We start from the raw sequence: 72,089 nt of genomic DNA, 5'->3' as shown, positions 1-72,089 counted from the left end.
ATCATTTGATTGGACTAAAATTTGGAATGGGTACACTTGACTATATGAATCATTTGAAAAATAAATGTATTCGTTCTGTAGCGGATCTTTTACAAGATCAATTCGGGTTGGCTCTGGTTCATTTAGAAAATGCTGTTCGAGGAACTATATGTGGAGCACAAATACATCGACCGGTACTAGTTGTTAGCTGTTGCTATATTGTATGGATGATGACATCTAGTAAATTGATTCTTACACTGATTTCTCCTGTATAAAGGTGTTCCGGTTACGCTGGAGGTTGCTAGTGATTTAGTGGATAGGCAGGGGCCAATATACAGGGAAGACAGCTGTTTTTTTCAGTCAGTCTGGTGAAACTACGGATTTGGGGCAGGGACGGTCATCAGTATGACCGTCCCTGCACGGTTAAAAATTTGTGCGGCTGAAAATTGGCCCTCAAAATTTTGTGCGGCTGAAATAACACCATGTAACTCGAAATCCGCGCCAAGTGTGGGGCCCACCACTATCTGTTGTGAAAATACATCCTGTGAAAAAAAAGTTACGCGCAGTTGAACCAATGTTACGCGCAGTTGAAATGAGCTAAAATTGGCAGGGACGGTTGCACCTGCAACCGTCCCTGCCCCGAGTCCGTGAAACTACTGATACTTTACAGGCATTAGATTATGCTTTAGAAAATGGTGCATTATGCGTTGGAATCACAAACACTGTAGGAAGTGCGCTTGCTAGGAAAACCCACTGCGGTGTGCATATTAAGGCTGGTTGTGAAATAGGTGTGGCGAGTACTAAGGCAAGTAATTGGCACTTTGTGTTTGGCCTATTTCCTTCTATTCTTTTTTCTTTTGGTTTTACTATTATGCGACTTGTTATGTTGTTGCCTTGATCAACAGGCATACACCAGTCAAATTGTAGTTATGGCAATGTTGGCTCTTGCTGTTGGAGGAGACCTGATTTCAAATGAAACAAGGAGAGAAGCAGTAACAGATGGTCTATTAGACTTGCCAAGTATGCATCTTGCTTGTTTCTTACATCATATACATGTGGATGTTCGTCTGGCTTTGCTGCCAAGGCTGTAGAAAGTGAGATGACAGGCATACACAGTGACCAATTGAATCACCAAGAAAATCAAAATATGTAAGCTTTACATAGCTGAAGTACGTGGTACATTTACGTTTCTTTCATCAGACACATGAAGTAAGAAGGAAGAAGTGGTGGTACAAATTAACAAAATGTCGTGCAGTATCCTCCTTGTGTAAATATTGGCACACTAGCTGTAATATCTTAGCCACCTTAAAAGTTCTTGTAATATTTTATCTAGAGGTGTCAAAATAGGTAATTTGGACGGGTTTAAGCATGTTATAATTGAATAATAGATAAAATTAGGTCAACCCATTTATATCTATTTAAATAAATGGGTATAAATGGATACATGTATAACCAATTGCCCATTTATGAGTTACTTGCAATTTTACTTTTTTTTAAAATTTTTTTTGCATGTTGTTTGAAAAGAAATAAGGGTTATTTATTGTTATTAAATTGATAAGAAATTCAAATTTATTTATTTAATAGTCACTAAAAGTTGAGATTAAATGTATAGTTATTTTTAAATGGGTATAAATTGATGAGGCGAGTCAGCTCACTACCTACCAATTAAATGAGTTTAATTGAATACTCATTTAAACCCATTCAAAATGAGTGGATGATTTGGACGAATTTAATTAACATAATTGAATTGTGACTAACATTTTTAATATTTGCCGCTTTACAAAAGGTTGTTACTCTTTTTAGAATAGACGTATCCAGAATCATTTGAAATTGGGAGTTCAAAGTTCTATATGTTGTAAACTATTCTAATTTAGAAGAATCTTTAAAAATTTTTAGAATCTTTAATTTAATTTCTATCTTCACCTTGTCATGACTCAATATTTGAGAAATTATATGAGGAGGGCTTTTATTTAAACGATTGAAGGTTTAGTCAAGCGCCTAGCCGACTTGTTGCATTCAGATATAAGGTTTAGAACAAGTGAATCTTCTCTTCTTCCTTAGTATGGTTAATTAGTTAATAAATTCTCTGTTTCGATCATTTGGTTATCAAAACTTGCTAAAATACTTGCCTCAAATACTTGCACAATTACGGAAAACCTACAAGATCGAATGTCACCTTTCACAAGGAAAATTCTATCATTTTGTGTCCATATCTGTGCACGTAATACAATGTTTAATAGATGTGTAACTTCAGGATGCAAAAAATTAAAAATCAAATCATGACTCAAAGGAGGAACGTAAAAATAGTTGATAACTCTACGGAGGTAAAAGTAAAATAGTTGATCAATCATTTATGATTAATCTGCGAGTGGGACTTAATAGGAGGGAGGGGGTAAGAGAATTCGAACTAATGACCTCTAATTTTTGGGGTCTCGATCTTAATCGCTAGATCAATAACTTCCCAACTGGCATAGGCAACCTTCTAAATACACGATGTACGTTTGAGTAGTTTTGGGATTCAAATATGAAATAATTTCAAAACTTTGTTTGAAACAATGAAAAATCATCCTTGTTTTCAATGTTTTGAGAAGTTAAAAGCTGTTTTAAGAAACAATCAAAACTAATAGTTTTAATTTCACAAAGATGTTTATAATTTGTTATAAGTAGTTCAAAAGACTCTTACTAGCATCTTCTTCAAGGAAAGCTTCCCAAAAAGCCAAAATTTAGTATTTTTAAAGTTAAAAAGGCCAAAATTATGTATCCCTGAAGTTAAATCTACATCCTTTCATTTTAAATCCATATTTTGTACATGGCTTATATTGTCAATGTTCAGAAGTGTGGTTTGATTAGTTCTTCGCCCCCCACCAAAACCAACCCTATCTCTGTAGGTAACTTCAATTTTCTTAGGATAAATTACTTATAACCTCTGCATATTATGATATTTTTTTTTTCCTAAGATTTCAAAATATTCATATAACTCTCTTATAATTTCATGTAAAGTAAAAAATAAATGAAAAACACCATTAATTAACGTGATTGAATTAGATGTACTCTAAAAATGCATGTGATAAAATCATAATATACACTTAACACTCTTATAAGTTGTACGAATATCTTCTTTATCTCCTTGTAATATTTTATATTTATCCACATAATCATTCAAGAGTTATATACATTATCACAGAAGTTATTAGTAATTTACCCATTTCTTTGTAGAAAAAATGGTGTAAAACAAAGTACACCAGCCCAGGACCAATAACAAGCTGTGAAAAAGATAGCTAAGAGAAAGCTGTATTCAACAAGAAAACAATTCTCCTTCTTGCTCACATCAAATACAACTATATATACATAGGGATAGGAACCCTCACAGTTAATGCCAACTAACAACTAAATACCATCAGTAATCCAAAAGACAATTCTAGATTCTACAAAAGGTAACATTGGAAAATGACAAACTAATTGCTCTTCATTAGTCTCAAAAAATCAACTTTAATGTTCAACACTCCCCCTTAAAGTGATTTTTTGGAAACTAATCCAATTTTGGCCCTAAGCACCTCAAAAGCTGCCTTAGGAAGTGCCTTAGTCAGAATATCTGCAACATTCTTATCACTTCGAATGTCTAAGACTTTGATAGTACCATCAAGAACTTTCTCTCTAATGAAATGATGCTTCAATTCAATATGTTTGGTTCTTGCATGACAAATTGGATTGGAGGCAAGCTTGATAGCACTCTGATTGTCACCAAAAACTTCAGTGGGTCCAGAAATAGGAAGATAAACATCTTCAACAAGCCTTCTAAGCCATACACATTCCTGAGCAGCAAGAGCGGCAGCTTTGTATTCTGCCTCTGTTGTTGATAACGAAATAGAATCCTGTTTCCTGCTACACCACGACACTCCTGTTGAACCACATAGAAATACATATGCTGAAGTAGATTTACGGTCATCCAAATCTCCTCCCAAATCAGCATCTGTGTATCCATGTAGTGAAAAATCAGCACCACTTTTGTACAGCAATCCCATATCAGATGTGGTGTTTATGTACTTCAAAATTTTCTTTGCCACTTCTAAATGTGGCTTCCGTGGTGCTTGCATGAACCGGCTTATAAAATTGACTGAAAACACAATATCTGGCCTTGATATAGTCAAATAAAGAAGACTTCCAACCAATGCACGAAAAGTACGAGGATCCAAAAGAAGTGAGCCCTCCTTGCTCTGAATCTTTGCATTTGCATCAAGAGGAGTAGAACATTTCTTGCTACTCTTCATTCCAAATCTGTCAACAAGCTTCTTGGCATATCCTTCTTGTGTTAAGAAGATTCCATCCATTACGGACGTCACTTCTAAGCCAAGGAAATTACTTAACTCCCCAAGATCTTTCATTTCAAATCTCGTTGAAAGTTCAACTCTTAGATTTGCTACTTCTTTTTCATCATTTCCTGTCACTATCATGTCATCCACATACAACAATACCACCATATGTAGATCTCCAGAATTTTTAATAAACAAACTAGAATCAGAATGGCTAGCAAGATAACCACAAAAATGCAAATATTCAGCAATCTTTCCATACCAAGCTCTTGGAGCTTGTTTTAATCCATAAAGTGCCTTTTTGAGTTTGCAAACAAAGTCAGGATGGGTCTTAGAGATGTAACCTGGTGGTTGTTCCATGTAAATATGTTTATCCAGCTCACCATATAGAAATGCATTTTTCACGTCAAGCTGCCATAGTTTCCACCCTTGAGATGCTGCCAAGGAGATTAGAACTCGAACTGATGTCATTTTTGCCACAGGACTAAAGGTTTCCTCAAAATCTTCACCGTGCTTTTGAGAAAAGCCGCGAGCAACCAGCCTTGCTTTGAATCTGTCTATGCTGCCATCTGCTCTCCTTTTCAGCTTATAAACCCATTTACATGTGATAGGATGTACATTTCCTATTCTTGGGACAAGATCCCAAGTTTCATTCTTCATTAGTGCTTTCATTTCTTCATCCATAGCAAGATTCCAATCCTTTGAAGCCTTGGCCTCTTCATAGCATGACGGTTCATCTTCATCCATAGGTCCTGCAAAATAGCATGAGTAAGTAGTGACAAAGTTCTCATCTCGATAACGGGCTGGTTTAATGATACTTCTCCTTGGCCTTTGATTTACTGATTCTGATGATTGCTCTAAGGAAGCATCTTGAATAGATTGCTCAGTCTCATTTTGACAGCTTATGCTCCCCCTTTCACGTGACATGGAACCTTGAAGACTAGAAGAACCATTTGCAGCTTCAACTGACATAGGCAAGACAGTTGTCTCTGGTACTTGAAGATTCTGATCTGAAGTGGTCCCTTTTGGGGTGTAGTAGCTTGATATCTCATCAAACACAACATCTCTAGAAACCTTAAACTTGTGGCTTTTAGGATCCATGCATTTCCAGCCTTTCTTTCTATCATCATACCCTATAAAAATGCACTTCTTTGCTTTTGAATCAAGCTTACTCCTTTTGGAATCTGGAACATGAACATAGCAGACCGAACCAAACACTTTAAAGTGTTTGACACTAGGCTTCTCTCCGTATATCAACTCATATGGAGACCTCATATTGGTTGGACTGAGAGGCATCCGATTAATGACATATGCTGCACACATCATACCTTCTGCCCATAAAAATTTAGGTAAATTCTTGGCATGTAACCAGCTCTTGCAAGTCTCAGTAATATGTCCAATTTTTCTTTCGGCGACCCCATTTTGTTGTGGGGTTTCTGCACAAGAGAGTTGCCTTCTTATCCCGAGTTGTCGACAGAAAGAAAAGAAATCATCAGAAGTGAACTCTCCACCATTGTCAGTTCTTAGCCGCCTTATCTTCATGCCAGTTTCACCTTCCACCATTTCTTTAAATTCCTGAAATCTTGATAAAACATCTGACTTTTGTTTTACAAAATAGACCCATGTAAATCTTGTAAAATCATCAACTAGAATTAACATAAATCTGAATCCAGAAAGTGAAGGTGTTCTAGTTGGTCCAAATAGATCTCCATGAATGCATTCCAAAGGAGTCCTGCTTCTTATGATAGACTTATCAAATGGAAGTCTGTGAGACTTCCCAAATTGACAGCCTTCACAAATTTCCTTCTGGTTAAAATTAGTTAAATTGGGCAAGCCATTAACCAATTTCTTCTGTACCATTACTTTCAATTTTTCCATGTTGACATGTCCCAATCTTGCATGCCAGACAGAGACATTATCATTGCAGCTCATTTTTTCAACGTAAGATGAAGAAGCTGATAAAACATATAGATCTTTAACTCTTTTACCCGTGTGAATAACATCAGCATCCAATACTCTTATGTTTTTAAGAAATTTAACATTCTTTGGGCCAAAAAGAACAAAGCTACCAGAATCCACAGCATTATTAACTGAAAACAGATTTTTCTTCATCCCTGGAACATGAAACACACTATTAAGAGTAATTTGATCATTGTCCTTACCATTTATGATGACCTTTCCTTCTTTTGACACTGAGTGTATGGAGTTGTCTGCTGTAACAATGGGATGTTTACCATTATATTGATGAAAATTTGAGAACTTGGATTCGTCACCAGTCAAGTGATGCCCACAACCAGAATCAACAATCCATTCGTCTTCAAGATTGATGGAAGCCAATGCATCAATATCTTTCGTTTCAGCCACAAAACATTTTCCCCAATCTTCATCAGATTGATCATCCTTTTCTGCTGCTGCAACATTAGTTTCTTGTATGCTGACCTTGCAGTTCTTCATTATATGTCCAGGTTTGTGGCAACGGTAACATATTATTGGCTTTCTACCATCTTTCTCTGAAGACTCAGCTCTTCCTCTACTCCAGTCAAATTTCTTCTCTTTTCTTTTGAAGTTCTTTCCAGCAGCCAACAAGACTTCTCCTTCCCCTTCTGAAACTTGAATACCAGCCATTTGCTTAGCTAAAGACTCCTGTGAAGTCAAAAGATTCTCCAACTCTTCCAAAGATGGTTGTTGTGCCCATCCTTGAATAGATGTAATAAAAGGAGTGTACTCTGGTTTCAAGCCTCGAACAATGTGACGTCTTAACCGTGCTTCAGAGATTGGCTCATCTGGATCTAGTAATGATATCTCCGAACACAGGTTTTTTATCTTGACAAAAAATTGAGAAATTGAGAGTTCACCTTGTGTTGCATTTGCCAACTCATTCTCTAGCATTTGCAGCCGACTTACATCCTTTTTGTTGTATAGTAGATCAAGAGTTTCCCAAATCTCATTTGCAGACTTGCACTTGATAATATGCTCAAAGAGACCATGAGAGATAGATCTTTTTAGAGCAAACTCAGCCTTGCCATTCAAACTTCTCCACTTCTTGACAGCTTCAGCATTTTGTTCATTAGATTCTAGTGGCTTAGTTTTATCACCACCAACTACGTCCCACAGATCTTCACCAACCAAATAAGATTCCATGCAGGACCTCCATATCTTGTAATTGGACTGATTCAGCAACTCCATTCCCAGCCCATTAAAACGACATGTAGAATCCATTGTCACATCTAATCTTTTTCACCAAGGGATAAGACAGAGATAGCAATCACCCTTGGAGCTCTGGTACCATGTAGAAAAAATGGTGTAAAACAAAGTACACCAGCCCAGGACCAATAACAAGCTGTGAAAAAGATAGCTAAGAGAAAGCTGTATTCAACAAGAAAACAATTCTCCTTCTTGCTCACATCAAATACAACTATATATACATAGGGATAGGAACCCTCACAGTTAATGCCAACTAACAACTAAATACCATCAGTAATCCAAAAGACAATTCTAGATTCTACAAAAGGTAACATTGGAAAATGACAAACTAATTGCTCTTCATTAGTCTCAAAAAATCAACTTTAATGTTCAACATTCTTAAGGCTGTTTCTTCATTTGTTCAACAAGACTCAGAAGAGCCCCCCCCCCCCCCCCCCCCCACAAATGATGTACTCAAACAAATTAACACGCTAATTTCCATTGATAATTCTATGACCCTTGCTTACCTTATAGGATTAAGATTTAAGCTCTTAGTCAAGTCAAGTCAACTTCCCATACACTTTGTTTTTTTTTTTAGAAGAATAATTATCTAATTTGATATTTCTCTGAGAAGAATAATTATCCTTAATCTTTTTGGGTCCAAGAAGAAGGGTTTTGGTTAGAAGCTTTATCTTTTTATTTCATCTATCTTATTTTGTAATTCATTGGTAAAAGGAATAGACAAATGCATTCAATTAAAGAAAATGCAAGTCTGATCAAGGACCCGTTGATGTACTTAATCACCTTTCCTGTTTAATAATCAATAGCTACTTCACATCCTTAGTTCAAAAAATTTTAAGACGTTAAGAAATATTTTTGTCCAAATTGATGAAAAAATATTTTGGAAGTAGCAAAAGGAGAAACTATAACTAAAAAAATGAGACGGAGAGAATATGAATTTTGCTAATTCAGATGGGACTTTCATAATGTTTCTAAATTTCTTTCTTTATAAATATATCACAAACTTTATAAATATATCCCTTTTGTATAGGTGGGAGATTTGAAACCCTCGCGTGCTCTTGAAGTCCAGGATTTCTAGGAAACTTCTTCTAACGGGTGCAATTGCACCCGTCTAGCTCGGACTTCAAAGGCGATAGTCTCCTCTGAATTTCCAACAACTCAAATGGTCCCATTGGACCCTTCCATATAATATTAGAGTAATTGTAGGATATTGTCGTTTGACATATAAAATAACAAGGAGAAAATCGTTTAAAATGTTTCTCACATCTTGTTAAATGAATTTTTTTATTTCTCACGTAACCCAGATATGGTTGGAGAGAGGGGGAGAAAGAAGGAAGAGGGATGAGTTGGGTGGTTTGAGAAGAGAGAATATAATTAAGAGATTTGGGTTCATTTATGGGCAAAAATGTTAAATCTCATTTATAGTTAAACAAATGACCAGATTGATATTCATTTTTTCTTTAAAAAGTAGGATTTGATCTAAAATGTATTCATTTTTTTCAAAAAAAAAAGTGAGATTTGGCATAATATATATATTATCAATAAAAAGTGAAATCTAATTTTTTTTCTTACATAAAAAATGATTGTATATGGGTCACGTAGTGATTTCAGACTAAAAAGTAGTCAAAAACTTTGTTTGATACTACACTTTGCTAACTTAAATTTATGAGGTACATAAAGTTAATGTTTTGAAAGTGGAGGACGAAAAAATGTATTTTACGAAATGTGAACGATATTTTAAACAATTTTTTTTAAAAAAAAATTAGAATTATGGAAACAACATATACCAACTACTTATGTGGTTTGATGTTATAGTTGTTTAATTGATTTTGTGTCACGAAATACAACCAAATTACACTAAGTAACGTTAAACAACAAAGGAAAATGGTCAAAATTAGACCAGGTACAATTGAATTTTGTTGCAATTGTCTAGTTATTATACTTTTTACATAATATAGTGTACTCTTATACAATTTTGTGGTACTTAGAATTTTATTCGTGTTCATCAACTCATGCATAAATACATGAGCATTTGTAAATGTACACTACGTTGTAAATGAAGTACAACAACTACCCTAAGAGCACCAATAATTCAACGTACCTCCCTCAATTCGGTCAAATTCCACACAAAAGCAACTTCTCTATGTGGGTTACTTTAATGATTGATGATACAAGTCCACTGGTACTACATAAGAAGTGAAGAAGCGTGCTTTGGAAACTTTTTTCTTGCCAGTTGAAATATTGTGGTGCTGATTACTTTTCCTGTGAAAGAATCTGATAGATCGTGTAATAGTAAGTGCAAGATTTTTTCACAAATTCCTGGTTACTTCCCTGGCAGAACAAATAACAAAACCCACGTATGAGATAATGCTATGTCAGTGAGGGGTTAGGGGTGATGAAGAGTAAAGAAGAAGACAGAGAAAGACTAGGCACACTTATCTGTCGGTTTGTTTTGATACAGTACAACGGTCTGAAAAATGTATCGGCATTTTACCGTTTTGGGATCATGGTTCAAAGTCGTGGTCGCGGTCACGGTCGCGGCCTGGAACGTTCCACATCGGTCTCGGCATATCGGTCGCGGTCTCGGTGAGACGCAAATTATAAAGTATTTAATATTTTAAAAATTATTAATAATATAAAAAAAGTATGCTAAACAAAAATAATAAAAAATAGCAAAAGAAATGGCCGAATCAATCCGTCAAAGTGTAACTCGGCCAATTTCTCGTCTTGACTCGGGATAACTCGGAGTGACTCGGTGTGACTCGGCTGAGTCAATCCGTCGCGGTGACGTCTCGGCGAATCAAGTATCTCGGTATCGTTTCGTCACGGTATCGTATCAATAGGGGCCGAGACGGTGACGACTCGGCCGAGTCGTCTCGGTCTCGGCCGAGACTTCGAACCATGTTTGGGATTGAAAAGTTGGGATGAATTATACGGTCAAGAAAAGTTAATGATCATTTTGATTTTACTAACTGTTCTGCAATTAAAAAAACGAAATATTATTAGTCCAAGCCCAAACACAGCCACAAGTTTCCCATCTTTCAATCTTATCTTCCCTTTCAAGTTTTCAGACTTTTTGCTCGTTGCTTACCTACACAATATAATCTGGAGAAAAAAAAAAAAAGAAGAGTGAAAAATGGCTATGATAGAAGTCTTTCTTGGTGCAATCATCAAGGTGATATTTGACAAGCTTGCTTCTGTTGATTTGAAGAAACTTGCACGCTCAGAAGGCTTGGATACTCAGCTGAAACGATGGAGCCAAGTGCTATCCCTGATTCAGGCAGTGCTTGATGATGAAGAGGACAAGCAGAATATGAGGATTGCTGTGAAGCAGTGGCTAGATGATCTTCAGGATTTGGCATATGATATGGATGATGTGATTGACGAATTCTCCACAGAAGCTTGTCGAAGAAAGTTGATGGAAGCTCAAGGCTCTACTAGCAAGGTAAGAAAGGTTAAAATCCCTTCCTGTTGTACAAATTTTTCTGTTAAAGATTATAAGTTCAACAGAAAAATGGCTCCCAAGGTGGATGAAATAACTAGAAGATTGGAAAGCCTGAAAGAACAAATCAAAATCCTCCATTTGGTAGAGACTGTAGCAAAGAGGCCGAACAAAACTAGGGATAGATTGCCATCAACTTCCTTAGTGGAGTCTTATGTTTATGGTCGAGAGAATGACAAAAAAGAGCTGCTGAAATTGCTCCTTTCAAATGAATCGAGTGATGATCAAGTGGCTGTGATACCAATTGTTGGCATGGGAGGGGTCGGTAAAACAACTCTTGCTCAAATGGTGTACAATGATGACAGAGTCAACGAATTTTTCGATTCCAAGGCTTGGGCTTGTGTTTCAGATGATTTTGACATTTTTGGGGTAACAAAGACGATCCTCAGAGCAATCACAGCAGGTGGGTGTGATTATGAGGATCTGAATATGGTTCAAGTGAAACTGAGTGAGGCCTTGACCAGGAAGAGGTTTCTAATTGTTTTAGATGATGTTTGGAATGAAAAATACGAGGACTGGGACATCCTGCGCCGCCCATTTCTAGTTGGTTCATCTGGGAGCAAGATAATTGTCACCACTCGGAATCAAAGGGTGGCATCAGTAGTGTCTTCCACTTCTGGATATAGTCTGAAGGAGTTGACAGATGATGAAAGCTTATGGTTACTGGCAAGACATGCACTAGGAAGGACAAATTTTGACAGGTACCCCAATCTAGAAGGCATTGGTAGGAGTATTGTAAGGAAATGTAAGAACTTGCCCTTGGCCGTGAAGACTCTTGGAGGGCTGTTGCGTGCTAGATCGACCCCAGATGAATGGACGGATATACTGAACAGTGAGATATGGGAAATAAAAGAGGATCAAAGTGATATTCTTCCAGCACTGAGATTAAGCTATTATCATCTTCCTGCCCATCTAAAACCGTGCTTTGCTTACTGCTCCATATTTCCCAAGGACTATGAGTTTGACAAATATGAGCTAGTATTGCTCTGGATGGCAGAGGGTTTTCTCGAGGAATCAAAAGCAAGTGATCTTATGGAGGACATAGGGGAGGATTATTTTAAGGAGCTACTAATGAGGTCCTTCTTCCAGCAGTCAAGTTCCACTAGTTCACGTTTTGTGATGCATGACCTTATTAACGATCTAGCTAGATATATTGCCGGAGATTTTTGTTCAAGGTTGACAGACGACTTGGAAGAGAACATCAAATGCACGATTCTTGACAAGGTTAGGTACACATCATTCACAAGTTCAATTTATGGAGCTTCACAAAAGTTTAAAACACTTCAGAAAGCAAAACATTTGCGGAGTTTCCTACCCGTTTCTGGCAAGTATGTCGGCAACTTTTACATCGCTAAAAAGGTCATAACAGAACTTTTGCTGGAATTGCGATACTCAAGGGTGCTATCATTCAGTGGATATGATATCTCTGATCTACCAAATTCCATAGGTGAATTAATACATCTAAGGTACCTGAATTTGTCTGGTACTTCGTTGAAAGTGTTGCCTGAATCATTGAGTAATCTTTGCAATTTACAAACACTACGTTTGCGCGACTGCTGGGGGCTGATTAACTTACCGGTGGGTATTAGAAAATTAATTAACCTGCGCCATCTTGAAAATTCCAATACTAGTCAATTGCATGAGATGCCTTCAGGGATTGATCAGTTGACGAGCTTGCAGACACTATCCAAAGTGGTTGTGAGCAAAAATGGTGGGTTCAGGCTGAATGACTTGGGGAACTTGTCCTTACTGGCAGGGTCACTCGCCATTTTGGAGTTGCAAAATGTTACGAATGTTCAAGAAGCACGGGATGCCAATTTGAAGAACAAGAGGGACCTTGATAAAATAGTATTGGCATGGAATAGTGAATATGATGGTTCTCTGAGTAAAGTTCTTCAACAAGATTTGCTTGAGGCACTACGACCACACACAAATCTAACGAGTCTTGAAATTAAGTTCTACAAGGGAGACAAATTCTCTTCCTGGGTGGGGGATTCTTCATTTACTAAATTAGTAAAAGTAAGCCTTAGAGGTTGTACACACTGCAAGTGTTTACCATCACTCGGGCAATTGCCTGCGCTCAAGGATTTGAGCATTCAAACCATGCTTGAGGTGAAGGCAGTAGGTACGGAGCTATGTGGCAAAGATTGCTTTCCATCGCTTGAAAGTCTAACATTTGATGACATGCCAGAATGGGAGGAATGGACTTGCTTAAGTTCAGCAGGAGAGAACGAATGCCACTTCCCTCTGCTCCGAAAGCTCTGTATAAGTGGCTGCCCAAAGTTGAAAAGCATTCCTGTTTTGCATCTTCCTTCACTCTCTGAACTGAACTTAAAAAAGTGCTCGGTGGGAATTGCAAAATGTTTTCACAATTTGACCTCATTAAACCAATTGCAGTTTGGGCAGATTATTGGGCTTGCATCCCTCGAGGATGTGTTCAAGCAGTTTCCATCAGGCCTTGAAGGTATCGCATTACATGAGTGCCATCAACTGAAGAATCTGTGGGGGTCAAGTAAAACTGTAAACCTTGTGCAGCTAAAATCTTTAGATGTTTCAGAATGTTCACAGCTTTCATCCTTGGAGGAGCTTGGCTCAAATAATACTGTAAACCTTGTGCAGCTAAAACGTTTATTTGTTTCAGAATGTTCACAGCTTTCATCCTTGGAGGAGCTTGGTGTCTTACCGACGCTTGAATATCTTGATATAAAAGGTTGCAGTGCTCTCCAGTCTTTGCCTACATTTTCTGGTCTTGACACATTGCGAATAGGCAGATGCTCAGCCCTCAGTTGCTTGCCAATGGACAAGTTGCTCCTCCCTCAGCTTAGGAGTCTTGAGATCAGCCAGTGCCAGAAACTGAACCTTACTCCGGAGATTGTCATAGAGGACACCAGCACATCGATTGAGATTCTGGAAATCACTGACTGCCCATGTCTGAATTTGAGAACAATGCTTGGTTCAGTCTACAGTTTTGCAAGTCTCCGGTCTTTGGATATTAGCGATTGTGATTATCATCTGGATCAATTGCCCACTCCAAGTTTGGAACGTCTTTCCTTGTGCAGATGCAAAAATGTTAGTTACTTGCCCAGTGGTTTGGGACGACTAAGATCTCTGTTGTTGTATTCTTGTTCAAGTCCTTTGTTATTTCCACAAGGAGATTTTCCTCCCACTCTGAAGTTTCTTGACATAGAGGCAGGAGAAAACTTACAGCTGAAGCCCCTGTCAGAATGGGGACTCAACAGACTGACGTTTCTTGAAAGGTTCTACATCCGTGGTGGATATCCAGAGCTGGAATCATTTTCTGGTAGTGGTGATGATGGATTGGCTTTGCTTCCTCCAACTCTTAGGTCCGTCACCATTCGTGACTTACCAAATCTGAAATCGCTCTCCGCGTTCTTGCGAGGTCTTACTGCTCTTCAAGATCTGAGTATCTTTAATTGCCCCAAGCTTGGATCCCTACCAAGGGGATCTTTGAGTAATCCGCTTCGAGCTCTAGAAATTTATGAATGCCCACTTCTTGAGAAAAGGTGTTTGATGGATAGAGGAGACTACTGGCCCATGATTGAAGACATTCCCATTGTGACAATACGCAGTGATGGCACCAGGTACGCAGAGATTTAGAGTTCCTGATTTTCACTTAAAATTATTGTTCAATTTTCTGACTGATTTTCACTTAAAATTATTGTCCAAAATTTTTTTTTGTTGACTCCAACAAATTTCTTGAATGGAAAAGAAGTGTCGAAATTCAAGTAGAGGAATCATATTACTGTTATGTGTCATGTGAAATTTATATTAGTAATTTCCTCCTTTAAAGCCCAGTAAATAATTTTTCTCACTTTTAACTAGCTTGAGAAGAAAATCAGATGTCAATCGTGCTTTCCTTACCATGTTAAATTGATTCTTTGACCTTTCAGCCTGTGTCTTTTTATGCAGATGGGGTTCGATGTTCTTTTCTTGTGATTTTGATTAAGCTGTGTGCACTCTTTTCACTTAAGATGGTAAGGTAATATATTCGTGTTCTATGATTTCTTTGCATTAGCTTATCAAGTTGATATTTTTATTGCATTAGCTTATTGTAGAGGAGTGATATCCCGAACTTGGGTTTATTTTTCTTTTTCAGGTAAAATATTTGTTGGCACGTTGACGTAGGCTCAACTCGCTCGGCAGATTGTAGAGGAAACTAATCACGGGATCTTTCTGCCCCATTTTGTTCTTGTGTTTTACTAAGTCCCTACAGTTCCTGCCTTGATGAATCTCTTTGTTGGGCCTTATTCTGATTTGTAGAGATTGTAGAATATAATATGTATATATGTATGTATATATATAATCACATGTTTCTTTCTTTCTTTTCCTCTTTTTTTTTTTCCTTTTCTGAAGTCAATTGGAATGTTTATGGAGAAACCAATGCTCACTAACTAGTCTGTGAAGGTGCTTCACTCCAAATTTGGGTCCATGGACTAAATTTGCAACACCACTTGGCGTACCTGTGAGACTGTATTCTCATGAAAACTAGACATCTTGATTATAACTTACAAAAATTCGCTAAATTTTATAACTTACAAATACTCTAAAATGACAATAATGTCACTAAAATTAAAATCTATAAATGTTTCAAATTGTCATTACTAGTTGTACAACTCTAACATAAGAATTTCAAACTCTTCATTTAATACACCTTACTCTATAATTCCTAGAACGTGATCGTCAATCTATTTACCTCTTCATTTATCTTCTAAAGATATGCAATCTGCTTCGAACTTTTAGCCAATAATATATATGACTTAATTAGTTCACATATGTTATTTCATTTACTTATTTTTATCTTAAATAATCCTATAAAACATATGAACCTTTTATAAAAAAGTAACTGAAATGGTTTCTAAAAAAAAAAGATTTCCCTATTCTGAAAGTTATCCATTTTGGAAAGTTTCCCCTCTTGAAAAGACTTCTCTTTTTAAAAAGTATTTTAATTCAATTATCTATAAGAAAAAAGTTTCTATTTTGATATAAATAGGCATATATTGGTTCGAGTTGGATTTGAATTTGGGTTTGACCCTAGAGTTAAGCCTACTCTTGAAAAAGACTTCTTTTTTATTTAATTTGGATTTATAAACAAACTTGGACTTGTAATATTTTTATTGAGTTTGTTTGTTAAAATTTGGGTTACTATAATAAATTCAAGCCTTTAAATAAGTTCTTTGAAGTAGGGGTGGAGCTCAGTCGAGGAGCTCGACTCGAGCTCGATATGTACTCGGTCAGAAGCTCGAGCTCGAGCTGCTCGATAGAGCTATCGAGTTGAGTTCAAGCTCATAAATTTGATACTCGAAAGCCCGACGAACTCTATCGAGTATCGCATAAAAAATTAGAAAGATTATATATAAAATTACTAATATAAGTAAATAAATTCTGAGGAATAATTATGGGTGAAGTGTAATTATACTAAAAAGAATAGTCAACAAGTTCCCACTTCCCGCCCAGACTTCCCATCGAGCCTTTCTAGCCTTTCAGCCAGTTCCCACTTCGCATTTCCCATCGAGCCTTTCTTCCTCTTTCCAACTCCCAAGTCGTGTCTCTGTTGCTAGCTCGTTGAAGCTTCCTAGAGCAGCTATTGATTTGCTTATCCATCGCCGGTAACTTTTGAATCCGCCTGTAAGTTCAGAATCTCCTTATCTCCTTTTCGAATTTATGTATTAAGCATGCGGGTAAGAACTTGGTTGTATTATGTATTAAGCATACTGGTAAGGAAAACATGAGGAAAATTTGTATTTTAAGCTTTTTGCTGAAATTGTTGGTTACTGTATTTAGATTTGGTCACCACAACCCGTGCATCTGATATGAAAGCCTCCTCGTCTTCTCCGACCTTTTATTTTTTCTTCTCCTTCTCTTGAATCTCTGCCACCCACTGGCTGTTTAGTGAAGAGTCTTCAAAGAGAGAATTTTGGGTTAAAGATTGATTTGTTATTTCTGTCTTTCTGTGCAATTTCTCATAAATTGGATACGAGCAAGGTTTTTTTTTTTTTTTTTGCTAGAGGAATCACTTGTTTTCTCTTGAGCCTGTTGGCAAAGGTCTGAATGCCGCCAAAACCACAGATATCTTGCACATAAGGAACCCAACCATCCCAAAAATACGGTCGTTTGGTGTCAACACCCCGGCAGCATCTCCTGAGATGTATCTTGCAGCAATAACAGCCAATGCAAAAGCCAAAACCAAGCTTGTCAGTGAACCTCCAGATTTTCCCAGTATTTGACCAAAGTTTTCCATCCTGTTTGTTGGAACAATTTCTGCAGCCGGTAATCCATCAATCGACCTTTGCAATAACAGTAGATATAAGAACCCTCCAATCCCACCTGTTAAGAATGCTAATGCAGCATTTTCTCCAAGTGAGAATGAGGCAATTGAGGAACCAGCAAGGATAAGCATTGCATCATAAAGCAACAACGAAAATTTCAAGTCTGCATATTCCTTCATGCTTTCTTCACTAGATAAACTCTGGCCAGGGTCTAAGTTCTGCCATGGAAAAGTCATTAGCTTCACCAAGTAGTATATCCTCAAGGCCAAAGTCATATTGGAAAACAAATGTTTTTAGCGCTCAATTTTTGCTGAATTCTGGTCTAGAAAACAAACCCAATGTTTTCGAGCTCATTTTACGAGCTTAGTTTGAGTACTTGAGCTCGAATCTTATACGAGTTTGAGTTCAAGTTATCTTTAATTACATCGAGTCGAGTTCGAATCTGAAGTTTGAGGTTTGTTCGAGCTCGAGCAGTACTCATAACCTTCGAGCTCGAGATCGAATATGGTACTACTCGAACTCAACTCGATTCGACTCCACCCCTACTTTGAAGAGCTTTTAAATAAAATTTGAGTTATTATAACAAAGTCGAGCTTTTAAATAAGTTCTTGGACGTATATAGCCCAAATTCGGTGTTTGCTATATACTTTGGCTTCTAAACTTCTTGGGATAATTTCAGAAACCTCCCCTGAGGTTTCTGACATTTACACTTACCTTCCCTGTGGTTTGAACAATTACACTGACCTCCCCTGAGGTTACTAATCCTTTACAAATTCAGTCCAAATGATTAAAATACTATTTTAGAGAGTGAAATTAGAATTTTGTACCTGATTTGTCCTTTGTGCCACATGTCCAATGAATGGCAAAGTATTACAAATTAATTAACAATTAATAAACTTTAAAGAGTGTAGTTTATAGGCAAATACGTATTGCCTATTTAAAATACCAGCTCTTTACATGAATTTTATTTTCAAATATTTACTTTATCACAAATATTTATTCTCAAATACAGATTTGTATTTACTCTCAAATATTTAATTTTTGTTAAATACAAAACCTACCAGTTTTTCTTCCGTAGAAATATTAATATAACATTTTTTCAATTTCAATTACAAATATTTATGTATTTAACATAAATTAAATGATTCAGAATAAAATACTCATAAAGAGCTAATACTTTACTCATGTAATGGATGAAAGCCATAAAAAATTAACATTTTATAGGCCATTTCTTTTTCTTTTAATTTTAATTTATATTAAATAGATAACCTATCGATTTTCTTTTTACAAGAATATTATTGTAACACCTTTTAATTTTTAATTACAAATATTGATATATTTATTGTAAATTAAATATTTAAAAATAAAATACCTATAAAGAGCCGGTACTTTAAATAAGTTATGCGTGTTTGCCTATAAACTACACTCCTTATTTAAATCAATAAACTACACTCCTTAACTTAAATCAATAAACTATACTCCTTACTTTAAATAGTGTAGTTTATAGGCAAATACGCATATCCTATTTAAAGTATCGGCTCTTTACAGATATTTTATTTTCAAATATTTAATTTATGATAAATATATTAATATTTGTAATTAAAAATTAAAAAGTGTTAAAGTAATATTCTTGCAAAAAAAATCAGTAGGTTATCTATTTAATATAAATTAAATATTTTTTAAAAAATAAATGGCCTCATAAACTATTAATTTTTTATGACTTTCATCCATTACATGAGTAAAGTATTGGCTTTTTATGGATATTTTATCCTGAATCATTTAATTTATGTTAAATACATAAATATTTATAACTAAAATTGAAAAAGTGTTATATTAATATTTCTACGGAAGAAAAACTGGTAGGCGCGGCGTGCTGGTTGTGGTCTTGTGCGATGGGCGAGGGAGCTTCAGCCGTGGACTGCTGTGAGCTGCGGGCGACAGCGGAGAGCTGGGATGCGGCAAGCCGCGCGCGAGATGGCGGCAGGCCCAGAGGACGACGGGCTGAGCAGCGTCCGTGGCAAGCTGGGTGCGTGCGGAAGAGAGGAAGGGAGGGCTGTGGCGGCGGGCCGCTGCTTCGGGCGACGCAGAGGAAAACAGAGGAGAAGAAAGGAAGAAAAGAGAAAGAAAGAAGAAGAAAGAAAGAAAGAAAAAGAAAGAAAAAAAAGAAATAAAGAAAGAAAGAAAAGAAAGAAGAGAGAAAAAAAAATGTTTTTTTTTCTTTTTTGAAATTGAGAAACCTAGCTAGGTTGAAAATTTTTTCTTCTTCTTTTTTTTTTCCTTTTTTTTTGTTTTGTGTTTTTTTTTTGTTTTAAAATTTTTGTTTTTGTTTAAAAGTTTTTTTTTTTTTTTTGCAAATGTTATTCTCGAAATTCAAAATTAGAGATTAATCGAAAATCAATAACCGTTCTTGAGTTTTTTTTTTTTTTTTTTGAATACTTACCTTTCCCACAAATGTGACGTGGGCACGTCATGAAGGCACGGAATCTGGAGCTCTCCATATGACATGACGCGGGCACGTCATGAAGGCAGGAACCCCTGCTGACGATTCTGACCGTGAGCTCTCCAGACGTCATGACGCGGGCGCGTCATGACAGAAAGACACCTACAAATCATCAAAAACGAAAATTGAAACCCGAAATCAGTCAAATTCAAGGAAAACATATTTAAACTATCACATGAAAGCAAAACAAACAATTAAAAGAAATAATTGGATTGCCTCCCAATGAGCGCCTTTCTTTAATGTCTTTGGGTAGACATTATCATGTTTTGTTCATGGAGGATAAAATCTTGTAGCTCGTCTTAATGCTTCATCCTCTATATAGTCCTGATAACCCTCGTAAATAGAATAATCCTTGAGCACACGAGCTACGGGGTTCCATGGACTAGAGAATGGCGCCAAACGAGTCGATGATAATTTGCATTCTCCATTCACTCCTCCCTCACTTGCATTTATTGGTTCAAGATATCTCGCCATCGCCACTCTTAATTTATTCCTGTCATGAAATTTAAAATTGTCTGGTATAATAAAGTCAATTTCGTTAACAGGAATTGAAGAGTAAGAGTCAGGAGAATATTGATGAAAGAGTGGAGGAGATGTCACCGCATTTGGAGATTGTTCACTGGATTCTTTCACTTGAATGGGTTGCGGTTGGGGTTCCATTTCTTCCTTTTCGGCTTCCTTTTCAACTGCATCTGTAGATTTCTCATTTTGACACTCTTGCATCTCCTCATCACCAGTCAAGTAAATTGCACTCTCATTTTCTTCTAGATCAACAACGGTTTTCGAGGGCAATTCTTCCATTTGAGAAGCCACTCAATTTATTCTGGATGTCAATTGACGCATTTGATCCGCCAGGTCGCGAAGGCTCGCTTGTGTCTCCTGATGAAATCGATTTGTATTAGCAATTAGTAATTCCATCATTTCTTCAAGAGACATACCTGACACGGAGGATGATTGTTGAGACTCTTGCTGTTGAAAATCCATTGGCCCGGTCGCATAATCAAAATTGAAATTATCCCACCATTCTTGATCATACCCGTTTGAATAAGGGTCATACTGCGTTTGATATTGGGATGAAAAATCTCCAAAAGTATCAATTGGAGCGCTTAGATTATCTTGAAATGCGGGGCATGTGTCAGTTGAATAACCTGAATCAAAATAAGTTCCACAATTTGCAACAGCCCATTGATCATTAGGAAAAACACGAGTCTCATAACCCCATTCAGGAATAAAGTCCAGTCTATCATCAAAATACGGAATGTTAGCAGCCATAAAAAAATAAAAAAAAATAAGAGAAAAATAAATTAAAAAAATGAAAACAAGATAAACTCAAAAAGAAACAAATTAATCTGGCACCAGTCCCCGGCAACGGCGCCAAAAATTGACAGGTTGTCGAAACCTGTGCAATAATAAAACCTGCTCAAACTAAAAGTAATTTCTGTAGATAGCAGTAAGCAGGGTCGAATCCACAGGGACTGGGAGTAATTGTTCCTTTCCAAATTCACAGTGACAAAGGGGGTGTTTTATATCAGGAGTGACAATTTAAACAATTCAACTAAAAATAAAATGATAAAAATAAAATAGCCAACTAGAAATTAAATAACAATTTACTAAAATCTAATAAGTGATAATTAAGGATCTAGCCAAGAAATAACTTCAACAATGGTTCACCTAATTGATCATCGATAAGCAAAGGCAATTCCAATTATTTACTAATAAATAGGTTATAACTGCCAAACAAGCGATGACAGTCAACCCCTCCTTACTATGTCGATGAATAAGGTACGCCCGTTAATCACTGCTCTAATTGAGAAATAATCCTAAGTACGCCCATAGAATTTAATTCCCCAATTGCCTTACGTATTAGAGGAGCCCTATTCTAATCAAATAACGCACTACCAGGGTTATTTTAGATTAACCCGCGTATTCCCCTGACACAAGTCTAATTATGCCAGTTGTCACTATTTTGAGGCAATTAAACAATTACGGATTCAACGTCTCAATTGACTATAGATTATTAAATTAACTAATTATCCGGATCCAAGACAATTAATTAATTAAACAATCATAAGCACTGCAACCAGGGAATATGCAAATACCAATAAATAAAAGAAAAAGATAAAATTAAAACGATCTCACAATTTTTAGGCGACCCAAAGCATCCGTTGTCCCTTGACTAGAGTGAGGGAATTAGCTCATATTTGATGAACAAAATCCACGCAAAATTGCGGCAATAGTTGCGGCCTTCGTATCCATGAATTTGGCAAATTCAATTCGCTCAAATCAATAAGAAAAGTAAGCTACAGGAGTTGATTGATTGCTTGTACTCTTGGCTGGCATACGAAGGAAGACAAGGAACTACTAAAAGCTAAAGAGAAAGAAAAGTCAAAAGCTCTATGCTACGCTACAAGACGAAAAACTAAAGAAGACCAGAGGATAGTGCTCTCCTCCTGCAATCTGAATTCCTATTCTAATTGCTACTGTGCGGCCTCCGCCGCCCAGCCCCCGAGAGGAGAAAGAAGACTTCGGCTCCCCCTTTTTAATGTAGTCTTCGGGCCAATTATCGAGGAGGGTTGCGGTTTGATATTCCAAAAATGTCCCTAGATGCCTGCTACTTGAACTCTTTCTTGATAACTGCCAAATTGGCCTTGATTGTGATATTTTTGTTCTACTCCCTGAAATATATGCAAATTACGAAAAGTGAGTAGAATCCAGCAATTAATCCACATCAAATCAGATAATAGGAGAAATTAATAATAAAATAAATGATAAAATTGCAACTTATCAAACTATTAATTTTTTATGACTTTCATCCATTACATGAGTAAAGTATTGGCTTTTTATGGATATTTTATCCTGAATCATTTAATTTATGTTAAATACATAAATATTTATAACTAAAATTGAAAAAGTGTTATATTAATATTTCTACGGAAGAAAAACTGGTAGGTTTTGTGTTTAACAAAAATTAAATATTTGAGAGTAAATACAAATCTATATTTGAGAATAAATATTTGTGATAAAGTAAATGTTTGAAAGTAAAATACATGTAAAGAGCTGGTACTTTAAATAGGCAATACTTATTTGCCTATAAACTACGCTCGTTAAAATTTATTAATTGTTAATTAATTTGTAATACTTTGCCATTCATTGGACATATGGCACAAAGGACAAATTAGGTACAAAATTCTAATTTCACTCTCTAAAATAATGTTTTAATCATTTGAACTGAATTTGCAAAGGATTAGTAACCTCAGGGGAGGTCAGTGTAATTGTTCAAATCAAAGGGGAGGTAATTGTAAATGTCAGAAACCTCAGGGGAGGCTTCTGAAATTATCCCAAACTTCTTTGAAGAGTCGGGAATTTATAAATTGGGCTTTATGATCCATTAGTTCAATTATAGAACAAACAAATGTCCACTATAAGAACATAAGCCCTATATGTATGGACCCACAAAGTTTCTTACTTTTTAACCTTTAAGGCCCACTAACTGTATTAGTCCCAAAATACTAAATGAAAGGCACAAGGGCCACAACAGCATCAACAACTGATGAAATTGATCTTCATCAGGTCATTGTCATCATCACTCCAACTGGTTTTTAAAAATTCGATGGTTAAAATTGTGTCACACTGTCTTATCAAGTGGTATGATATAATTTAGATCATTGAATTTTTGAAAATCGAACCTACCTAAATTTTGATTCACCAGTAGTGAAACGGCTTCAACTTGTTTCCCAACTCACAAGTTGGATGATTAAACACAACTATTAATTATTTGTCTTTTAATTTTGTACAAACGGTCTGTCTCCAAGTGAAATTGCGTGCCGTGAAATTCCATTTCTCCAAACAAATAATTCTAGAAATTATAAAGTCCTAAAGGATATTATCAATTAAGTGGAAACCAAAATTTAGAGATACAAAATCTACACCCATGCCATGTCTAGACATTGGGCTTTTGAGGAAAAAATTAAACGCTGAAAAGCTAATATCGTAGAAATATTCTTAACAAAAGTTCATAGTCTTGCGTGGTTATAGCCGAAAGGATGTTGAATTCTTGTCCCCTTTTATGGCTCGTCTGTTGATCTCCTCCCCATCCCAATACTCTTGCACACAAGCTCCCTGTATTTGGTTTTGGAGTTTTGTAGAAAGAAATGAAAAACCAGAGCATACAACAAATTGAATGAGCTATAGCCAATCAAAAGTTTTATTTTGAATATGCACATATTAAGAGAAAATAAAAAGCATTGCGACATTAAAAGATGAAGAAGAAAAGGGACAAAACAGAAAGAAAAAGGGAAAAAAATGAAAATGAAAATTAAAAGATAAAACTCATACGATTGCAGGGGCAACTTATGACCATTGACCAATATAATATATATTAGAGGTGGCAAAATGGGTGGGATGGGTTGGATTTGCTTGAGTTTGAAATGGAATCGAGTCATATGGGTTTGGCTCCAACCTTACCCATATGTGTTTTGGGACTAACTTGGGCGGGATCACTTTGGGATGGGTTTAGATTGATCCCGCCCAATACCCAAATCTATTTTCTACATATTTTTTTTCCTTTAATTCATTTTTTATTTTTTATATAATTTTAATATTTTTGATTTATTAAATATCTTTTAGTTTTATTAAATAAACATGCAAGTGCTTTATACTCAGGATTCCCACCAAAAATTGGATTAACAAATAAAAAAAAAGATAGATATACAGCCATATTTCAACATATATCAAGATAGCCAAAGTACTTAGGGTGTTGAATATTTATTCTCATCATTGTCCAAGGATGATAGGTCTAAACTGACTAAAATGCTGGAAATTCTTGTAGATAATGACTAGGACGACTACTAGATTATATTCGCTGGTATGACTATAAAAATTGTTAAAGATAATTTTTGAATCTAAGACTCCGTTTGGATTTACTATTTTTTCAAAAAATAAGTTTTTCAAATACAATGTTACAGTAATATACAATAACTCAAAAAACATCCTATCCATATTAGTATATCAAATATTTCAAAAAAAATTTATAATAAAAATTTTTCATATACACTACTACAATAAAATATTTCAAAAAACCCCCCAAAAATAACTAATCTAAACGGAGCCATTGCTATTTGAACCTAATGGGTACCCAAGTATTTCCCAAAATTTCCCATCAATTAATGGGTACAATTGAGATTTGTCCCATTTGAAATCCAATATCAAATTTCAGTACCCATCCCGCCCAAAGTCCCCATGGGTATGGGTAACCCATTGGGACTTGGGACAAATTGCCACCTCTAATATATATATATGTGTGTGTACTCTATAAAAGTCTCTTGGATGATTTACCTTTTAGTCCTTACTCAATATATCTATATCTATAAAAGTCTATATAAATTATATTCAATAAACATGGGTGAATTAAAGGACTTCTACACTTTTAGTTCCCGTCTCCTGTCAAACCAAAAATTCTTAATTATAAATGTCAACGTATCAAATAATGGCTGAATTTTTCCACTCACTAATTCCGTCATGATAAGAAGTTGAACTAAATTTGGACCCTATTAAATCGGAAGACAAGCCCCCGCGTGAATGGTCCAACGGCAGCGCCTTTCACCAGTGAACCTTGAGGTCACAAGTTCGAGTCTCCGCTTCGCTGGATTTCTCTGCGCACTTAACGTGTTCGGGCCGGGTTGGGGCGCCGGGCCCAGGCCGCAGGGGATTAGTTGGGCCCCATAAGAATTGACCCGAACACCCCTGTGTCGACAAGAAATAAAAATAAAAAAAAATAAATCGGAAGACAAGCTATCGTTTTATAATATAGATGATTGAAACTAGAAGTCAAATTACATAGACAGTTTGGGTCCATTAAGATCCCAGTAAAAGTCATTGGAAAAGAGAACTTTAAAAATGTCGATGTATCAAATAGTGAACTAAAATAAAAATAAAAAAAAATAAATCGGAAGACAAGCTATCGTTTTATAATATAGATGATTGAAACTAGAAGTCAAATTACATAGACAGTTTGGGTCCATTAAGATCCCAGTAAAAGTCATTGGAAAAGAGAACTTTAAAAATGTCGATGTATCAAATAGTGAACTAAATTCGGACTCTATTAAATCAGACAAGGTATCATTTTATAACACAGATGATTTAAACTAAATTCAAATTACTTAGAGAGTTTGGGGTCTATTAAGATCCGAGCAGAAGTCATTGAAAAAGAGAACTTCAAAAAGACAAATTCTGGCTGCAATGCTGGATGAAGACTCATCACTGATTGATCGGTCGGAATACCACAATTATATCTAAAGTGAAAACTTGTATGATTCAAAACCTCTCTACTGTTGTTGCTTGAATACTTTAATGTTGTATTTTAATCTATTGATTATATTCATGACTGAATAGTTTGATTGGCACCATGGTTACATGTGTATTACTTGTTTATGAATTTTGAACCTTTTGATTTGAGAATTGGACCCTGTTTTTCTTCCTTCTTCATGTGCTTGCTTTGACATAATAATGAGATTATACAAAGCTTGACACTTAATTAAAAGGTATACCGTGGAAAAGAATTTAGTTTGATTTCGAAAATTTATGATTTCTATGGGGATTGTTTAAGGTAGATGATTTTTATCACCACAATGCTAAGTTAACCATATGATAATCATAAGCCAGCCCACATTAGAATTAGTTCAATCCAGAGAATTTTCAGCCAAAAATCTATATCTATATCTAGATGTATTAAAAGGCAGCTTTTTCATGAGGACTTTCCACAATTTTAGATTTATTTTAATTCAGTAATTCTTATTCCTTCTCCGTATCCCTTTTCACTTTTCTAATTTACGTGGCTCACTAATCTATAATATCATAACTCCATAATTTTAACTAACAGATATTAACCACCGCAGCAATATCGCATCTACAAATTGTAAACCACGTTTGACACTTACCACATGACTCATAGTAATAACTAACTCATAATTTAAGGAGCTCACTACTATGCAAATTACCTATCCAAAATTTAGGAGCCCGTTTGCATTATAATTTTCACAATTCCCACAATTCTACGTATCTAACTCTTATAACATATCTTACTCTCATAATTATTCACAAAAACTAAACGTATCTTATTATGAAAAATACATATTCACTACTATGGAAAATACATATCCAAAATTTAGGAGCCCGTTTGCATAATTTCCACAATTCCCACAATTCTACGTATCTAACTCTTATAACGTATCTTACTTTCATAATCATTCACAAAAACTAAAGATTGTGATTACAATCATTTCTATCCACACATCATTCATTTTCTAATATGAATTTTTATTATTATTTCAGGATCCATCTTCCACAAAAAAGTAGTTTTTGAATCATGTACACATTTTATCACACTTTGAGCTATTGTGCTAGACAAATCTTAGATTTTAATTATGTTGGTACAATTATTTTTACCTTTTTTTTTTTAATTCACACTCTCTTTTTATTTCTTTCAATAATGTCAACACCATGCTTAGAAAAGAAAAAAAATTGAAGAACTGCGTTTGTTTTACAATTTAGCCTTAACCCTATATTTGAGCAAGTTTACTTAACATATCCAAACCATAACCAATCAATTGAAGGTCATTAAAAGTTAATACCATTTTATGAATTTGGAATATTTTGGATTGATATTAAAGGCGGTGACTTTGATTTGTTTACAGAATTAACTATAAGATATTTTTTTAAAATTTTTTATTAGGGGAGAGCTGAGATTTAAGAAATAGGGAGGAAGGGAAATTCAAATCCAGAACCTCTATTAGAATATCAACTAAACTTATAACGAGATAGTTATCGATTCACATAACTAATTATATTAACTTAAAATCATCATGTTCCAAAGAGCCAAAATATGCCTCTTGATTTTTTGTTCTTATGCAAGTTACAGGAATTGTCATTTGAATATGAGTTGACAAACAAATAATAATCCCAAACTTATTCCTCTCTAATCAAAGCTCTTTCAGTTTGCCTATAAAGAATAAGGTAATCTGAAGACATTGGTTATTTGATTATTTTGGCAAAATCCGGCATAAATAAAGCAGGTTTTGGTGAAGAACTTTGAACCTTTGTGTTTGAGAGTGAATAGATACTCATTTTAAAGCGAGAGGGAGAGTAAAGTAAAATTGGATGTTTTCAAAATGGCTTTAAAGGACTTCTGGATAACTTATTGCTAACAGAAGAGTGGTTAACAAAAGATGGTTGGAATTAGAGGTTTGGTCCAAATTGGACTGGTTTATTTTTGTAAGGAATTTAATATTAGCATTTTAAATTTGAGGGCGAAAGAATTCTTTGGCAAAATGTATAGGATGTTTTGTGCTATTTTATCTAAAAGAAAGAAATAGAAGACATATCAAAAGCTACCCAACTCAAATGACTTCTGTCCTATAACATTTTCTTGTCCCTACAAGAACACTTCGTTAAATACTACAAAAATTCTTAATTCAGTTTTTAAAATTATTTTATAAATTATACACATGTCATATATTTATCGTTTCCAAGGGCACTTGAAAGGTTGACTTGTCATCATTCTTTCGAATGCATATTAATTAACCCAATGAAGAAATGGAAACGAATATTGGAATTCATGCCTCCTGAGCTCTCAAGATTCTACAATAGCAATAACAACAACTCTAAGATTAATGGAGAAGCATTTAGCTCCTGTCTAAGATATACCAAGTAACTTCTCCTTGTTCTACTGAATTATAGCCACTTATACATCATGATTACAGGTTTTGCATTGCTTGTCGGTTAATGAGCCTTGCTTGCTGCTCCAAACTACCACGTTTGGCATGTAATGGATCAGAGGCTTTTCTAGCAAAAACATTAATCTTCTGAGTTGAGTCTTTCACAATATAGATAAAAGTAAGAGAAGTTTTGGTATGATCAAACACGTGCAATGCAAGTGCACTTTCCTAGTTGTTAAAATGTTTGGCATTAGTCATTAGTAAGCATTTTGTGTATTTCATGCATATAGAGAGTAAACTGCTATTGACCGCTAACTACAAGTGGGCAATATGTAATTAAGGCACTATGATTCAATAAAATTGCAACTAATAATCACAAATAGTAAGCTGAACACTAATGAATAATATCTAATCCAACTATCAATTCACTAAACTTTTCTTTCAATAATTAAGTTCCTATACAGCAAGCTCCAATAACCCCCCTCCCCCCAACCCAAAAAAAAAAAAGGGCTCCAATAACAAATTAATTTCTAAAGTCACTACAATTCTAAATAAGGCCAAACTCTGTTTTTGGCTACTCAAAATACTTGTGAAGAATTTGGGATGCATCATTCCAATACCTGACCTAGTGCCAGAAGTACTACCCATGCTCTTTTGTCAACTGACAAATTGGCAAACTAATTTGTTGAAAATGTCTAATTGTGTGCACTTAAGATGAATAGTACATGTATCAATCAAACTGACTAGCCTCTCGTTGGTTCGTTAACACTTAACAATTGAGTTAAGTTTAAATCCGCTACTGAAAACTTTCAGATGGTGCCAGAGACATTAAAACATATACATATATAGCAATTGGTCTTTTTTCTTTCAATTCTTTTTACACGAGCTACTGGATATTCCATAATCTATTTTTCTGGAAAGACAAACATGATATCGACATTGTGATAGAGAGATTTCACGAATTGCTAAAAGAATCAATAAATTGCTCAGAAAAAAATATGAATATAAATCATAACCAGTTTGGTCCTGTATTATAACTCTTTTCTTGCTCTTTGCTGAAGACTTACAAGTCGTTGCATATATGTGGCTTGGAAATTAGAAAGCAGTGGTGAAGATGGGCTGAGCTTTTCAATCTTTGCAGACTAATAATTGCTCATTTGATTTCGCCATTGACAATCCTATTGACTTAAAAAAAATAAAAGAAATACATTGTATTTGTGACTTGTCGGATACAGGTAAAATATTTTATTAATTAGATTGCGTTTCATAATCATATAAAAAAATATAAAAATACTTGTATCATGAGTTTATTTAAAAATTATTGTTGACGTTAAGGTATTTCAATTTATAATTATTGCGGAGTGCAGGGCAATTCTGATTGATTTGTTGGAGAATTTCTTATATTGACTCTTTTTCAAGCAATCTGATTGTTCAGGGATATGTTCAAGAAGAATATCGTTTCTTGGAGTGCTATGATTGTTACAAATACACAATTCTGATCAGGCAAATTGTGTGAGTTTTAACTGTTGATAAAGGTTTAGAGGACGGTAGAATTTATTGGGTTCGCAAAGGCTGCAGCGACATTAGGATGAAAAAGTAGTTTCGACAAATTATATTCTTTAATCACTGCAGGCCCCGATAAGGCCCCATTTTGGTTTTGGCTATCAGCATTAGCTGCTAAGGAGTCTTGTTTGGCAGACAAGTTTTTTGCTCAGTTTATCTGCTATAAGTTTTTTAAAAACTTTAGTTACAGTAACCTCAAAAAACTTTTCAAAGTTTTTAAACTATACACTTTAAAATATTAAAAAAATACACTTCAAAACTTTTTTAAAAACTTCTACAATAAGCTATAGTAAAGTTTTAGACAAACACCCAAAAAACTCACTTGCCAAACGGAGCCTTCGGATGTATCATTCTAATAACCAACCAAATGATATGTGAAATATGGAGATACAATTAGTCAAATCATTAATAGCGCACAAAGCTCAATACCTTGTCCAATATATGAGATAAATCTGTTGCTATAGGTGCTGTTGATGCCTTTTCTTACCATGACAAGCTAGCAAACTTGTGAGGACTCAAAATTTTCATACCTTTCATCTCGGCTTACTTGCTTATATATATAGTGAATGATAACTGACTGTTGTACCTTATTGCTTCTTTTAATTGATTGCCTAACGTTTTGTAGCACGAGATATTTATGGCAAGAAAGAAATTTTAATATAAGAGATTTCAAATCCTAGATTTGACCAAGAAAAAAAAAGGTGTTTGCAAGTTGTGTTGTGACCCGATAGTTAGTTACATATTTTCTTTGATTTCATTTACTTGTCTTGAATTCTTGGTTGTTTTATTAGTTGAATCATGATTTTGACCAATTTTCTTATTTTACTTGGTGCATGTTTCATTTTATACATATTAAGCCTCATAGTGCATAATACTAATGTGACCGATTAGTGAGATGTGTGTAACAAATTTGGAGGATTAGAAGGATTTTGTACAAAAGAAATTATGTGACAAAAGGTGTTAAGAGATGATTGGAAGAGTAATAGATATTTGAGTGCTTAAGAGAGACAATTAGATAGACTTCACTTGGATTTGTGCCACTTGTCAAACACCAAGCCAATCTTGACCAAGACCTTGACCAAGATTAAGCTTAAAACTTATCCAACTCAAGTCAATCACCATTTTCTTCCTTTGCCTTCCATGATGGACGAAATTTGAGAGGAGAAGAAGAGAAAAATACTCCATTTTCAGCCTTGATCTCTTGCTTGAATCATGGAAAAAAAAAAAACCAAGATCAACCTTAATCCACTCCAATCAACTTTGAGATAATCTTGAGGGGAAGCTCTTGGAGAAGTTTTGGAGGAAGAAACCTTTGAATACTTCTTGCTTGGCTGTCCGTCTAAGTTTCGGAGGCAAAGAGAAGAACTTTGCTAGAAATCCTCCATTATCTTTGAGTTTCTTTGATATATGATGTTATAGAAGTTAAAGGAAGGATTTGTATGGTGGATTTCATGATTTTCAGGTTGTGTTGTGATTTTCCAGCATTGTTTTGTGGGATTTAAGAGGTAAACTTGATAGCCACCTTATCTTTTCCACTTGTCTTTGTATCTACTTGATGGATGATACTTTATAAGGTAAAAGGCATGACTTTTATAATAACTATCATGGTATTGTTAGGTTTGGTAAAATTTCCAGCCTTGATGTAGTTACTTGAAGCTTTATATATACATGGAGTTGTGAGGGTTCAATGGCATGTATATGCTTGATTTAGTGAGTTGGTAGTCTGGTATGTATATGCTTGAGTTGAGACTGTTTTGTGGTGAGAATGAAGCCTTGAAAATGGCTGAAAATTAGGAAAAATAAGGGAAAGCGCTGCTGAAAATTTTTCCAGCAGGATACTTTAATCAGTTTTGGAAAATCTGTTATATCTTGGTATAGAAAAATCTGAATTGAGTTCCATTTGTTGCATTTGAAATTAGACTCATAGCTCTTTTAACCGTGTAAACTTCATGGGTGGGTTCATTTTCTATAAATACCAGCAAAATTTCAAAATGGGTTGAAAATCCAAGACTGTCCTGTTTTTGCACTTAATTTAGCAGTGAATTGAGGCTGAGATTTGACTAATTTATGGGTTGAATTTTATGAAGGTGTCTTATAGGGAGTTGTAATCTTTTGAGTCTATTTTCTAAAGGTATAAGATTTATGATTTTTGAACTTACAAAACTCAAGTTATGACTTTTCAAATAGCATTACAAAAACTGAAATTTTTCTTGCGAAATGACAAAAAACTTGGAAGGGTCATGGAAATATTTTTTGATTTTTAAACCTAACTTTCTCGATTAATTGTACTCCATTTCATACTTGGATCATAAATTTATTATGTATATGGATTTTTCAGCGTTCACATGGGACTTTCTAGCTTTGACATAACATAGTAAGATTTGAAATGTGATTTTTAACTTGGGTGTAGGGATTTCCAGCTTTCAATCAAAATTTTCAGCCTTAAATTATAATTTTTCAGCTTTAGTTTGTAAATTTCCAGCCTAGGGTTTAATTTTCCAGCGTAGAGGTATTATGTTTGTATGCTAGAGATAAGTCTAAATTAGTTGGTTTTGTAATCTAGTGTACGAACCCCTTTTTTTCTTATGAGTTGTGGAGTTGATTTGGGTTGTTTTGCCATATAGTTTAGTTTGAAAAATTGGAGAAAAAAATTGAAGGTAGAATAGGGGAATTGTTATCCATTTCATTTCTTGAAAGATAAGTGAGTAAAAGTGGACATGGAGGTGTGCTTTGTAATCGATTTGGACTTCATTTGTTTAGGAATGTTTGAGTTAACGTTGGTGGTGATATGTACCTGAAATTTCGCCAAAATTATATATTTTGCAAGGTGAAAATAATGACCATTTTAAAACATTATTTTTAGTTGCGTATGTCATGTTTTAAACTTGAAAGTTTCGATTGTTTTCTTTCTAGAACAAAGGCAAGCATGCATGTATTTTGCCTGGAGTTAATAAGCCATGAAGTCTATGTATATAAGTTCTATTCACATGATCTCCATGTGATATTCACAAGTGAGGGTTGGATATTTGGAAACCTTACTTGATTGTATTTTGTTATTCAATATTTGATCGCAAATTTAGAATCTGGCCAAGGAGCTGGGCCTCAACCTGATTTTGCTAAACACTAATCGTTGGTGAGTGTTAATGACTATGTGGAATGTTGTCTAAATATTAAATGCTTTCCAATGATTGCTAAATGAATTTTCAATGGGCGAGTGTGTACTTTATCGCACTCGACCTACGTAAAAGTGAATTTTCAATGATTGAATGCTACTTGTGCATAAATGTAAGCCTTTTGGCTGAACTAGGCCCTTGCCTTTCATTGCCAGTTGACTTGACTCAGAAACGGACTTGGTCAGGCGGCTAGTGACCCTGAGACAATGTCTGGTATACTTGAATATTACCACGAAATCTAGTGGAGAACTGGCCAGTGAATTCAATACAATAAAAATAAATGAATGAATGACATGAACACTGAAGGAGTTTTCACTTGCAAATGTTTTCTAATGTCGGAAGGATAAGAAAAATGGTTGGCGAATGAATGAATGAATGGCTCTAAGTGAGCACGTATCCTTTCAATGAATGAATGATTGACTCTTGAATGACTGTATATTATTGTGCCAAGTGTGCAAAGTGTTAAATGTAAATGTTTTCGTGTATGCCTGCTTGATTGCTTGTTTGGGAACCTCACTGAGTTTTTGTTCATCCCATTAGTTTGTTTTCCTTACAGGGATGGAGGTTGGAGCAAGTAGCCGTGAACTAGTATGTATAATCTCTTGTACTTGTACTTTTGTAGATGATATGTATTTGAAATCTTTAGAATGTAATCCTATAATTTACTTTTGGATTGTAAATTAAGTTTGAATTGTTGGTTGGAAATGAAACTTTTATGTTAATTTCGAGGATTGAAAGGTTATTTCAAGAACGTTAGTGAGTGAGTTCTGGTGAGAGTTGGGTAGGCGGTCCGCCAAACCCTTGGGTACGCTTTAGGGGGAAGTGGGGTCGTTACAGGTGGTATCAGAGTTCTTAATGAGCACATGCTGGGAGAGGGTTCTCAGACTGCAGGGATTGGCTCGTTAAGTGTGGAACAAATGTCTATTGTTAGGGACATTAGATATGTACGTCAGGTAAGAATCTTAAATGTGGTTGATTTATACTTGGGAATAGCCAGTTCGAGTTGTGAATTATCCTATTTTTTGATTTTTGTACCCGAGAACACAAGAGTTGAGAACATTTGGATGAAAGTCGACATCACGACTACGTTTGAGGTAAATATGAATGACAAAGGTCAAGGCACAAAAGATTTTAATATGTGACGTAGGAATGGAACTAATTGAGAAGAATAGATCGATAAGTGTTATAATGGACTAATCCAGCAATTAGTTGGTTAGGGTTTCTATGGCTGGTGGTTAGATTGTCATGCATGTTGGAAAAGCTAGCACTGCTGACTTGTCTCCTTCTAATTTGGCTCTTAATTGATTACCCTTGCCTGTACTTCCTTGATACCTACCCCTTGATGCAAAAATAAGGATTTGGACTTGATTCCTATCTTCCCCAGATTGAGAGTTTTGGATTAGGTATGAAAGTTTTGGAGAAAAGGGTTTGGATTCTAATCTTGTATACACACTACAAGAATTTTGGTCATCAGTGATAACTACTTTTCGTCACAAAAAATCAAAAAGCTGTCACTGATGACCATTATTGACAACATTTCAGTTGTCGCAGGGTCGTCACTGAATCTCCGTCGGTAAAAGTATACAGTGACGACTTTAAAGTCGTCAGTAAATAGAAGCTTTTTTATGACAATCTATGTCGTCAGTAAAAAATGAAAGTATACAGTGACGACCTTAGAGTCGTCAGTGAAGGAAATTTTTTATGACAACATATGTCATCAGTAAAAACTATAAATCTAGTGACGACACCTTCTCTTGTCAGTGATGCATGGAGGGACGGTAGTGAGGGCATAGGGGAATTAGTGACAACTTTGTTGTCAATAAACCCCTGATCAACTGTGGCAACAATCCCTTATCAATAAACAGTTTTGATTGAGTGACAATAACAATTGTCAATAAAGACATCTTGCCTAGAAAAATACTACTCATTTACAACACCTTACACATGACTTTCCTACTACAATAATATCTAAAAAATGAAAACATCAGCAATGTTTAATAAATAACAAACGTCGGCACCCGTTACAATAGAATATGCCAGAATAACATATTAAATATTCAAATGTCATAAATAAGTGCAACATCATAGTACAAATAGTTTCATAAGTTTGAGTAGAACAAATACTACTCATATAAGTCAAGACTGCACTAAAAAACATATTCCAAGTCCCAAAACATTTCCTGCGCTTCTGAAACATTTTCTAAACTTAAGACAGCACTATAACCACAGTTTTTGAGCCGACATGTAAGCCGTACTGCTAATCTTCTTCGAAACCTACAAAATGAGCAATATATCTGCAATAAAGTAGTAACGTTATTAGTAAAGTTATCAGGTGACAAAAGCAAAACAGTCTCTAATTGCTAAATAAACAACAAAAGTAACAAGCATTCACTAATCTTGATTTAGTTTGGATTGGTGGATACAAGCATTCACTAATCACAAGTTCCCAATTCTTTTCGGATATAGCCAATAAGGCCGTGTTAATTTGTGACAGTAGTCAGTGGCAATACCAGGTTCAGTGAATATTGTCATGTAACAAAGGTACATAATTAGTTGTGGCACAATGTACAATTTGGAAAGCAACTTGCTTTGCAAAACAAATTATTTTGCATTACTTGTCTGCATTTATCAGGAAGGCAGTTACCCCAACAATGTACTTTGGTAGCTGGATGGCATATGCCATTGAAGATTATGAAAGGGGACTATTCTGTGAAATTCAATGCAAACTTAGTGCATGGTCCTTATTGTAGGTTGCCTTTGGTGAAACCTTAGCCAAATTTGGATAAAAAATTAAATGTGCTAAAAATGTACTAGACAACATGGCGCAATGACAAGTTGATACAATGATTTGCAAAACCACCAATCAAAACAAGTTTTTAGAGTGGTGAAGTATAATTTAAGTTTCTGATTAATGAAGATTTCGGTACGTATATTTCTCATGAGTATTAGTTAACAAGAAATTCTTGTGCCTTTTTTTTTGTTCTCTATTTTACTCGGGTTGATAATTGGCACTTGGCAAGGAACTTCTACTTATTGTTCCGCTCAATATCTAAATAGTAGATCTTTTCTCATTTTAGTTTCCTAATACTCTTTATGCTAACTTGAAGTAAATAGCAACACTGAAAACAGAAATTGATTAATATGTGTGTGTGTGAGTGCATATAATTGACAAACAGAAAACAATAAAATAAAAGAATTGTCAATTCAGGGTAGTTGTTCGTGGGGGGGGGGGGGGAGGGGGGTGGGCCTCGTCAAATTGTGTGGAATTCAACATTATAGTATGTTAATTTTAGCGTTGGTTGAAAGACGTGCTTCTCTCTCTACATGCAATCACAACAAATGTAGATCGAACGTTGCAAGTGATTAAACAAACCTAAGCACTAAAATTATGCCTACGCATTGTGACTCAATTGGTAAGCGTTTAAGCCTTTGTATTTTTTTGAATAGTAAGCCTTTGCATTCGAAGCACTTGAGTTAGAATCTTATATTCAAAATTTACAATTTAGATTCAAATTTTATATGTATTCATGTCCATTAGTATGTATATGTGTGTATGTATATATATATATGTATATTGTGAGCGTAGGAAATATTAATTTAAATAGTACCAATTAAAACCATAAGCTATTATTTAGTCTCCAAAATTTATTATGAGTTAGTTTAGTCCTTTAGACGAGTTTAACAAAGCTGAAAAAGTGTTTTCACTTTATTACGAGCCAATTTAGTCTCTCATTTTTTTTTTACTTAAATCGAAAGAGTCCCTCAACTATATTTACATTACTAGTTTGGTCCTTATTTGATTCATCCACCCAATTTGCTAATTTTCTACACTAACAACAAAATTTCCTTGAAGATGGAAATAAAGCCGTGTGAATATCTTTCTTTAAAAGGAACTGGAAACTTGTGATTTCGTTAAAAGGAACTGGACTTTTGGCATCATGGTTGATCAAAAGGCTTCTTGAAGATGGTTATTCTGTCAACGCTACAATTAGGTCCTCTTCAGGTTCATGTTTGCTAATTTACTAGTAATTAGTTCTTTACTTGAATTACTTTACCATTTCCGTCTTCAACTTTACATATCATCAGAACAACAGTTTTTGGCAACTAAGTAGGAGCTAATTTCAGAAACGAAGGGTCTGAGACAGAACAGCAAATTGTCTGCACCGTATTTCTAACAAGAAATCAGAAGCTTTGTTCAGCAGAGACAAAGGGAATGAAGAAGACAGTGCCATGATAAAATTCAACAAGGAAAGAAAGGATTTTCCAGAGTAAAGGCGGTAATTAGGAGCCATCAAAGTTTCCGTTTGAGCTTTAAAGCCTAAATGTCATTGCAAAACAGAAAAACTAGAATCAGGATACCATATAGCAAATCATTAGACTTAACTGGAAATTGCATGACATTAATGTTTGGCAAGTATTCAAAAAGCTAAATCAGTACTTTGTTTTTGCTGTTCATTTCTAACCTAAATTGGTAAGCAGATATCAAATCTTCCTACTCTATCCACAACGACCAGTAGTGATAGCAAAGTTATGCATAAACTTACTTTATAAACTCAAGGTGATTTACTCACAGCAAGAGTAAAATGAGAAAAAGAAACATCATGGAGCATAAAAAACGGCAAGTGAGCAAGAAGGGAAAACAACAACAAATTTTCTTCACACATTTGGAGACCTGGAAACTAATCATGATGAAATGATCATAACCCAAAGGATAAACCTCAATGCTAACAAATGCAAATGAACATAGAGCTTGTGAATTGCTGTGCAACAAATTTATAAGCCGCGGACTTTACGAATTGCGAAATGTGAAGCATAAAAGAAAAAGGGTTCCAGCTAAACGGAACTCACTGCTTCATCTAACAAGAGCGAAGTTAAACATGAGAGATGGACTTAAGACATCACAACCAGAATGCAAGGAAGGAGAATCAAGAAAGACGGCCATATAGGCGTGTGAGTAACCAACAAGGAAAAGGAAATACCCATCAACAAACTGCCATCCAGCAGACTTTTGTTACGTGCATTCTGGGCATGACTCACGCTCATTAAAAAGATTCTCAACATCTGACTAATTTATCAAAGAGAGACATGAAACAGAGGGAACCTATGAAATGGAAGAGATAAACAAGAGAAAACAGCCCATAAGTACTAACGAATAGATTGCTGTCTATTTACATTCAGATTCTCAAACCAATCTGGCAACTTGGAGAAATCATATCATTCTAGTTCCAAACGCTACTCGGTGAACCAGCAAACAGGGCAAATATTTTTCAATCAGAACCTAGTTAGGCATTTCGTCGAACAGGTTGGGGCATTAGAAATTTCATCAGACTTTTGCTCCAATTGAAGTTAATCGGCCCCAAAATTGTTCAATAAGCAAGAGCTTTCAGTTCAATTTAACACATAAGGCACATATGATCTAAAATCCTGAACAATCAACATGACAATTGTACTTAGCAAACACACGGTAAAAATGCTCTGAACATCGCGGAATGCAATAACGAAAAAGTGGAAAAAATCAACTTCAAGAATCATGGCTTTTCTTTTTCTTCCCGACTAGCAAACGCACGGATTCTGCCTAACTTTGGACTGGCCAGAGTCCCTATTGAATAAAAAAGCACAAAATCCCCTCTTTTGGTTCAAAACTTTCGTTCGGGCTTTTTATCAAACAAGTCATGGGCATTAAAAATTTCAATGATTCTTTGTTCAAGTGATATTATATCTAGCCCCAAAATTCATCAGAACAAAAATGGATTTCAATCCCAGCATCATATAAAACACATATATTCACGGGCTATGTAAAACACAGAAGGAAGACTGAACTATAAACGAAGAAATTACCTCTCACGGTCTCGCCAAAGCAAAATTCTCCAAGGCAAGCATCCAATGAGGACCGCTGGGGTAGACATCAATCAAGCCGTTGAACTGCCTCTCTCCTCTTCCACGTGCTTATCATCAGCCTTCAACTTCTTGACATCTTCGTTGTTCTCTCCCTCCTCGTCAGCTTCATTTCTGACACGCTTTAAACTGCCGGCACCGCCAACCGCCGCGTCATCAGCTTGGGCTTCAACTATTTTCATGTCTTGAGTGGATGATTCCTTCACCTCACCGTCGACTAGGGTTTCTGGGGTTTACTTTTGCTCTATTTCTGCCATAGTTTCCTCTCTGTTTTCCTTTCTTCTCTTAGTCTACCTCTCTCTGACTTCAACTCTCTCCTTTTGTTTTTTTTTTCCGCCGCTCTCCTTTTCCTTCCCTCTGTTTTTCCTTTTTTCGTAGCTATTCTTTCCTCAGCCGAAGCTCCCTCTCTTTTCCGTTGGCTTGGCCGATAGTTTTTCTCTTTGTTAATCCTTGTCCGCCGCCCTCCTTCATTTTCTAATTTCTTCCGCCGAGAATCGGCATACCTTTTTGGTAGAGAGTTGCTGCTAAATGTGGTCTTCTATTTGATCATTTCCGAGCCAAGATCAATTAGGAGATGGCGAGGAGATGTTTCGGTAGAGATAAGGAGCAGTGTGCTACGGTTGGTTCTAAGTGTTGGCTGTTGGCTTTAGGATACTGCTAGTGTTTTGTTCGGTGATACTGGTAGTGTTGGCTTTAGGATACTGGTAGTGTTGGCTATTTGGTTCTAAGTATTCTAAGTGTTTCCGCGCCTCTCCTCAAAATATTGACTTTGAATGAAATTTCAATTCCTTATATTTCCCCTTACTTGTTCAGTACCAAAATTTCAATCAACGTTTTTTAGCTTCCAACATTTTAGTTGAATTAATATTTTACTAATATAATATTACTTGCTACTTTTAAATATTTTTGTGAAAATATTCATAATGGATGAGAAAATTATGTTGAAATATTACAAGTGGTAAATGCACCTTGGTTTTGCTTCAAATAGTTAAATTTTTTATGACATCAAACAGTTGATCCGATATTAATATTACAAGTGAATTTTTAGCTTCAAATTTTATTTAAATTTACTAATGTATTTCTAATCACTACTTCTTAACATATTTATCAAAAAATTATAATGGATGAAAATTTTTTGCTAAATTCAAAGAACTGGTAAATATACTCTTTCTCAAGTTGTAATAGTTTATATAATTGTTCTAACTAGAAACTTTCATTAATTTTTTTTTAGTTAAAAACCTATTGAGTAACTATGACTAGTTTAATAAATCATCAAATTTTTAAAAAATTAAATTAATATTTAAGTAACTATGACTAGTTTAATAAATCATCAAATTTTAAAAAAATTAAATTAATATTGAGGCTCACAATTAAATAAAGTCATAGTTAATAAATCATCAAATTTTAAAAAAATTAAATTAATATTAAGGCTCACAATTAAATAAATGCATTAGAGATTGTGAGGACTCGAAAATTTTTATTATTTTAAAATCCCTAATTTTGGCTCAATTAATTATTTATTTGGATTTTTGTCACGAATAATATTTTCTAACCTTATTAGACCGAAGTACATGGTTTTATAGATTCGTTATATTTTTAAAGCGCCTCATTTCAAAAAATTATTTTTTAAAAGCTTGTTTAGCGAAAAAGTGAAAACGTGTCTAAACACTTTAGCCAATTGGGAGTACAATAAGCTCAAAATTTGAGACCTATACAATGGTCCTAAAATAGACAATTTTAGGTTTAATCACACAAGTGATAGCTAGGGGTACAATCGTTATAAGAATTTTTCAAAGGTTTCAATTTTTATTGCGCCTAAATTAGAAATACGTGTTTGCACATGCGCGCTTAATTGAGGGACTTTGGACCATTATTTTGGGACAATTAAGAATGAATAATATTTATATGAATGTAAGTGTCCTAGAGGTTTAGTGCACTAGTGCAACAAACATAAGAGAAATCGAACACAAAACGCGCGCGTAGGGCACTAGTTGTAATTGATTTGACGTATTTAATATATTAGACGTCAAGCGTCTTATGTACACAAAGGAACCAGCAATCTCATTTCATTTCTGCAAAGCTTCATGGCCGGATAGCAGCAGCAAAAGGGACAACCGAAACCTTCAGCATTTCTTCTTCCAAAACTCATGCAAATCACCACCAAATCTTCTAAAAATTTAGCACCACTTAGCCTAAGTCTTGGACAACACATTTAGCTGGAAAAGGGAGGAGCTTTCACGGTTCTTCAAGCTTCAAAGGGGCAGAAACTTCTGTCCTAACCAGCCATCAAAGTAGGTAGTAATCAATCACCTTAAACTTGTCTTTTGGAGTTTGATTTATGCATTTGAGCTAGAATCGTCACTTTAGTAGCTTGTATTGTTGGGAAAATTGTTAAACGTGGGCTCTATGAACTCCCACTTTGGGTTGATGGCTGTGATGATGTTTGATGATGGTTTTGTTGCTGAATTAGAGCTTAAGGAAGTAGATTAAAGGTGCTTTGTTACCAGAAACGTTATTGAACTCTTGAAACAAAAAGTTCCCATTTTACCCCTGCTCTGTTCGGTCATTTTAATGCAGAAACTGAGGATTTAATGGCCTGGTTATGTTGTTTACATGTTGTAGCAGTTGTGTACAAATTTTCGTTGAAAAATACTGAGTTTTGGTGGGTCAAACGAATTTATTTCCAAAGCTAGTAATCTGGGAAAACGGTTGCCGTCGTAACCAGACCAGTGTTCGTGTTTCGTCCATAACTCCGTACTCCGACGTCGAAATCAAGTGCCGTTAGCGGCATTTGAAACTAGACGTTCCTATGTTTCCAATGGTGTATAGTGCACATTCTGGTTTCATGTGTGTGAGCCACACCATTCAACTGAAGTCGGCTGTCCTGTTTCTCCATTCTGCCGAAATGATTTGATGATGGTGCAACTTTAGGCTTAATTTCGAACCAGTTACATGCTGAAACTTGTAACGATTTCTTCAGTGCAATTTTATCCCTGTGAATTTATTTTCTAACACTATCAACCATTCCCAATTCTGAGTTAAATTGAGGGAGTTATGATCAAAATACGGCGATTGCATCGTTTTTGAAACCTTAGATTTGGATAGATTGCCTTAAGGATTTTTCCAAACTTTGGTTGATTGATTAACCACCTTTCCGAGGGTATTTTTCCATGAAATTTGATAGAGAGATACCCTTCATATGGGAGTATTATACTACAAAATTTGGTGTCAATTCAAGTCCGTTTCGACACTTAACAAAAGGTCCAAAGTCGGAACCAAATCTGGAAATTTTGTAACAGTCTTCAATTTTTCCCAACTTTGAGCTACCATATCTTGGTGCTCGAAACTCCGATTCTTGAGCCGCTTGTTCTGTCCGAAACTTTACTTGTACTTCTAATTGAGTTATAAGTTTCAAGGGCCGGTTTGCAACGAGTGATTTTTTCCGAATTTCCAAAATTAGCGAAAAATCAACCCCGGCTCAATCCTGGTAATCTAGAACAGCAACTTTAGACTCATTTTTGAATACCTTCCACTTAGATTCATGGAACAATGTCTTCTAAGGACTTTTAGTACTTTGGAAGATGATTCCAACGGTACCAAATTTATCAAGTTTCGATTTGTAGAGAAGAAATTATGATTTTTCAAAGATTTGACCAAAAATCGAAAATTCTGAAATTCCAAAGGAAATCCGCGAAGGAACTATTCCACAGAATCCGGCCAGAAACTGGCCGGATTGTCGGCTTGATTAGTGGTGAAGTTTGAAAAAAAAGGAGGTTAGCCACTGCCTCCAATCTGGCCAGAAATCCGGCCGGATTGTGGCGTGGCCAGCCCTTTTTCGATTTCGATCGTTCGTTTTGCAATCGTTTTGCTCGTACTCGTTTCCAACCAATGATTTTAAGGATAATAATCCGATTTTTACTCGAGTCCTGCACCCTTTTGAGAATCCAACTTCAAAGACAAGTCAAACGAAGTTTTCAAATATTTCCGAACCTTACCCGTGTCCAATCTTTCTCACCACTTGGGGACCTATAGTAATTATCTACTATTCGATGTTCAGGCACGCACGAGGACCTCCAAGAGGACCCTACCGTGAAAGTTTGAACTCTCCCTCCAACCTACTTGCTTGCATAACTAGTGAGTGTCAAGTGTATGCCTACTTGAGCTCTAAAGTCTTGATTCATGCTTGACTTACCTGATTATATGCTCAGTCTATTGGATTTTGAAAAATGGAGTCGAGTGTGTACTTAATCGCACTCGTTCTCATTTGGAACAAATGACTCATGTTTGACATGCTTTGCATGGTTTATATGACCTGAAATACATGTTTAAACCTGTCAAATGCTTGAATTTATGACATGATATGCTATGATTGCATACGTCGATGGAGTGAATCTCCTCGACATTTACATGATACATGGGGGACGCCCAAACTCATAGGCCGACCTTGGGACTCGAGCCGGCATGGGCCTGGTCGGGAACCTTGGTGAGCCATGAGAATTACATGATAAGTTTGATCTATTTGAGAGATCTCGCTTGGTATACTCGTGAAGTATCGCCTTATAAGTGTCGTGCGGGCCCGAAGTGGTGTATGGTGGACGGATGAGAAGTAAGTGGTGAACTACGGATATGAAAATATCAACCCGGTTGACGGAGAGTCATCACGGGGAGATATACAAATGACATCGGCAAATGTGAAACTTAGCTCGTGAGAGCTTCCATATCCTTGAATTGTTTCTGGTTACATTTTGTCGGCGTTATTAATTACTTGCAAGCTATTACCTGAATTGTATTTGGGCTTGTTATCTGAACTATGTGTCTGCATGTGTGTTCTTGGCCTCACGAGCGTTTTGCTCACCTTGTAGATTTGTTTTCCTTAACAGGTTTGAACTCGGAGGTAAAATGGAGAAGCCCTCTTGATGTACTTTTGTTTAGGGCTTGGTATTACTTTTAGTTATGCCTTTGGTTTTGGAATTGTACTTTTGGTATGGAAATGTAACCTTTGGACGAAATGTAATCTGTATTCTGACGTGTGGTTTGGAGAATGGATGACTATTATTAAGTTTGAATACTTCCACATTTATTGTATCTAAGTTATTGGCTTGTATTGTGTGGTCCGACTATAAGTTGAATGGAATTGCTTGAGTTCTGGCGAGAGTTAGGCAGGCGTCCCGCGGATACCCTTTGGTTCGCCTTAGGGAGAAGTGGGGGCGTCACAGAGATGTTCAAGTTAGTGATGATACTTATGTTGTCACTAACTACGTTATAGTTTTACTGACAAAAATTGGTCGTCAGTAAACATAAACAGTGACAACAATGAAATGTTGTTAAAGAAAGCGGTAGAATTACTGATAACATTTATCAAATCATCACTATCGCAAATCTCGCGCCTTCCAAGTCCCATGGCGCGAAGTAGTTTTGTGACGACAATTAAATGTTGTCACTGAAAACTCAGTTTCTTTGAGTCAATTGTGACAACCTTCAAAGTCGTGACTAAACAACCTCATTTTGTGACGACTTTTTGTCGTCACAAAGAAATGTTGTCACTAATGATCTTTTTTCTTGTAGTGACATTCTTTTAGTGAATGTAGGATGACCACTCCGATTGAGGATGAAAAGGATACTATAGGGGTAAGTAGCTATAGTATATTTTGGGTATGGCATTGGCAATGACCATGAGTAAATTGGAGATTGCAAACTTGAGTTTTGCTAGCAAAGATTAGAATTACGATGGCGAAATTCTTTTAAGGGGGAGAGAGTGTGAGAACTCAAAATTTTCATACCTTTCATTTCAACTAATTTGCTTGTATATATAGTGAATGACAACGGATAGTTGTACCTTATTGTTTCTTTTAAGTGATTGACTAACATTTTGTAGCACGAGATATTTATGGCAAGAAAGAAATTTTAATACAAGAGATTTCAAATCCTAGATTTGACCAAGAAAAAAAAAGGTTTTGTCCATTTTTACTCACTTTTAGATATTTGCAAGTTGTGTTGTGACCTGATAATTAGTTAAATATTTTCTTTGATTTCATTTACTTGCCTTGAATTCTTGGTTGTTTTATTAGTTGAATCATAATTTTGACCTATTTTTTTATTTTACTTGGTGCATGTTTCATTTTATATATGTTAAGTCTCATAGTGCATAATACTAGTATGACCGATTAGTGAGGCGTCTGCAATAAATTTGGAGGATTAGAAGGGTTTTGTGCAAAAAGAATTATGTAACAAAAGGTGTTAAGAGATGATTGGAGGAGTAATAGATATTTGAGTGCATAAGAGAGACAATTAGATTGACTTCACTTGGATTTGTGCTACTTGTCAAATACCAAGTCAATCTTGACCAAGACTTGACCAAGATTAAGCTTAATACTGTCAAGATTAAGCTTAAAACTTATCCAACTCAAGTCAATCACCATTTTTTTTCCTTTTCCTTCCATGATGGACGAAATTTGATAGGATAAGAAGAGAAAAATACTCCATTTTCAGCCTTAATCTCTTGCTGAATCATGGGAAAAAAAAAACCAAGATCAACCCTAATCCACTCCAATCAACCTTGAGATAATCTTGAGGGGTAGCTCTTGGAGAAGTTTTGGAGGAAGAAACCCTTGAGTACTTCTTGCTTGGCTGTCCGTCTAAGTTTTGGAGGTAAAAAGGAGAACTTTGCTAGAAATCCTCCCTTATCTTTGAGTTTCTTTGATATATGATGTTATAGAAGCTAAAGGAAGGGTTTATACGGTGGATTTCATGATTTTCAGGTTGTGTTGTGATTTTTCAGCATTGTTTTGTGGGATTTAAGAGGTAATTTGATAGCTACCTTATCTTTCCACTTATTTTTGTATTTACTTGATGGATGATACTTTATAAGGTAAAAGCCATGACTTTTATGACAGCTATCATGGTACTGTTAGGTTTGGTGAAATTTCCAGCCTTGATGTAGTTACTTGAAACTCTATATATACATGGAGTTGTGATGGTTCAATGCTATGTATATGGTTGATTTAGTGAGTTGATGGTCTGGTATGTATATGCTTGAGTTGAGACTATTTTGTGGTGAGAATGAAGCCTTGAAAATGGCTGAAAATTAGGAAAAATAAGGGAAAGCGCTGCTGAAAATTTTTCCAGCAAGATACTTTAATCAGTTTTGGAAAATTTGTTATATCTTGGTATAGAAAATCTGAATTGAGTTCCATTTGTTGTATTTGAAATTAGACTCATAGCTCTTTTAACCGTGTAAACTTCATGGGTTGGTTCATTTTCTATAAATACCAGCAAAATTTCAAAATGGGTTGAAAATCCAAGACTGTCCTGTTTTTGCACTTAATTTAGCAGTGAATTGAGGCTGAGATTTGACTAATTTATGGGCTGAATTTTATGAAGGTGTCTTCTAGGGAGTTGTAATCTTTTGAGTCTATTTTCTAAAGGTATAAGATTTATGATTTTTGAACTTACAAAACTCAAGTTATGACGTTTCAAAGAGCATTACAAAAACTGAAATTTTTCTTGCGAAATGACAAAAAACTTGGAAGGGTCTTGGAAATATTTTCTGGTTTTTAAACCTAACTTTCTCGATTACTTGCACTCCATTTCATACTTGGATCATAAATTTATTATGTATATGGATTTTTCAGCGTTCACATGGGACTTTCTAGCTTTGATATAATATAGTAAGATTTGAAATGTGATTTTTAACTTGGGTGTAGGGATTTCCAGCCTTGAATTATAATTTTTCAGCTTTAGCTTCTAAATTTTCAGCCTAGGGTTTAATTTTCCAATGTAGATGTATTATGTTTGTATGCTAGAGATAAGTCTAAATTAGTTGGTTTTGTAGTCTAGTGTACGAACCCCTTTTTTCTTATGAGTTGTGGAGTTGATTTGGGTTGTTTTGCCATAAAGTTTAGCTTGAAAAATTGGAGGAAAAATTGAAGAAAGAACGGGGGAATTGTTATCCATTTCATTTCTTGAAAGATAAGTGAGTAAAAGTGGGCATAGAGGTGTGCTTTGTAATCGATTTGGACTTGACTTGTTTAGGAATGTTTGAGTTAACCTTGGAGGTGATATGTAAGTTGAAATTTTGCCAAAATTATATATTTTGCAAGGTGAAAGTAATGACTATTTTAAAACGTGATTTTTAGTTGTGCATGTCACGTTTTAAACATAAAAGTTTCGATCGTTTTTTTTCTAAAACAAAGGCAAGCATGCATGTATTTTGCCCGGGGTTAGTAAGTCATGAAATCTATGTATGTAAGTTCTATTCACATGATCTCCTTGTGATATTCACAAGTAAGGGTTGGATATTTGGAAACCCTACTTGATTGTATTTTGTTATTCAATATTTGATCGCAGATTTAGAATCTGGCCAAGGAGTTAGGCCTCTGTGAGGACCCGAAAATTTTCTTATTTTTATAGAATATTACTGGAATATTTAAATGATTATTCACTCATTTTCTTCGAATTATTTATTTCGACCATTTTAAATCCATTTATATGGAATGACGCCTCTTTATATTTTTAAAGCGTTTTGTTGAAAAATTCGCTTTTCGAAAATTTGTTTAGTCCGGAACGACGGGTGCACGTTTTTCTAGGCTATACTTGAATCGGGAGTATATTAATATTGGAGAATTAAGAACGATCAATAATAGATTAAGAAAGGTTAATGGAGGAATTAATACTCAATTCACGTGAGAACTCGTAAAATTATTATTTTTAAAACCCCTAATTTTGGCTCAATTAATTATCTATTTGGATTTTTGCCCCGAATAATATTTTCTAGCCTTATTAGACCTAAGTACATGGTTTTATAGTTTCGTTATATTTTTAAAGCGTCTCATTTCAAGAATTATTTTCTTAAAAACTTGATTAGTGAAAAGTGAAAACGTGTCTGAAAAACTTTAGCCAATTGGGAGTACAATAAGCTCGAAAATTTGGAGACATGTACAATGGTCCTAAAATAGGTAAATTTAGGTTTAAATACTCAAGTGATAGTTAGTGGTACGATCGTTATAAGAATTTGTCGAAGGTTTCATTTTATCGCGCCTAAATTTAAATTACGTGTTTTCACGTGCGCGCTTAATTGAGGGACTTTGGACCATTATTTTGGGACAATTAAGAATGAATAATATTTATATGAATATAGGTACCCTAGAGGTTTAGTGCACTAGTGCAACAAACGTAAGAGAAATCGAACACAAAACGCGCGCGTAGGGCACTAGTTATAATTGATTTGACGTATTTAAAATATTAGACGTCAAGCATCTTATGACCGCAAAGGAACCAGCAATCTCATTTCATTTCTGCAAAACTTCATGGCCGGATAGCAGCAGCAAAAGGGACAACCGAAACCTTCAACATTTCTTCTTCTAAAACTCATGCAAATCACCACCAAATCTTCTAAAAATTTAGCACCACTTAGCCTAAGTCTTGGACAACACATTTAGTTGGAAAAGGGAGGAGCTTTCACGGTTCTTCAAGCTTCAAAGGGGCCGAAACTTCTGTCCTAACCAGCCATCAAAGTAGGTAGTAATCAATCACCTTAAACTTGTCTTTTGGAGTTTGATTTATGCATTTGAGCTAGAATCGTCACTTTAGTAGCTTGTATTGTTGGGAAAATTGTTAAACGTGGGCTCTATGAACTCCCACTTTGGGTTGATGGCTGTGATGATGTTTGATGATGGTTTTGTTGCTGAATTAGAGCTTAAGGAAGTAGATTAAAGGTGCTTTGTTACCAGAAACGTTATTGAACTCTTGAAACAAAAAGTTCCCATTTTACCCCTGCTCTGTTCGGTCATTTTAATGCAGAAACTGAGGATTTAATGGCCTGATTATGTTGTTTACATGTTGTAGCAGTTGTGTACAAATTTTCGTTGAAAAATACTGAGTTTTGGTGGGTCAAACGAATTTATTTCCAAAGCTAGTAATCTGGGAAAACGGTTGCCGTCGTAACCAGACCAGTGTTCGTTTTTCGTCCATAACTCCGTACTCCGACGTCGAAATCAAGTGCCGTTACCGGCATTTGAAACTAGACGTTCCCATGTTTCCAATGGTGTATAGTGTACATTCTGGTTTCATGTGTGTGAGCCACACCATTCAACTGAAGTCGGCTGTCCTGTTTCTGCATTCTGCCGAAATGATTTGATGATGGTGCAACTTTAGGCTTAATTTCGAACCAGTTGCATGCTGAAACTTGTAACGATTTCTTCTGTACAATTTTAGCCCTTTGAATGTATTTTCTAACACTATCAACCATTCCCAATTCTGAGTTAAATTGAGGGAGTTATGAACAAAATACGGCGACTGCCTCGTTTTTGAAACCTTAGATTTGGACAGATTGCCTTAAGGATTTTTCCAAACTTTGGTTGATTGATTAACCACCTTTCCGAGGGTATTTTTCCATGAAATTTGATAGAAAGATACCCTTCATATGGGAGTATTATACTGCAAAATTTGGTGTCAATTCAAGTCCGTTTCGACACTTAACAAAATGTCCAAAGTCGGAACCAAATCTGGAAATTTTGTAACAGTCTTGAATTTTTCCCAACTTTGAGCTACCATATCTTGGTGCTCGAAACTCCGATTCTTGAGCCGCTTGTTCTGTCCGAAACTTTACTTGTACTTCTAATTGAGTTATAAGTTTCAAGGGCCGGTTTGCAACGAGTGATTTTTGCCGAATTTCCAAAATTAGCGAAAAACCAACCCCGGCTCAATCCTGGTAATCTAGAACAGCAACTTTAGACTCATTTTTGAATACCTTCCACTTAGATTCATGGAGCAATGTCTTCTAAGGACTTTTAGTACTTTGGAAGACGATTCCAACGGTACCAAATTTATCAAGTTTCGATTTGTAGAGAAGAAATTATGATTTTTCAAAGATTTGACCAAAAATCGAAAATTCTGAAATTCCAAAGGAAATCCGCGAAGGAACTATTCCACAGAATCCGGCCTTGAATCCGGCCAGAAACTGGCCGGATTGTCGGCCGGATTAGTGGTGAAGTTTGAAAAAAAAAAGGAGGTTAGCCACTGCCTCCAATCCGGCCAGAAATCCAGCCGGATATCCGGCCAGGTTCCAGCCGGATTGTGGCGTGGCCAGCCCTCTTTCGATTTCGATCGTTCGTTTTGCAATCGTTTTGCTCGTACTCGTTTCCAACCAATGATTTTAAGGATAATAATCCGATTTTTACTCGAGTCCTGCACCCTTTTGAGAATCCAACTTCAAAGACAAGTCAAACGAAGTTTTCAAATATTTCCGAACCTTACCCGTGTCCAATCTTTCTCACCACTTGGGGACCTATAGTAATTATCTACTATTCGATGTTCAGGCACGCACGAGGACCTCCAAGAGGACCCTACCGTGGAAGTTTGAACTCTCCCTCCAACCTACTTGCTTGCATAACTGGTGAGTGTCAAGTGTATGCCTACTTGAACTCTAAAGTCTTGATTCATGCTTGACTTACCTGATTATATGCTCAGTCTATTGGATTTTGAAAAATGGAGTCGAGTGTGTACTTAATCGCACTCGTTCTCATTTGGAACAAATAACTCATGTTTGACATGCTTTGCATGGTTTATATGACCTGAAATACATGTTTAAACCTGTCAAATGCTTGAATTTATGACATGGTATGCTATGATTGCATACGTCGATGGAGTGAATCTCCTCGACATTTACATGATACATGGGGGACGCCCAAACTCATAGGCCGACCTTGGGACTCGAGCCGGCATGGGCCTGGTCGGGAACCTTGGTGAGTCATGAGAATTACATGATAAGCTTGATCTATTTGAGAGATCTCGCTTGGCATACTCGTGAAGTATCGCCTTATAAGTGTCGTGCGGGCCCGAAGTGGTGTATGGTGGACGGATGAGAAGTAAGTGGTGAACTACGGATATGAAAATATCAACCCGGTTGACGGAGAGTCATCACGGGGAGATATACAAATGACATCGGCAAATGTGGAACTTAGCTCCTGAGAGCTTCCATATCCTTGAATTGTTTCTGGTTACATTTTGTCGGCGTTATTAATTACTTGCAAGCTATTACCTGAATTGTATTTGGGCTTGTTATCTGAACTATGTGTCTGCATGTGTGTTCTTGGCCTCACGAGCGTTTTGCTCACCCTGTAGATTTGTTTTCCTTAACAGGATTGAACTTGGCGAGGTATCGAAGAAACCTTCCTAATACACTTTTGTTTAGGGTTTCTATTACTTTTGACTATGTGTTGGCTTTTGGATTGTATTTTGGAATCCGAATGTAACTTTTGGAGCATGATGTATATTTGAGATATATATAATGGTTGTTGAACACCCGATGTGCGGGTCGGATAACGGATGACTTTCATTAAACTTGAACGCTTCCGCATTTATTGTATCTAAGTTATTGACTCGTATTGTGTGGTCCGGTAATAAGCTTGAATGGAATTGCTTGAGTCCTGGCGAGAGTTAGGCAGGCGTTCCGCGGATACCCTTTGGTTCGCCTTAGGGAGAAGTGGGGGCGTCACAGCCTCAACCTGATTTTGCTTAACATTAATTATTAGTAAGTGTTCCTTGCATGTGTATGCTTTAAATGACTATGTGGAATGTTGTCTAAATGTTAAATGCTTTCCAATGATTGCTAAATGGATTTTCGATGGACGAGTATGTACTTTATCGCACTCGACCCACGCAAAAGTGAATTTTCAATGATTGAATGCTACTTGTGTATGAATGTAAGCCTTTTGGCTGAATTGGGCCCTTGCTCTTCGTTGACGGTCAAATCGAGCCAGAAGCGGACTCGGTTGGGCGGCTGGTGACCCTGGGACAATGTTTGGTATACTCAAGTATTACCACGAAATCTGGTGGAGAACTGACCAGTGAATTCAATGCAATAAAAATAAATGAATGAATGACATGAGCACTGAATGAGTTTTTACTTGCAAATGTTTTCTAATGTCGGAGGGATAAGGAAAATGGTTGGCGAATGAATGAATGAATGGCTTCAAGTGAGCATGTATCCTTTCAATGAATGAATAATTGACTCTTGAATGACTATTTATTACTGTGCCAAGTGTGCAAAGTGCTAAATGTAAATGTTTTCGTGTATGCTTGCTTGATTGCTTGTTTGGGAACCTCGCTGAACTTTTAACTCATCCCATTAGTTTGTTTTCCTTACAGGGATGGAGGTTGGAGCAAGTAGCCGTGAACTAGTGTATATAATCTCTTGTACTTGTACTTTTATAGATGAGATGTATTTGGAATCTTTAGAATGTAATCCTATATTTTACTTTTGAATTGTAATTAAGTTTGAATTGTTGGTTGGAAATGGAACTTTTATGTTAATTTCAAGACTATTTCAAGAACGTTGGTGAGTGAATCCTGATGAGAGTTGGGCAGACGGTCCACCAAACCCTTGAGTATGCCCTAGGGAGAGGTGGGATCGTCACAAAACTAATCTATCTATCTATCTATCTATCTATATGTACTCCCTATAAATAGAATGGATAGTTTAGACAAGTGGAATGTAAGCAATTTGATGTGTAAGTATTTTTTTTGTCTTAGGTTTTGCTGCGTACCCTTTTGTCTAATAATTAGAGTCATTTTATTTCGGTTATGATAGTAATGATATGAATAAAATGTTACCAATTGATTCAATAATATGAGTAATTAGAATAAAAACTAAAACGCTACCAAATGATTTGAGTAATTAGAATAATATTCTCATGTTCTTTTTTAATGCTTCCTGTAACCAATGATATTTTATTATCTAGTTGAGTATGTAGTCGGTGCAAAAATATAAATAGGCAGGCATTCAATGTTTGATAATTAAGAACATGGTAGTCATTTTTTTTTATCACACGGAACTTCTGATAAAATAATTTCAAATGTCTTCTTTCATGTGGTCAGTAAAGAATATTTTCTTTTTTTCTTAAGCATTAGAAATAAATTTTCTAATATTCCAATCACTCATTATAGAAGTAACTAATTAGAGGAAGCTAATAAGGAAGCCAAGCAAAACTGATAACTAACAATTGATATCTATGAGAATTATAATACTCTAGACTCAACAACTTCTTTTGACCCTTAAAGCTTTTCATGGTGTTCTTCCAGAAACAACAAGAACAAAAATTTGAAGATGATTACATCCATCTCCATGATGACATCTACATTTATAGAATATACAAGTTTAAAGAATATATCAAACGTCAATAAAAATATAGCCAATTTTTTTATTACTTTCACTAGTAATCACACAAGCTCTAAAATCATAAGGTAGTACAAAACTTAAGGCCCACATTACGAAAAAAGTTTTAAATTGAATACCACTATCTATCATTGACACCAATTGGAAGAGCACTATCAATCATTTACACCAAACATTAACAACCAAAAATCATTTAGACCAATCAAACATTAACACCCAAAAAGTAAAAATTGCAAAAACCCACTAAAACTGAAAATACAATCTTAAAATCACATGAAGGTAAACCACGAATTAATCCAAAAACCGAAAATTTAATTCATATACAACATAAAAGAAAACATCACATAAGCAAAATGCAATGGATACACGAAGGCTCTTTACATACCGCATCTATATAAATATCAGATTTTTACCAACTTCTAGACCATACTTCCAATGGTCTTAGATACAGAAAAAGAAAAAAAGGGAATAGAAGAAGAGTAAAAGAAGTGTTATTGATACCAATATTACACATACCTTTTTTAAAAATTGATATTTTGGTGAAGCCTCTTTGTATTACCTCAAATACAATCAAGCACAAATACATCGACCGGGACTAACAAAGTGTGTAGTTAGAGAGAGAGAGAGAGAGAGAGAGAAAATTAGGGAGGGAAAGGTGGAATCAAGCAGGTGATAGAGGAGATGGAGTGGACAGCAGAAACGGCAATAGTCTTGGTGTTAGAGAAAGTGACAGTGGTTTGATCAGTTCATTAAGACCGAAAGGAAAAATCTAGACAGTTCGAGTTTTGCTATTACGAAAATTTAATATTGAGCCTTAAGTTAGAAAACATAAATTTTGAACACTATAGAAATTAATTTTCGTTGATGATGAGATGAGAAAATATATACTTTCATGTTTGTCTTTTAATTTATATTTTGCACCTTATTATCATTTATAAGTTATAACTAAAACATTGTCAGGGAACAAAAGTTTAAACTATCATATTCGATGATATTATCATAAAATTAGAAAACAAGTTTCAATACAATAAGTTGTACTTGCTCTCAAATGAAAATGTCAACAAAACAAACACTTCATATGCAAATGTGAACAATGAAATTGAATTGGATCTGTGAAATTTTACTCCCATCAATCAAAGAAGACAATTCTCATGCACCAATAAGGAATATTGTCTATGTAACTATCCAGTATGAAGAAGCAAAGAAAAAACCAAGCTTCCTCAAGAAATGAATAGGTAATTTTTGTTCCAAACTATCCATATTTCTTCCAAACCTTCTAAGAAATATTCTGCATTTATTAGATTGGATTGGTGCGAACAATAAAAACCAATACAAAATGATCAAACTACATATTATCCAACCTCGTGCAATGCACATACATCATTACTAGTTTGTTAAAATGTCTAACTATGTGCACTTGGATGTGTCTTGATGAGTGTCTTAAGGACGTTAATTAAAAGAACTAATGAAATATAAGTTGTTACGTTTATGTTAGAGGCAAATCCGTTGAACCAATAATACTTGTATCAGTCCAAGCTGACTGCCCTTTAATTGGTGCCAATGAATTATTAGTTGTAATGGTTTGCTTTAACTGAGTGATGATGTACTCCTTCATTGATCATCCTATTATATACTATTAGGATCTAAGCATGGAACAAATAAATATTGAAATATCAAATACATAACAATTTAATGATAAACAAGCAACAAATATGAAAGATAAATAACACATAATATTTAACGTGGTTCGATTTTATCATTGAGTCTACATCCACGGAGAGAAAATTTGTTTTTATTATGAGAGGAAAACTCTATACAAGAGTACAACTTGAACCCAAATCCAACCTTTGTATACCATCTCCCATCTCCCAAGAATCCTCGCTCACCCTCATGTATAAGCCTACATATTGCCCTTGTATGTCCCTTTTATGCCCCTTGTTGTCTTTTTGTAGTATGTCAATTCACCTATTTGTAAGTTACATTACTTGGCCAATATCCAAGTAATAATAGGAAATAATTGCTAATTCCTAAACTAGTTCAGAATAGGAAATAACTTCTATTCCTGAACTCACATAAATAGGAAATTCATTGGCTTATATTTCAAGTAACTAAAATAAATTACAAACTAGTTATTTCCACACAAATTAAGAAACCTACCTAAAAGAAATTAAACCAATTTTCTAACAAATCTCCACCTTGGCGAATATTTATTTTAGCAACAATTTGTTTTCAACTATCAAATAATATGGTACCGAACTACACATTCGAATCAATACAGTCCTGACACCCAATTGATTCAATCGACAAATGAACATGTATAGTTACCCCGAATCTAACTTTCAATTGACTGACGAGAAGGTGCCTCAATTCACCATCTCTTTTTGCAGGATTTCTTCTCACCAACACTTGCAATTTGGGATCCCTTTATATGAGTTCTATTTCTAATCATTGAGGCAATCAAGTACTAAAACACAATACTTCTTCCCATCCTCAGGACTGTCTTATCATGTGTGATTTCCAAGACTTTGGTTACAATGAAAAACTCATAGCCATCAAAGTCTTCTAGCACTTGGAAATTAGATTCCTTTGTTTCTTTAAGACCTATGCCGCACCACCTAAAGAACATAATTTGAATCTAACAACCATCCAAGATGAAGCATCAACCGTTGGAGTTGTGAGAAAATCTCCACCGATTCACGTCCAAAATCAATATTAGATTTCAATTTTTTTTTTACTCTTGAATAGCCTGTCTAGATTCACCATCAAGTGTTTTGACTTCCTATCCTTTACCTTCAATGCTTCTTGTCAAGCCACTGAAATAAGAATACTACCCATTAAATTGTTCAATCGGTAACAACCATCAACCTGTTTGATCTCAATAGTTAATCAGGTTCCAATCATGAACCCCGCTCTAATACTAGTTTGTTGTGATCCAAGCACAGAATAAACAACTATTGAGATATCAAGTACACAAATAATTTAATGATAAACTAACCACAAACATGAAAGATAGAACAACACACAATATTTAACGTAATTCAACTCCATCATTGAGTCTACGTCCACGGAGAGAAAATTTATTCTTTATTATGAGAGGAAAGCCCTATACAAAAGTATAACTTAAACTCAAACTCAACTCTTGTATACCATCTGTTATCTCCCAAGAACCCTACTTCACCCTTATGTATAAGGCTACATGTCATCCTTGTGTGTCGCTTATGTGTCTCTTTGTAGTATGTCAACTCACCTATTTATAAGCTACATTACTTGGCCAATATCCAAGTAATAATAGGAAATAATTGCTAATTCCTGAACTGGTTCAGAATAGGAAATTACTTCTATTCTTGAACTCACACAAATAGGAAATTCCTTGGCTACTGTTTCAAGTAACTAAAACTAATTAGAAAACTAATTACTTCCACACAAATTAAGAAACCTATCCAAAATAAATTAAACCAATTTTCTAACATATACTACTCGCAACCACATATACTTCACAATTTTTGGTGAAACAAGGGAGTGGGAGAAGTGACTAGGGAGCTGGTGGCAGGCAGAGAAGGGAAAGGAGGTGGCGGAGGGTCGGCGGAGGGAGCTTGGGTAGGGGAGGAAGGAGGGGATGGAGGGTGAATGGTTGATGGGGTGTTTTGGGTGTTCTAGGTGTTTCCCGTGTGTTATTTGAAGAAAATTAAATCAAGCTTATTTCATTTATTTGTTTAGATTATTGGATTAAAGTTGTTACTATAACCAATTAGATGGTAAAGTTTTAGTCACCTGTCCACTTGTTAGTTTCTTTAAATTTTGGTCGGTGAATAGTCAAGTCCAAATCCTTGATTAGTTAGTTTCCTATGTGTAATTGGTTTCTTAGTTAGTCCAAATCCTCGATATCGGTTTAGGAGGTCCCTTGAGTCTTTACTTATATGGCAACCTATTGCCTATGTATATGTGGTGCTTGTGATACGAACATGGGATCAATGGTGATCCCATTGAAGCTCAACAAATCGGATCCCTTCTAACATTCTTTCGTGTGTCCTACTTAGTTTTAGTTGGTGTGTCATTTGGAAAAGTTCAAATTCCAGCGGTTTGTCTCATTATTTCTTAGTGTCATTTGTCTAAATGAATTCCAGCCGCGTGTATTAGTTGGTGTTGAGTCATTGGTTTCATGCAATAAATGACTTAAGGTCATGTTGACCATAGTTGAGCCTATAAGTCGAGTTAGTTTCCTAAATTCTAGCTGAGTTAGGGTTAGTTGAGTAAGTTCTGGTTGAGTTAGGTTTTGAATCTTTGTAACGGCTATAAATAGCCTAAGTCATGCGTTGTTTCGAGGTAGAGAAGTTGATTTATGAAAGAAAATTGAGAGTTCATCTCTTTCTTGTTCCTTTGCAAACGCCCTTGATACAAAATGAATTGTGTCTTCTTTGTTCAAGTTTTGGCTTATCGATTCAAGACCGCGTTGAATTGTGGCGTCTTACTACCTTCTAAACAATCTCAAGTTGTCCTTGGTTGGTTTAGAATCCGTCTTTTGTATCCATAACCTATTCAAAATAGATCGTTCCGCTACCTGTGCAATTTGTTTCTTCAAAAGTAGGAGTTTGGAGATTCGGGTTCGCATCAGCTTGTTTCATATCTAATTAGAGAGTTGAGTTGAGTCGAGTCTTGTTAAGTTGAGTTCAAAATTTGTTGAGTCGAGTTATCAGGTAGAGGGAAATTAATAGATTGATTGAATAACCTCCCGTGCCTTCGTCGTTCTTGTGTAAGATTTTAATGTTACTTCTATTGTGTGAATTTATGTGTTAACAAGTAGTATCGACCTCTAGACTTTGATGCTAGGGCTTGTTCGTAAAATTAAAATATGGATTCGTGTTATTTACATTGTTATGACATTGTGACATTTTTTTTATGGTAAAAATGATTTTGATGTTTGGAGTTGGATGATGAAGAGATTTGTTTCAAACTATTGGATTTTGGGATATTATTCAAAAGGGGTTCATAGAACCTGTAGAAGGCATAGAGTTATCGAGTGGTGTAGTTAAAGAGAAATAGACAGTTGAATTGTAAGGCATTCTACTATCTCAACACCCAAGTCCAATTGCATGTAGTGAAAAGATTCATACATGCAAAGATAGTGAAGAAGGTTTGAAAATTTTTGATAAATTCTTATTGTAGTTATGATGGAGAAGAAATTTGTAATGAGAAAGAAGAAAAAGATTTTTTTAAGTGGTTGAGAAAGAAAGTGAAAATATTAGTTGGATTAAAAATGTGATTGAAGATTCTGGCAACGTAGAAATTGTTATTTTTACCGGCGTTGATGAATTTTTTGAAGAGAAGAATCAAGTGATAGAATTGGTTAAGAACAATTGTGAGGTGGATAAATTAGTTGAAGATTGTTGCATTGCTGAAACTAATTTGGTTATTGGTATGGACAAATCAAAACAAGTTCATGATGATGTTGAAATTTTTGGTGGTGGAATGTATGATTTTGTTCATGGTGACTTGGATGAATTAAATTGAGTGTTTTTGCACCTGTTTTTGAAAAACTGTTTTTCACATTCCAAATGCTACAGTAAATGTGTATTTCAAAAACAACTTCAAAAACACCATATCCAAACAATATATAAAAAACAACTCCAAATATATTTCAATTATGTATATTTAATTTGTATATTTTAATAAGTATATTTCAATTTTTATATTTTAATTATGTATTTTAATATGTATATTTCAATTATATTTTAATATATTTTAATATTTATATTTCAATTATGTATATTATATATATATTATATTAATATAAATATATTTATTTTCATTATGTATAATATTATATATATTATATCAATTGAAATAAATATTATATATTTATATAAATATATTTAATTATATATAAATTTATAAATATATTTATTCAATTTTGTTTTATAATATATATTAATATATATGAATATGTATATTTCAATTATGTATATTATACATAAATTATATTAATATTACTGTATATTATATATATTATACATTTCTAATATTATATATTTATACAAACATATTATAAATATTTTATTTTATTTATAATATGTTTTTATATATTTATAATATATTTACATAAATATTATATGTTATATAAATTATATATAATATAATATATAATATATTATATATTATACATTTATATAAATGTACATTAATACATAATATATAAATATTTATGTATATTTATAATATACATTTATATTATGTATAATATATAATATAATACATTTATACACTTATATTAATATACATAATATTAATTTTACATTTATACATAATATTAATAGATGTATACATTTATATTAATTATATTAATACATTTCTACATAATATTAATATATATTTATAATATATTAATTTATACATTTATATAATATTCATTTATAATTTATACATTATTAATAATATAAACTTATACATTTAAATATACATTTATATTATGTATTATATATAATATAATACATTTATACATTTATATTAATATACATAATATTAATTTTACATTTATACATAATATTAATACATATATACATTTATATTAATTATATAAATACATTTCTACATAATATTAATATATATTTATAATATATTAATTTATACATTTATAATAATATACACTTTTAATTTATAATATATTTATAATATTCATTTATAATTTATACATTTATAATAATATACACTTATACATTTATAAATATATTTATATTATGTATTATATATAATATAATACATTTATATATTTTTATATGAATATATAAATATATTTATTTATAAATATCTATAAATGTATTATAAATGCATAAATGTATATTTATATAAAAATTATAAATTATAAATTATACATTTATATAATATTCATTTATAATTTATACATTTATAATAATATACATTTATACATTTGTAAATATAAATGCATTATAAATGCATAAATGAATATTTATATAAAAATATAAAAAATATAATATTCTAAAAATACTCAAAAATATGTTTCAAAAATACCTCTAAAAATAATCCAAAAAAATCTACAGTAAAAGTTTTTCATATAGTTTTTGAAAAACAACCCCAAAAACAACTAATCCAAACGGACTTGTTTTTCGGATTCAAAATGCTACAGTGGTGTTTTTGAAAAACAAACCCAAAAACAGCTAATCCAAACGGAGCCGAAGTATCTAATAAAGTATGGGTGAACATGTTTGAATTTTTTGGCAAGATGGATCAAGCGAAAAAATTGTTCAAAAAGTACATGTTTTGTCCACTACCATTGGTGAAGATGAAATTGAATATCAATTGTAAGTTGAGATTCCATATGATCTATACAATGACAAAGTTTTTGATGGAGATTCAAACTCGAAATGTATTGAAGTTGACCATAATGGCGAGTCTGGTCTAAAGGAGGCAATGAAGGAAATTAAACCAAGTTTTTTTCATTTATTTGTTTAGATTATTAGATTAAAGTTGTTACTATAACCAATTACATGGTAAAGTTTTAGTCAGCTATCCGCTTGTTAGTTCCATTGAATTTTAGTCGGTGAATGGTCAAGTTTGGATCCTCGATTAGTTAGTTTCCTATGTGTAATTGGTTTCTCAGTCCAAGTCAATGTCAGCTTAGGAAGTCACTCGAGTCAGTAGTTATGTAGCTGTTAAATTATTACACCATACCATATTATTGGTTTTCTATGTTACACCTGTCATGTGATTGATTGAATATGGTCCCAAACATGTAATGTGGGCTATTTCTTGTTTGCTTGGTCTGCAGGTACTGCGTTTCAGATAATGGACGAAAAGAGAGAAGCTGAATTACACCATACATCTTTACCACTTTAGCTGATTTTGACAGGCAGCATGCAGAATCTAAATTAAATAAGATTTGACACTACATTGTTGTATCTAGCCGTTAGTACCATGAGAAATTTTTTTAAATAAGTTAGCTGAAAAGACATTAGAAAAAGGAAAAAAATGTAAATGCTAAATTTTGAGTATCTGCAGCTGGTCCCTTTTCGTGGTTGTTGTCCCTCTTCAAATTCTTGGTTAGGTTATTTGGTTTTACGTCAAGGGCGAATTTGCAAACTGATCATTTAGATTTAGATCATGACTGAATTGTTTGATAGAGGCTACGTAATCTAACGTCATATGGTGTGTCGGTTCATTTGGTCAGATTCTTGCCCTGGATGGTATACCTCTGTATTTGGACATCTGTTCCTTGTCGATTTCCCTGTTGGAACTTGCCCTGAGTTTGCGTTCCCTTTTTTCCTTCATGCATTTAAAATTGATTTTTACTATGAGAGTTTCTCACATAATATCATAAGTGTGTTGACTTACTATTACTGTTTTCTTTTTCTTCTTCTTTCTTTTCGATGTCCTGGACACAAATGAAAAGGAACTCTTCAAATAAATTCAATGGACTGCTAGTTTTGGGTCATCATTTCAATTGCCATATTAGATTGGAAGTTCAAGTAATCATTATGTGTTAGACAACGAATAATATGTCAATAGTTATAGGAAAACACATATTGCCTATTTTTCTAGGAAAGATGCTGTAAGAGAACTGGAAACACTTTAGAGTTCATTTTTATGTTGGTGATAAAAGGTGATAAATTGTTATTGATTACAGTGATGTGTTATATTTCTCCTTGATTTTCCTTGGCCCGCAATATACAGTGATTGTACTTTTTACAAGCATATAATATTTTCTGCTTTATATTAGAGCTGTGGTCATTCTAAAAGATTAATATGGCCATAGCATCAAGTATGATCCTAGATGATATTAATTAACTAGGTGATGAATTATCTAACTGTATCAAATCAATAAAAAAATACCTTCTAATATATATTATATGTATACAGATCATGATATTAACTTCGAATCAATATAGTTGACTTGCAGCTTCTATTTTGTTTTGATTAATTATGGCAACTTGGGCATGGCTAGTCCAACGATTTCATTTCGTCTGAAGCAAATACCTCCAATCTTCAACTTCATGAGAAGCTTACAATCGGCAAGACAATTAATTTTCCCTCTTAATTAGCGAGTCCAAGAACTAAAATGTAGTAATGTCTCCAGTCATTTAATGGAAGAAAGCAATTTGCATATTATCCCCAAAATGTAGTTCTGATACATGGACCTTTCACAACAGTTTGCAAAATTTCTAGAGTCATGAATCATAAAATTTTTGAGAATATAAGGACTAAAGTAAAAACTTATTTTCTATAATTTCAAAATTATTATACAACATATTATATGTCTCTTACTTACATTTTCAAGTATAATATAATCTAGCATTCAATAATTTATATACTTAGAATATTACAATTTACAATAAAACAGATATGAATAGTAAAAGTGTTAATAAGTTGTGACAAAAATAAGTTTCAATCAATTAGTAGTATTAAAAAAGTACACAGTAAACAATTTTTTAGCTAGTATATATAAATGTATAATTTATTATCTAAAATTCACAATACAAGCAATATAAATATTATTCTATTTATTATGTGTTTCCAAGGAACTTAAGAAGTGAGTGTGTGTTTGTGTGTGTGAAAATACATTTATGTATGTGAAAATGTGTTTATATGTGCGAAAAAAAATCTTTTTTGTGTGTTAAAATGTATGTGAAAAAGTTTATGTATTAATTAATTTGTTTAGTCATATTTGAGTCATGGATTTGAGATAACTCAATATGATCCAATCCAAAATCAACCCAATCTAAAGTTGGGTGGGTTGGATATAACCCATTTAAGTGAAAATCTAATATTAATCCGCCCAATTGCCAGGTATATTCATGATTAGACTGGCTGATCCAGACTTTATTCTCATCTTGGCCGACCCTGTCTCTTGCATATGTCTTTATTCCTTTCTTTATTGCTAGACAGTGCGGTGTATGGCGTCTCATTTCTTTTGGACAGATGATTTATCTTGTTGTTTGGCGTGTAGAATAGAACTTTATGCTTACTGTGACTTTTAGATGCTTGGCTATTTACTGCTTGGTTAGAAACTCTTAAAGAGTCTAGAATTTTGAGTCCACTCAGGATTGGTTTTTATCTAAGTAATTATTTGGAAAAAAAAAACTTAGCCCACAATTTTTTTGATCCTAATCAAATTGGTTGACTTATTTAGAGAAGATAAATTTGCAGCAAAATTTCTAAAACTCGTTTGCAATATTAGCACAATAAAAAGTGATTTATCAGTCCAAACAAACATTATGTGGGATTCATAAAGGTTAACACATATTACAAGGACACATGATCGCACAAGTTATTTCAATAGCCCTTAGGCTTGTTTTCTAAAAACGCGGTAAAAGCAGAAACGACATGAACTCAATGTAAACGACAATTCTAAATCTTTTTTTTTTATTTTGTCTTATGTATTTTTTATTTTAATAAAACCAGCAAACATATCACAATCATATAATTTTCATCTTGATAGTTGTTGCAGTCATTTATAGATGTCCTGCCAATTATTGCATTCATTTATAGATGTGAAGTGGGACCCTCAAACAACAAATTGACAAGTATAACTCTATTGAGAAATTATTAGTGAATTGTTTTCACATATCGTATTGTTTTTTTAAAACATTCACACGATGTAACCTTGCAGAAATTATTCAAGGCAAGTATCCAATGAATGATTCATAAATAGTGTCTCGATAAGCAAATACATTTTCTTGTAACCAATATCTACTACAATAAATCACCACCGTTTCAATAGCTTCATCCTTCATCAATTTTGGCCACTTTATTAAAGTTACATAGAATAATAACAACAGTTGGATGATTAGTCAATTGCACGTCAACAAATAGATCAAATTGCATCCCCATCGATAATTCACCAAAGCTAACAGTTAACCTTTTTGAAATGGTGACCCAAACATTGTAGGTCACTACGAAAATGAAGAATGGAGAAATCAAATAGGGCTGTCAACGAGCCGGGTCCGGGCCGAAATTAATAAATCCGGACCTGGACCCATCATAGCATACTTGTTTCGGATCCGGTCTAAATACCCTACGGGTCTTCTACTCTTTCTCTCGGAACTAGATCCGACGGGTCCCGGAGCTGGGTCCGGTCTACCCAACAAAAGGGCCCATCAAAAGCCTATTTTTGCAACAATACCTGTCTTTGGTGTGTTTGACTATTTGGATAATAGTCAGAGAAGTAAATTTGGGGTATTATATTAATAAATATATATTTTAAATTGTTAATCAATTAATATCCGGGTTCGGGTTGAATACGGGTCAGAATATCACATTCCGTATCTAATCCATTTTTTGTTTGATAAAATGGATTTGGGTAACGAAATTATATCCCTACCTGTATCTAAAATAATTTGACGGATCCGATCCGGGTCTGGTTGAAAGGCCTAAAATCAGATTAAGGAGGGCAACAACGAGGACTGTAGTTTTTTTTTTTTTTTCCATCTATGCATTTGTTAGTGAGACATACAAGGAATCTAAATAAAATGGGTGGATTCTTGGGAAATGAATACTAGGTAAAAATTTCACTCATGAAACTAATTATAACTTCTATGTCCACATCCAAACACGATAACGTATTTTGAAATCAAATATAACGGATAAAATCATGTGTTTGGATTGTAAGTTATTTGAGATATTTTTACTGTAGCACTTTTTGTGATGTGATGTATGTGAGATAAAAAGGTAATTGGAAAGAAAAAAAGGTGTATTAAAAATTATAATGATGATGTAAGCAAATATATTTAGGGAAATAATCAGCTGTCCAAACACTATAGTAAGTTTACATCATATACATGTGGATGTTATCGTCTGGCTTTGCTGCCAAGGCTATAGAAAGTGAGATGACGGGTAATACAGTGACCAACTGAATCACTAAGAAAATCAAAATATGTAAGCTTTACATAGCTGAAGTACGTGGTACACTTACGTTTCTCTCATCAGACACATGAATTAAGAAGGAAGAAGTGGTGGTACAAATTAACAAAATGTCGTGCAGTATCTTCCTTGTGTAAATATTGGCACACTAACTGTAATATCTTAGCCGCCTTAATAGTTCGTTGCGCTCTTTTCTATTACTTCTCTTGTAATATCTTAGCTAGAGGTGTCAAACTAGCTTATCTGGAGGTTTAAGCGGTCATAATTGAATAATAGATAAAATTAGGTCAATCCATTTATATCTATTTAAATAAAGGGAAATTTGCTAAATTGATCCCTAACATTTTCACAAAAAACTTTTTTAGTCCCTAACATTTAAAATCAGCCAGAATAGTTCCTAACATATAAATTATGAGCCAGTTTGGTCCTAATGCTCGTATTTGCTCATTTCTTTGACTAAAAACAGCACACCTCTATCACGTGGGCATAATTTCAAGGGCAAGATCGGAAAACATTTGTTATCCATGATTTTACAGGCAAAACCTCTTTTGGATTCCTATTAATTTTCTCCCTTCCCTCGACACCATTTTGCAAACTAGTCGGAAACCATTAACAAATTTCACCTTCTTAGTCAAAGCAGCTTTTGCACTTTCCTTGATTTCCCTATCCCCATATCAAACCCCAAGCCCTTCTTCAATTTCACCATACCTCTCAAAATAATTCAACAAAGTCTCAGAACTCATCTCAGTTGGTTGGTACATTCTCCACCAATTTTATTGCTGACAAACCCATCAATTTTATTGCTGGGGTTTTCTAGGGCAAGCAAGAAAGACTCAACATTCTTGAAAGTAACAAAACCATAGACTTTTGATGAAAATCTTGCGGTAGGATGGGATGTCATCAACGATGGAAAGAACGGTATGGAGAATGCTAGGATGGACAATCGCAGCTTCTGAAGGATTCAACAATTTGGGATTTCGTGAAGGATTGCAAAATGCAAAATTTCACCTTCTTAAAACTTCAAGTTTTCTGGTTCTCTTGAGATCATGAGGCTTTGGCTTAGTGGTGATGGTGGAATGCATGTGATAGAGTAGGTGCAGGGAAAATGACTCAAGATTGACTAGGAGGAGTGGGTGGAGTTATGGAAGAGTAGCCATTGAGAACTTGAGCTTTGAAGAGAATATTCTCTTTCTTTCAGAGTTTAAAACCATGGATTAACGAATATCTTCCAATTTTGTCCTTAAAATTATATCCACGTGACAGAGGTGTGCTATTTTTAGTCGAAAAAATGAGCAAATACGAGTATTAGAACCAAAATGGCTCATAATTTATATATTAGGGACTATTTTGGCTGATTTTAAATGTTATGGACTAAAAAAGTTTTTTGCGAAAATGTTAGGGATCAATTTGACAAATTTTCCTTAAATAAATGGGTATAAATGGATACAGGTATAACCAATTGCCCATTTATGAGTCACTTGCAATTTTACTTTTTTTTAAAAAAAATTTTTGCATGTTGTTTGAAAAGAAATAACGGTTATTTATTGTTATTAAATTGATAAGAAATTCAAATTTATTTACTTATTACTCACTAAAAGTTGAGTTAAAATGTATAGTTATTTTTAAATGGGTATAATTGAATGAGTTGAGTCAGCTCACTACCTACCAATTAAATGAGTTTAATTGAATACTCATTTAAACCTATTCAAAATTAGTGGATGGGTTTGGACGGATTTGATTAACATAATTGAATTGTGACTAACATCTTTAATATTTGCCGCTTTACAAAAAGGTTGTTACTCTTTACAAAATCATTTGAAATTTGGAGTTCAAAGTTCTATATGTTGTAAACTATTCTAATTTAGAAGAATCTTTAAAAAATTTTAGAATCTTTAATTTAGTTTCTATCTTCACCTTGTACTCAATATTTGAGAAATTATATGAGGAGGGCTTTTATTTAAACGATTGAAGGTTTAGTCAAGCGCCTAACCGACTTGTTGCATTAAGATATGAGGTTCAGAACAAGTGAATCTTGTCTTCTTGCTCAGTATGGTTAATTTGTACATAAATTCTCTGTTTCGATCATTTGGTTATCAAAACTTGCTAAAATACTTACCTCAAATACTTGCACAATTACGGAAAACCTACAAGATCGAATGTCACCTTTCACAAGGAAAATTCTGTTGTTTTCTGTCCATATCTGTGTACGTAATACAATGTTTAATAGATGTGTAACTTCAGGATGCAAAAAATTAAAATCATGACTCAAAGGAGGAAAGTAAAAACAACTGATAACTCTACGGAGGTAAAAATAAAATAGTTGATCAATCATTTATGACTAATCTGGGGGAGGGACTTAATAAGCGGAAGAAGGTAGAGGATTTGATTTAATGACCTCTAAGTTTTTGGATTTCGATCTTAATCATTGGATCAATATCTCCTCGACTAGCATAGCCAAACTTCTAACTACACTATGTATAATTGCGATTTTTCCTTATTTGCAACTTTAGCATCTACTTGGAGCTTGGTCTCAACTACGTATGAGTAGTTTTGGAATTCAAATATGAAATAATTTCATAACTTTGTTTGAAACAGTGAAAAATCATCCTTGTTTTCAATGTTTTGAGAAGTTAAAAGCTGTTTTAAGCAACAATCAAAACTAATACTTTTACTTTCACAAAGATGGTTATAATTTGTTTTAAGTAGTTCAAAAGACTCTTGCTAGCATCTTCTGCAAGGGAAGCTTCCCAAAAAGCCAAAATTTAGTATTTTTAAAGTTAAAAAAGCCAAGATTATGTATCCCTAAATTTAAATCTACATCCTTTCATTTTAAATCCATATTTTGTACATGGCATATATTGTCAATGTTCAGAAGTGTGGTTTGATTAGTTCTTCCTCCCCTCCCCCCCCACCCTATCTCTGCCGGTAACTTCAATTTTCTTAGCATAAATTACTTATAACTTAATTCTGATTTTGCATATTATGACATGTTTTTTCTAACGTTTCAAAATATTCACATAACTCTCTTATAGTTTCATATAAAGTAAAAAAATGAGACGAAAAACACCATTAATTAACGCGATTGAATTAGATATACTCTAAAAATGCATGTGATGAAATCACAATATACACTTAACACTCCTATAAGTTGTACCAATATCTTCTTTATCTCCTTGTAATATTTTATATTTATTCACATAATCATTCAAGAGTTATATACATCATCACAGAAGTTACTACTAATTTACCCTTTTCTTAAGGCTGTTTCTTTGTTTGTTCAACAAGTCTCGGAAGAACCCCCCTCCCCCTCCCCACACACACACACACGAAGATGTACACAAATTAACACGCTAATTTCCATTGATAATTCTATGACCCTTGCTTACCTTATAGGATTAAGATTTAAGCTCTTAGTCAAGTCAAGTCAACTTCCTATACACTTTGATTTTTTTTTAGAAGAATAATTATCTAATTTGATATTTCTCTGAGAAGAATAATTATCCTTTTTTTTTTGGGTCCAAGAAGAAGGGTTTTGGTTAGAAGCTTTATCTTTTTATTTCATCTATCTTATTTTATAATTCATTGGTAAAAGGAATAGACAAATGCATTCAATTAAAGAAAATGCAAGTCTGATCAAGGACCCGTTGATGTACTTAATCACCTTTCCTGTTTACTAATCAATAGCTACTTCACATCCTTGCTTCAAAAAATTTTAAGACGTTAAGAAATATTTTTGTCCAAATTGATGAAAAAAATATTTTGGAATTAGCAAAAGGAGAAACTATAACTAATAAAATGAGATGGAGAGGATATTAATTTTGCTAATTCAGATGGGACTTTCACAATGTTTCTAAATTTCTTTCTTGATAAATATATCACAAACTTTATAAATATATCCCTTTTGTATAGGTGGGAGATTTGAAACCCTCCCCTGCTCTTGAAGTCCATGATTTCTAGGAAACTTCTTCTAACTGGTGCAATTGCACCCGTCTAGTTCAGACTTCAGAGGTGATAGTCTCCTCTGAATTGTCAACAGCCCAAATGGTCCCATTGGACCCATACCCTTCCATATAATATTAAAGTAATAGTAGGATATTGCCGTTTGACATATAAAATAACAAGGAGAAAATTGTTCAAAATGTTTCTCACATCTCGCCAAATGAATTTTTTCATTTTTCACATTACCCACGTATGGTTGGAGAGGGGAGAAAGAAGGAAGAGGGATGGGTTGGGTGGTTTGAGAAGAGAGAATATAATTAAGAGATTTGGGTTCATTTTTTTACAGGTAAAACTGTTAAATCCCATTTATAGTTTAACAAATGACCAGATTTATATTCATTTTTTCTTTAAAAAGTAGGATTTGATCTATAATGTATTCATTTTTTTTTAAAAAAAAAAAAGAGATTTGACATAATATATATATATTATCAATAAAAAGTGAAATCTAATTTTTTTTTTGTACATAAAAAATGATTGTATATGGGTCACGTAGTGATTTCAGACTAAAAAGTAGTCAAAAACTTTGGTTGAGACTAAATTTTGCTAACTTGAATTTATGAGGTACATAAAGTTAATGTTTTGAAAGTGAAGGACAAAAAAATGTATTATACGAAATGTGAATGACATTTTGAACAATTTTTTTTTAAAAAAAATTAGAATTATGGAAACAACATATACCAGCTACTTATGTGGTTTGATGTTATAGTTATTTAATTGATTTTGTTTCACGAAATACAACCAAATTACACTAATTAGCGTTAAACAACTAAGGAAAATGGTCAAAATTAAACCAGGTACAATTGAATTTTGTTGCAATTGTCTAGTTATTATACTTTTTACATAATATAGTGTACTTCTATACAATTTTGTGGTACTTCAAATTTTATTCGAGTTCATCAACTCATGCACAAATACATGAGCATTTGTAAATGTACACTACGTTGTAAATGAAGTACAACAACTACCCTAAGAGCACCAATCATTCTAGCTCAAAAGTACCTCCCTCAATTCTGCAACGGATTTTCTGTTCCACACCCTGTGTCATTCCCTGTCCCACTTATTATTATATTGCTATTTTTCTTATATAAACATCATGTTTTAGTTTTTTTTTTCTTAACATTCAATGGCTATTAACTAAGTAATACACAAAATTTAACAAACTCAAAAAATCAAAATGCATAAAAAAATGAGATTTTTTATGAATTTTCTACTGTATTTTTTAATTTTCTATTATATATTGCTTTTTTGAACTTGTTGTATTTATTTTTTATTCAACTAATAGTTATTGAATGTTAAGAAAATAAAAAAGAATTAAAACATGATATTTTATAAAAGAAATAATAATATAATAAAAAATGAGACAAAGAATGGCACAGAATGGGACACAACATCCATTGCGGTCAGATTCCACGCAAAAGCAACTTCTCTACGTGGGTTACTTTAATGATTGATGATATAATATAGTGCTACAGAAAAGAAAAATAAGAAATGAAGACGCGTGCTTTGGAAACTTTTTTCTTGCCAGTTGAAATATTTTGGTGCTGATCACTTTTCCCGTGAAGAATCTGATAGATCCGTGTAATAGTACGTGCAAGATTTTTTTCACAAATTCACTTCCCTGGCAGAACAATTACAAAACCCACGTCTGAGATAATGCCATGTTAGTGAGAGGTTGGGGGTGATGAAGACTAGGCACACTTCTTTGTCGTTTTGTTTTGATACAGTACAACGGTCTAAAAAATCTATTGGCGTTTTACTGTTTTGGAATTGAAAAGTTGGGATGAATTATTCGATCAAGAAAAGTCAATGATCATTTTGATTTTAGTGTTCCGCAATTAAAAAAAAACGAAATATTTTAGTCCAAACACAGCCTGTAGTTTCCCATCTTTCAATCTTATCTCCCCTTTCAAGTTTTCAGACTTTTTGCTCGTTGCTTACCTACACAATATAATCCGGAGAAAAAAAAAAAAAGAATAGTGAAAAATGGCACTGATAGAAGTCTTTCTTGGTGCAATCATCAAGGTGATATTTGACAAGCTTGCTTCTGTCGATTTGAAGAAATTTGCACGTTCAGAAGGCTTAGATACTCAGCTGAAACGATGGAGCCAAGTGCTATCTCTGATTCAAGCAGTGCTTGATGATGCAGAGGACAAGCAGAATATGAGGATTGCTGTGAAGCAGTGGCTAGATGATCTTCAGGATTTGGCATATGATATGGATAATGTGATCGACGAATTCTCCACAGAAGCTTGTCGAAGAAAGTTGATGGAAGCTCAAGGCTCTACTAGCAAGGTAAGAAAGGTTAAAATCCCTTCCTGTTGTACAAATTTTTCTGTTAAAGATTATAAGTTCAACAGAAAAATGGCTCCCAAGGTGGATGAAATAACTAGAAGATTAGAGAGCATGAAAGAACAAATCAAAATCCTCCATTTGGCAGAGACTGTAGCAAAGAGGCCGAACAAAACAAGGGATAGATTGCCATCAACTTCCTTAGTGGAGTCTTATGTTTATGGTCGAGAGAATGACAAAGAAGAGCTGCTGAAATTGCTCCTTTCAAATGAATCGAGTGATGATCAAGTGGTTGTGATACCGATTGTTGGCATGGGAGGGGTTGGTAAGACAACTCTTGCTCAAGTGGTGTACAATGATGACAGAGTCAAAGAATTTTTCGATCCCAAGGCTTGGGCTTGTGTTTCAGATGATTTTGACATTTTCGGGGTAACAAAGACAATCCTCAGAGCAAGCACACCAGGTGGCTGTGATTATGGGGATCTGAATATGGTTCAAGTGAAACTGAGTGAGGCCTTGACCAGGAAGAGGTTTCTAATTGTTTTAGATGATGTTTGGAATGAAAAATACGAGGACTGGGACATCCTGCGCCGCCCATTTCTAGTTGGTTCACCTGGAAGCAAGATAATTGTCACC

The 72,089-nt window shown here is 34.4% G+C and overlaps 2 protein-coding genes, 4 long non-coding RNA genes and 1 pseudogene across 8 annotated transcripts in view; 5 read left to right on the top strand and 2 right to left on the bottom strand.

Moving 5' to 3' along the window:
- The first annotated feature begins 10,515 nt into the window (after positions 1-10,515).
- LOC113732355 (putative disease resistance RPP13-like protein 1) lies at positions 10,516-15,334 on the top strand. Of its 2 annotated transcripts, none has more exons than XM_027258071.2 (3): positions 10,516-14,597; positions 14,926-14,990; positions 15,113-15,334. In XM_027258071.2, the coding sequence occupies exons 1-2, from the start codon at positions 10,630-10,632 to the stop codon at positions 14,960-14,962; spliced, it is 4,005 nt and encodes a 1,334-aa protein (XP_027113872.1). In that variant the 5' UTR covers positions 10,516-10,629; the 3' UTR covers positions 14,963-14,990; positions 15,113-15,334. The 2 variants fall into 2 exon arrangements, with proteins under 2 accessions (XP_027113872.1, XP_027113870.1); XM_027258069.2 differs by having other exon boundaries at positions 14,926-14,995.
- A 1,692-nt stretch (positions 15,335-17,026) lies between these two features.
- On the bottom strand, positions 17,027-19,855 carry LOC113728929 (uncharacterized; annotated as a pseudogene).
- An 11,355-nt stretch (positions 19,856-31,210) lies between these two features.
- On the top strand, positions 31,211-33,993 carry LOC140037260 (uncharacterized). The gene is made up of 2 exons (XR_011841179.1): positions 31,211-31,561; positions 33,786-33,993. It is a non-coding gene; the product is annotated as an uncharacterized lncRNA (long non-coding RNA).
- Positions 33,994-35,198: 1,205 nt separating this feature from the next.
- On the bottom strand, positions 35,199-39,880 carry LOC113732354 (uncharacterized). Its single transcript, XR_003458725.2, has 2 exons — positions 39,068-39,880; positions 35,199-35,523 (listed from the first exon to the last, which is right to left on the bottom strand). It is a non-coding gene; the product is annotated as an uncharacterized lncRNA (long non-coding RNA).
- Positions 39,881-41,183: 1,303 nt separating this feature from the next.
- On the top strand, positions 41,184-44,192 carry LOC140036969 (uncharacterized). The gene is made up of 2 exons (XR_011840663.1): positions 41,184-41,419; positions 44,005-44,192. It is a non-coding gene; the product is annotated as an uncharacterized lncRNA (long non-coding RNA).
- A 4,165-nt stretch (positions 44,193-48,357) lies between these two features.
- LOC140036968 (uncharacterized) lies at positions 48,358-52,455 on the top strand. 2 transcript variants are annotated; one of them, XR_011840662.1, is made up of 3 exons: positions 48,358-48,640; positions 50,440-50,516; positions 52,271-52,455. It is a non-coding gene; the product is annotated as an uncharacterized lncRNA (long non-coding RNA). The 2 variants fall into 2 exon arrangements; XR_011840661.1 differs by lacking the exon at positions 50,440-50,516.
- An 18,511-nt stretch (positions 52,456-70,966) lies between these two features.
- Positions 70,967-72,089, top strand: part of LOC140036967 (putative disease resistance RPP13-like protein 1) — a 4,478-nt gene continuing 3,355 nt past the window's right edge. The window contains exon 1 of the mRNA XM_072080303.1: positions 70,967-72,089. This exon is cut by the window's right edge and continues 3,355 nt beyond it. Within this exon, the coding sequence (XP_071936404.1) occupies positions 71,148-72,089 (942 nt within the window). The 5' untranslated portion in view covers positions 70,967-71,147.

This window comes from Coffea arabica, chromosome 2e (assembly GCF_036785885.1).
Source record: "Coffea arabica cultivar ET-39 chromosome 2e, Coffea Arabica ET-39 HiFi, whole genome shotgun sequence".
NCBI lineage: Eukaryota > Viridiplantae > Streptophyta > Magnoliopsida > Gentianales > Rubiaceae > Coffea > Coffea arabica.
This window is presented reverse-complemented; position numbering and strand designations above follow the sequence as displayed.

Coding starts and splice junctions, on each gene's coding strand:
- LOC113732355 (XM_027258071.2), top strand. CDS start 10,630: ATGGCTATGATAGAAGTCTTTCTTGGTGCAATCATCAAGGTGATATTT. Junction 14,598..14,925: donor ATACGCAGTGATGGCACCAG/GTACGCAGAGAT, acceptor CTTTTTATGCAG/ATGGGGTTCGATGTTCTTTT.